This window comes from Bos indicus x Bos taurus, chromosome 7 (assembly GCF_003369695.1).
Source record: "Bos indicus x Bos taurus breed Angus x Brahman F1 hybrid chromosome 7, Bos_hybrid_MaternalHap_v2.0, whole genome shotgun sequence".
Classification (NCBI taxonomy): Eukaryota; Metazoa; Chordata; class Mammalia; order Artiodactyla; family Bovidae; genus Bos; species Bos indicus x Bos taurus.
Window position 1 is genome coordinate 68585122 of NC_040082.1, and position 72089 is coordinate 68657210.

General features: G+C 37.0%; 4 protein-coding genes and 1 pseudogene across 4 annotated transcripts; 1 reads left to right on the forward strand and 4 right to left on the reverse strand.

The window, feature by feature from the left end:
- The first annotated feature begins 12059 nt into the window (after positions 1 to 12059).
- Positions 12060 to 13393, forward strand: LOC113896279 (olfactory receptor 2H1-like). Its single transcript, XM_027548517.1, has one exon. The coding sequence runs from the start codon at positions 12431 to 12433 to the stop codon at positions 13391 to 13393; it is 963 nt and encodes a 320-aa protein (XP_027404318.1). The 5' UTR covers positions 12060 to 12430.
- A 13988-nt stretch (positions 13394 to 27381) lies between these two features.
- LOC113896593 (olfactory receptor 2T11) lies at positions 27382 to 28601 on the reverse strand. The gene has a single exon (XM_027548821.1). It carries the CDS (start codon positions 28432 to 28434, stop codon positions 27499 to 27501), a length of 936 nt encoding a protein of 311 aa, XP_027404622.1. The 5' UTR covers positions 28435 to 28601; the 3' UTR covers positions 27382 to 27498.
- Positions 28602 to 32397: 3796 nt separating this feature from the next.
- LOC113896280 lies at positions 32398 to 39193 on the reverse strand (annotated as a pseudogene).
- An 8207-nt stretch (positions 39194 to 47400) lies between these two features.
- Positions 47401 to 48369, reverse strand: LOC113896281 (olfactory receptor 2T2). Its single transcript, XM_027548518.1, has one exon. It carries the CDS (start codon positions 48367 to 48369, stop codon positions 47401 to 47403), a length of 969 nt encoding a protein of 322 aa, XP_027404319.1.
- Positions 48370 to 60986: 12617 nt separating this feature from the next.
- Positions 60987 to 61928, reverse strand: LOC113896282 (olfactory receptor 2T27). Its single transcript, XM_027548519.1, has one exon. The coding sequence runs from the start codon at positions 61926 to 61928 to the stop codon at positions 60987 to 60989; it is 942 nt and encodes a 313-aa protein (XP_027404320.1).
- Positions 61929 to 72089: the final 10161 nt, after the last annotated feature.

Genomic DNA, 72089 nt, shown 5'->3' on the forward strand with positions numbered 1-72089 from the left:
TTCACCTATAGTTACTTTTAATACTCTTGTCCTTTAACCTTTATACTAGAGTTGTTATTAATATATTATCATGTTAAAGTATTAATGCTTGGATTTGACTATATTACCAGTATGCTGAATTTTTCACATGCTTTCATGGTACAAATTAACTTTATTTAATAAGTATTTGAAAGACTGTTTTCATATTTTTTCTAAAGCAGATGTAATGGTGATAAATTCCCTCTTTTTTTTTTTGGCCTGGGAATGTCTTCATCTCTTTTTCATATATGGAGGGCTGTTTTTCTGTGAATAATATACTTCATTAACAGCTTAATTTGGTTTATTGCATTGAATATATCATCCCAATCTCTTCTGGTCTTTAAGAAACCCATTGATATTGGTATGTAAATGTCTTTGTATGTTACAAACATTTTCTTATGTATCAATGAAGATTCACCCTTTGTCTTTGATTTTTAACAATTTTATTTTAACAAGGCTTGGAGAGAATCTCTTTATTTGATCTTAATTGGTAACCTATGAACATCATGAACTTGAATACTTATGTCCTTGCCATATTTGAGAGCTTTTAGCCATTATTATTTTTAAAAAATAAACTTTCTGTCCTTTTATCATTCTCTTCTCTTTCTAGAATTCCAATTATTCTCAATTTTACCCTTTTAGTTGTAATTTATGCACCATAAGCTTTCTTTTGGAGAAGGCAATGGCACCCCACTCCAGTACTCTTGCCTGGAAAATCCCATGGACGGAGGAGCCTGATAGGCTGCAGTCCATGGGGTCGCTAAGAGTTGGACACAACTGAGCGACTTCACTTTCACTTTTCACTTTCATGCATTGGAGAAGGAAATGGCAACCTGCTCCAGTGTTCTTGCCTGGAGAATCCCAGGGACGGTGGAGTCTGATGGGCTGCCATCTATGGGGTTGCACAGAGTCAGACATGACTGAAGCGACTTAGCAGCAGCAGCAGCAGCAGCAAGCTTTCTTTATAATTTTTTATTATTTTCTCATTTTTAAAAATTATTTTAGTTTGCTCTATTATAATGGATAATTTCAAAGTTCCTGTATTCAATTTAAGCAATTTATTTCTTCTGCTTGACCATATCAGCTTTTGATGCTATCTTTAGTATTTATCATTTCATGCATTATATTCTTCAATTCCAGAATATTTTAAAGATTTCTACTTCTTTTTAAAGTTTATTTGTTCATGTGTTGTTTCCCTTATTTTGCTGAACTGTCTTTCTGTATTCTCTTGTAGAGCTTCCCTGTTGTCTCAGGTAGAGAGTCTGCCTGCCAATGCAGGAGACAGAGGTTCAGTTCTCGGATTGGGAAGATCCCCTGGAGAAGGAAATGCAACCCACTCCAGTATTCTTGCTTGGGAAATCCCGTGGACAGAGAAGCCTGGCGGGCTACAGTCCATGGGCTTGCAAACAGTTAGACATGACTTAGCAACTGAGCATGCATGCAAGATATCTTATAACTCATTGAATTCGCTTATAGCAGGTGTTGTAAATTGTTTATCTGATAAGTTGAAGACCTCTGTGTCTTTCGGTTTGACTAACAAGATGATTATTGTGATCCTTTGTTGGTGTATGTTGCCTTTAAACTTTTCATATTTCTTATGATTTTTATTTGATCCTTTTGCATTTAAAGTAACAGGTATCTTTTCCAGGTTTTACTGATTGTCTTAAGAGGGGGAACACTGTGAGCTACACAGAGAGTCTGAAGTTTTCTCAACCTTCTATTGATATACCTGTTCCATGCTTCTTGCTCTACACTGGCGCAGAGCTCCTAAGCTTGTGCGCCTTCTCTGGATCATGCAACTCACTAGTTTGAATTTTGGCAATCTCTCTTTTGTTTTCCCAAATATAACTCTAGAACTCATGTTTGTAATATTTCCCTGGCCTCCAGGTTTGATGAATACTCTTTGCACATTCACTGGCTATCTGCCAAAGCTTGCTTATGCAATCCTTGTGAGTGCATACAGGAAGATGTCCACAAAGTAGGGGGAGGGGAAATGTCAGTGAGGCAGTGTGTTGGCATGCCCATGGGCCAGGTATGGAAATTAATGGAAAGCACATTTCCAGTGGCTTGTGATTAGACTTCTCATTGGAATCTGTGATGTCTCTTTAATGCCTTCTGCTATTCCTGTCTGCGGCTCTTCCACAGTTTCCAATCCCCAGTAACGGAGCACTTGATTTAATTCTCTGAAAGAGGTGAGAAAAATGAGCCCCTTTGTCCTGTTCCATATAACTTGTGAGGTTAGGTATTCACTGGCACACTCTTTCTCCTCTGGGGATAAAATATCGAACAAAAAAGTAAATTTCATGGATGGGCCACTTTGGGGATGGGTAATATGGATAAGCTAAACTGTTCCTCTTACACACTCAAATGTGTGTGGATGATTGCACAAGAATGTTCTCCAGGGAATCCTGCTGCTGCTGCTGCTAAGTCACGTCAGTCGTGTCCGACTCTGTGTGACCCCATGGACGGCAGCCCACCAGGCTCCCTCGTCCCTGGGACTCTCCAGGCAAGAACACTGGAGTGGGTTGATATTTCCTTCTCCAATGCATGAAAGTGAAAAGTGAAAGTGAAGTCGCTCAGTCGTGCCCGACTCTTAGCTACCCCATGGACTGCAGCCTACCAGGCTCCTCCATCCATGGGATTTTCCAGGCGAGAGTACCGGAGTGGGGTGCCATTGCTGTATCCCCAGGGAATTCTAGAATGCAGCTAAGAGTTTCTGACCCTAGTTCATTGGCTACTTCAGGAACTATAGTCAGAACTGAGGTATGTCTACCTATTACTCAATGTGTAAATGTGCAAGATCCTTTCAGAATCCCCTGGCATATGGATATGAAAACAGTTTTATAAAAAATATTTTTGTCCGTGGAAGGATGGTGTTTTTTTTTTTTTTTGTGAGTGTGTGTGTTTGTTTGTTTGCTTATGGGGGGCACAAAATCAAGGAGCCTCTTATGTCAATATAATGTTGATGTCAGTCTTGCTTTGTGATTCTTTTTTGTCACATCGTATTTTTTCTTTTTAGGTGTTGTCTAAGTTTTACTTTTTCATGTGTTTCTATTTTAGTTATCAATGTATTTTATTCAGAATTTGATTTTTAAATATGCTTTTTTCCTTTTCTTTTTTATTTATTTTTTAATTTAAATTTATTTATTTTAATTAGAGGTTAATTACTTTACAATATTGTATTGGTTTTTGCCATACATCAACATGAATCTGCCACAGGTGTACACGTGTTCCCAATCCTGAACCCCCCTCCCACCTCTCTTCCCATACCATCCCTCTGGGTCATCCCAGTGCACCAGCCCCAAGAATCCTGTATCCTGCATCAAACCTGGACTGGCGATTCATTTCTTATATAATATTATACATGTTTCAATGCCATTCTCCCAAATCTTCCCACCCTCTCCCTCTCCCACAGAGTCCATAAGCCTGTTCTGTACATCAGTGTCTCTTTTGCTGTCTCATACACAGGGTTATTGTTACCATCTTTCTAAATTCCATATATATGCATTAGTATACTGTATTGGTGTTTTTCCTTCTGGCTTACTTCACTCTGTATAATAGGCTCCAGTTTCATCCACCTCATTAGAACTGATTCAAATGTATTCTTTTTTAATGGCTGAGTAATACTCCATTGTGTATATGTACCACAGCTTTCTTATCCATTCATCTGCTGATGGACATCTAGGTTGCTTCCATGTCCTGGCTATCATAAACAGTGCTTCGATGAACACTGGGGTACACGTGTTTCTTTCAATTCTGGTTTCCTCGGTGTGTATTCCCAGCAGTAGAATTTATTTTACTATAGTTGATTTACAATGGTGTGTTAATTTCTGATGCATGGCACAGTGACTCAGTTTTACATATATATTCTTTTTCATTTTCTTTTCCATTAGGATTTTTTAAATTAATTAATTTTAATTGCAGGATAATTACTTTACAACATTTTGATGATTTTTGCCATACATTGACATGAATTGGCCACAGGAATACTTGCGTCCCCCCCATCTTGAACACCCTTTCCACCTCCTTCCAAACCCTATCCCATTAGGGTGTCCCAGAGCACAGGTTTTGCATGCCTTACTTCAATCATTGAACTTGCACTGGTCATCTATTTTACATATGGAAATGTACATGTTTCAGTGCTATTCTCTTAAATTACCCCACTCTTGTCTTCTCCCACTGAGTCTGAAAGCTGTTCTTTATGTCTGTGTCTCCTTTGCTGCCCTGCATGTAGGATCATTGGTATCATTTTTCTAGATTCCATATATATGTGTTAGTGTGTCTCTTTCAGTTCTGGTTTTCTCAGGGTATATGATTAGCAGTGGGATTGCTGGGTTGTATGGCAGTTCTGTTCCCAGATTTTCAAGGAATCTCCACACAGTTCTCCATAGTGACTGTATCAGTTTTCATCCCACCAACATTGTAAAAGGGTTCCCTTTTCTCCACACAATCTCTATCATTTATTATTTGTAGTCTTTTTGTTGATGGCCATCCTGACCAGTGTGAGATGATACCTCATTGTGGCTTTGATTTGCATTTCTCTAATAATAAGTGAGGTTGAACATTGTTTCATGTGTTTATTAGCAATCTGTATGTCTTTGGAGAAATGTTTGTTTAGGTCTTTTGCCCACTTTTTGATTGGGTTGTTTATTTTTCTTCTATTGGGCTGAATGAGCTGCTTGTGAAAGTTAGTATATGGAAAGAAACCTTAAAAATCAGAGGAGAAATAAATGGAAAGAAACCTTAAAAATCAGAAGAGAAATAAATGAAAAGAATTGAATGAGACTATAGCAAAGATCAGTAAAACTAAAACCTGGTTCTTTGAGAAGATAATCAAAATAGACAAACTCTATTAGCCAGACTCATCAAGAGGAAAACAAGGGAGAAGACTCAAATCAATAAAATTAGAAATGAAAATGGAGAAATTGTGACAACACAGAAATTTTAATGATCATAAGAGACTACCATGGGCAACTATATGCCAAAAAAAAATGGACAACTTGGAAGAAATGGACAAATTCTTAGAAAAGGATAACCTTCCAAAACTGAACCAGGATGAAATAGAAAATTTGAACAGACCAGTCACAAGCACAGACATTGAAACTGTAATAAAAAAATCTTCCAACAAATAAAAGCCCAGGACCAGACGACTTCACAGGTGAATTCTACAAAAAATTTAGAGAAGAGCTAACACCTATCCTACTCAAACTCTTCCAGAAAATTGCAGAGGAAGGAAAAGTCCTGAAGTTATTCTATGAGGCCACCATCACCCTGATACCAAAACCAGAGAAAGATGCCACAGGAAAAGAAAACTACAGGCCAATATAACTGATGAACATAGATGCAAAAATCCTCAACAAAATCCTAGCAAGCAGAATCCAACAATATATTAAAAAGATCATACATCATGATCAAGTGGGCTTTATTCCAGAGATGCAAGGATTCTTCAATATTTACAAATCAATCAATGTGATACACCATATTAACAAATTGAGAGATAAAAACCATATGCTTATTTCAATAGATGCAGAGTAAGCCTTTGGCAAAATTCAACATCTACTTATGATAAAAACTCTCCAGAAAGTAGACATAGAAGGAACATACCTCAACATAATAAAAACGATATACAAACAAACCCACAGCAAACATTATCCTTGATGGCAAAAGATTGCAAGCATTTCCTCTAAAATCAGAAACAAGACAAGGGTGCTCACTCTCAGCATTACTATTCAACATAGTTCCCTCTTACACTGTTGGTGGGAATGCAAACTAGTACAGCCACTATGGAGAACAGTGTGGAGATTCCTTAAAAAACTGGAAATAGAACTGCCTTATGATCCAGCAATCCCACTGCTGGGCATACACACTGAGGAAACCAGAAGGGAAAGAGACACGTGTACCCCAATGTTCATCGCAGCACTGTTTATAATAGCTAGGACATGGAAGCAACCTAGATGTCCATCAGCAGATGAATGGATAAGAAAGCTGTGGTACGTATACACAATGGAGTATTACTCAGCCATTAAAAAGAATAAATTTGAATCAGTTCTAATGAGGTGGATGAAACTGGAGCCTCTTATACAGAGTGAAGTAAGCCAGAAGGAAAAACACCAATACAGTATAATAATGCATATATATGGAATTTAGAAAGATGGTAACAATAACCCTGTGTACGAGACAGCAAAAGAGACACTGATGTATGGAACAGTCTTATGGACTCTGTGGGAGAGGGAGAGGGTGGGAAGATTTGGGAGAATGGCATTGAAACATGTAAAATATCATGTATGAAACGAGATGCCAGTCCAGGTTTGATGCACGATACTGGGGCTAGTGCACTAGCTTGGGGCTAGTGCACTGGGACGACCCAGAGGGATGGTATGGGGAGGGAGGAAGGAGGAGGGTTCAGGATGGGGAACACATGTATACCTGTGGCGGATTCATTTTGATATTTGGCAAAACTAATACAATTATGTAAAGTTTAAAAATAAAATAAAATTAAAAAAAAAAAAAGAAAGTTCTGGCCACAGCAATCACAGAAGAAAAAGAAATAAAAGGAATCTTCTTTTCTTGGAAAAGAAGAAGTAAAACTCTCACCATTTGCCAATGACATAATCCTCTACATTTAAATATGTTTTAAAGAATTTCAAATCTGTTAAACATATTACCATGCTTCATGGAGTAATCATTAATGAACTGTTACACAGTCCTGTGTAGACTTATTTTGTTCATCAATGCATGCCTAAGATAAAACTGAGTTGTTTTCATCTTTTACTTTATCCTCAGTCCCTAAACTTTATTTTTTTCTTTTCTCTTGTGTAAATACTGCTTTGAATTATCTCAGTCAGTTCAGTTCAGTTCAGTTGCTCAGTCGTGTCCAACTCTTTGGGACACTGTGAATCGCAGGAGGCCAGGCCTCCCTGTCAATCACCATATCCCAGTGTTCACTGAGACTCATCTCCATCGAGTCAGTGATGCCATCCAGCCATCTCATCCTCTGTCGTCCCCTTCTCTTTCTGCCCCCAATCCCTCCCAGCATCAGGATCTTTTCCAATGAGTCAACTCTTCGAATGAGGTGGCCAAAGTACTGGAGTTTCAGCTTTAGCATCATTCCTTCCAAAGAAATCCCAGGGCTGATCTCCTTCAGAATGGACTGATTGGATCTCCTTGCAGTCCAAGGGACTCTCAAGAGTCTTCTCCAACACCATGGTTCAAAAGCAGCAATTCTTCAGCTTATCTAATGTCCTCTAAGTTTTAAATTATATATTAATGTATATAATTTTAGCTTGATAAATGCTTTTTGATGCTTCTTGATTTTCTCTTATCTCTAATGTTTCCTAATACTAGCATAGGGAGGGGAAAAAAAATAGTCATTTAGTAAAAATTTGTAAATAAGTAAACCAATGACTTTACATTTTAGCATATATAATTTATTGTTTGCCTGATAATGTTGTTGGGAGGGCAATTAAAAAGAGTTAATTGAAATAGTTAAATTTCTACCTCATTTCATATGCTAAAACAAAAGATTTTTTTTTTTTTTTTAAATTTTGTAGGCTTTTAAGACTCTTCTGGACTGTCAGCTGATTACCTACAATGATTAGGCCTCAGGGACCTCCTGGGAAGTGCTCTTCCCTCTGTGCTGCTTATGCTTTATGGAAAGAAAGTTTCACTGCTTTGATCACATCTCCTGATGACTACACAATGACATATATTTAACTGGAGAGTAGCTCAGAGTAGGGGAGGCTGATATCAAGGAAAGCAAGGGAGAGTTTCTGAATGGCTCTCAGGCAAGCTAATTTATGTTTCCCACATTCTGCCACTGATCTGTTTTCCAACCCAGGTAAGTTACTTACATTTGCCGAGTAGAATAGTTAAAAATAAAGAAAAATAATCAGGCTTACTTATTAATAAATTCAAAAGTCATGATATGTCTTTGGACTTAAAGGAAACCTATACACATTTCTGTAGAATGTCATGGAACATGATGTATTTTAAGATGAACAGATTATTATTGTGCCCTTTCTAACCTCAAGGATACTATGTTTTCACTTATGTACAATGTATATGTTAAAATACAGCCACACACATAACTGAGTTTTTTTTTTTTATGTTTTGTTACTGAAATTTTATTGCACACTTTCATTTCCTGTGAATGTCGTTCAGTCATGTCCGACTCTTTGTGACCCCATGTATTATACAGTCCATGGACTTCTCCAGGCTAGAATACTGGAGTCGGTAGCCTTTCCCTTCTCCAGGGGATATTTCCAACTGAGGAATCAAACTGGGGTCTCCTGCATCGAGGCAGATTCATTTCTTATACCACAAAAATAAATTTTAAAACTCCCCCATATTAAAAGCTACAGAGTTGGTTTATTGTTTAGTATAATATAATTTAAAATAAATTTTAGATTTTAATGATTTCTTTAAACACTTTATATGTGACGATCTGAAACAGAGTCAGTCTTAAGAAATGTGTTGATTACTTATTCAAGCAAATATCTGCATATAAAGCTATTTATTAGGTATGACTAGTGTCATCACAAAAAATTTTTAGCATCATAATCTGATTAAAATAGAGTGCTGAACAATAATATTGTGGCTTCAAAAAACAAAGATATTTATTTAGGGTCTTAAGAAATGTAATTCAGGAGACATATTTTAGCAAAACTGAGAGTATTCTGGGAAAAAGAAAGAGTCAGGGTCTAATAAAGGCAAAACCAAAAATCCGTATTCTGACACAAGAAAAAATTATTTATCCAAATGGGATAGGCTGTGATCAGTCATTTTAGGGTAAGGACCTGATGAGTATCTTGAGTTTCTGGCAGATGCTTTGGATGTCTTTATTAGAATAGTAAATGTTCAAAGGCCAAATTCCACTGAGGCAGGGACATACTTAAGTAATACTTCATCAGTGTCTTCTCAGGTTCATTTTGGAGAGCTCTCTTAATGGCAGGAGAATCCAACTCCATTTTAATTCCCCTTCAATTTCCTTTTTAAAAAAATACAGAAAGAGAGATAAAGTATTCTAACAGACTAGTTAATTTTTACAGTAATCATAACAACGGAACATGAAACCCCCAACCATGATTGTAGCTGAACTCTTGGCAAATAAACAGCAAAATCATCATTGTGAATCAGTGAATTGAAAAAAGATTTTTTAGTAAAATACTCTGATAATATAGCAACAAATCAGAAATAAACTTTATATATAAGGTTTACATTTAAAAATTAAACTAATTAAAGATTTGGATCCAAAAAAATAAAAAAGTCAAGGAGTAAGGCAAAAGTATATGAAAAATTTTAAATAATCTATGAACAAATATATTTAAAGATATTATGGGAAGTAATTTAGGATTTGCAGAAAATAGGGAGAAGAAACAGATGAACTATAATAAGATATATTTAAATTTGTAGAATTTGTAATCTGAATCATGCAAACATATATCAAAAGCTAAAAGCAATGTGTCTTATTACTTGTTAATCAGAAAAATCAGAAAAAGGAAGCATATCAAGTTAAAAATGTTACAGACATTTTGATGAAGAAGAATTTGCATAAACAAACAAACATATAAGTAACAAAAATGCAAGTTATATTCATAATAGGGATTCACTCCTTTACTTGATCAATTATAAGTAGGAAAAATGATGACCTTTACTGACTGTGAGAAAAGTAAAAGTGAAAATTGCCTTTTGTGATAGATCAGGGAAGAGCCTTCAAAGAAAGCAATCTGAAACTATAGAAGACAATATTTTTTAATGCAATTGTATTCATAGTTAGAATAAAGGAATTTTTACATAGAGTGTTGTTTAGGTTATCAAGAATTTTTAAAGATACATTTAAAATAAAATATTTTGTATAAACTTTGTTAGTAACATAAAATACTATGAATTATTAAATATACTCAAGCAGATTATATTTCTAAAAGTATTTAGAGTCATAACAGTGTGTAAAAGGTATAATATTGAGCTATGCACATTTTAAGTGTACTATATAGCAGATACAGTTTATATATTATATCTATATATCTATGTCCATTATTTATTAAAATATATTCTTAAAAGAAGAAACCAAAGTTTTACAGAAAAATTCATATTTGATGGTGGGGTTAAAGGTGACTTTATTTTTGTTTTCGTTTCATACTTATGTTGCTAAATTATCTGTAAGTATGTTAGCTGCTTATTTGTGCCTGAGTTTTTGTGATCCAATGAACTGTAGCCCTCCAGACTCCTCTGTCCATGGAATTCTCCAGGCAGGAATAGTAGAGTGGACTGGAGTGGATTTCCATTCTGTTCTCCAGGGGATCTTCCAGATCCCAAGGATCAAATCCAGGTCTCCTGCAATGCAGGTGGATTCTTTACCAACTGAGCCACCAGGGATATATACTATACTGCTCATAAAATGTGTTTATATAGTAAAAAAAAAATCTTTAAAAATAATTCAAAGGAATTTGTAAATATATATATATATATATATAATTGACCTAAATTTTTTTTTCACGTAATGACAAATGAGCCCATGATATCATTTAAAAATAAATCCATATGAACTACGTCATTCTTGCCTAAATGTCGAGTATGACACATTTTGAGCCAAGTGAAGGTAAGTACATGAAAAATACTCTAAATAATTAGAGAACTAAAGGAACAATACAGTCTGGTAAAGCAAATGGATATTTCATAGTTGGTTCAGGAATCCTGCAGAAAAAAAAATGAAATAAGTTCAGGACATGGTCATGGGAACTTAGCACAGAGAAGCTGAGTTCATCTGACATGTCTCACCACATCTAGTGTACAAGGCTTTAACATTCTGTCAGCTATCTGGATTCCTTGTATAGACACACTTCCTCAGTACTAGATTGCTTTGTCTTCCTGTTTCCTCTGAGTAAAATGATCCTCTTCTGTTCTCATATCCTCCATTTTTATCCTAATGATAATACTCTTGATTTTTAAATTATTATTTTTAGAATTATCTTTAAAATAGTTGAATACTGCTTATGATTTATTTGCTTGTTTTTTTTCACTTGCTCTCTCCCCCATGGGCCTGCATTAAGGATTTTTTATCTCTCCATTCTGGGCTTCTCTGGTGGCTCAGTTGGTAAAGAACCTGCCTGCAACTCTAGGAAACCTGGGTTTGATCCCTGTGTCAGGAAGATCCCCTGGAGAAGGGAATGGCAACCCACTCCAGTATTCTTGCCTGGAGAATTCATGGACATAGGAGGCTGGGCAGGCTACAGTACATAGAGTCACAAAGAGTCTGATATCGCCATGCCATAGCACAGTGCCTGGCACATGACAGGTTCTAAATAAATACACATAAACTTACTACTGAATAGTAGCAGACCTCTGTAATGCTCCTCAGATTTTTGTATTGTTTGACCACTAGCAAAATGTAATATTTACAGTCTAAATATCAATTTTATATACCTAACAGTATTTTTGTCTCTGATGCCTCTTACATTCTTGAAATTCTCTGAACTATTATAAAGTTCCTAGAAGACAAAATTAATACCCCAAGAGAATGATACCCAAAACTAATACCATACCTTTCTACTAATTAGCATTAGCCCATGAATCACCTTTCTTTGCTTTTCTGTCCATGATGTAAAGCTTTAAAAATACATATTTTATTATTTTATTAGTTTGATTTTTCTATTATTAAGTTATTGTTCTATATTAAAGATTTGTATTATCCCCAAGTGATTATTGAGAACATTATACAATTATTCATATAATTCAGAATTATTATACAATAACTGGTATAATTCATGTGATACACCTGGGGTAAGAGTTATTGTAGCTATTCATTAGATAAGAATATTGATGCATATTTTAAAGTTATCTATTAAGTAAGTTTAAATTGCTTTAGTTAAAAATGGTAAAACATTCAACTTAGGTTTGCCTCATTTAAAAACTGGTATGGTTCCTATCCCAAATTTTTGTTCTTCAGATACTAAAAATTATTTATGTTCAGGGTATCACTGTTTAGGACCTCCATTTCATGTGTTCCTACTCATATCACCAAACTTCAAATTGTACCCTGATAAATTAGATAACTACATATTTCAAAGCAAAAGCTTGCTGTTCAACATTTTATTTAGCTACTACATACATAGCATGAACAATCTGGGAGGAAAATGCATGTGATCTAAGGTGATTATCTGAGGATGTCTGATGGGGATGTTATAATTACAGATTACGGGAATGAATCTCAAGGTTAGTTTTTAATGAATACTCCTTTCTATGTTAAACTCACAGCTTTTTAGAAGAGAGATTGTATGCTATTGGTCTAAGATAAGAAAATCACCAATATGTCCCATTTCCCAAGACCATATGGAAAACAAATTCTTTTCCTGTCTATTTAACCTTTTCTCAAATCTATTCACATTTTTTTCCTTAAAATTACGTCCAAAACTCTATGCCAAAAGCAACAGGAAACACCAACAAGAGCTTCCCAGTGGGATTTGTACTCCTTGGCTACTCTGAATTTCCCCAGCTAGAAATGGTTCTCTTCTGGATAGTTATCTTCTTATACACCATGATCATTCTCTCCAACATGACTATCATCTTGCTCTCATACATGAACCCTCAACTCTACACCCCCATGTACTTCTTTCTTAGCAATCTCTCTTTCTTGGATCTCTGTTTCACCACGACTGTTGTGCCCCAAATGTTGTTCAATTTGTGGGGGCCAGATAAGAGCATCACTTACATAGGATGCATCATTCAACTGGGCATGGTGCTCTGTGTTGGTGCCACACAAGGTGTCATGCTGGTGGTGATGGCTTTTGACCGCTATGTTGCTATTTGCCAGCCCCTGCGCTACACTATCATCATGCATCCTCAGTTCTGTTGGAAACTGGTGCTTATGTCTTGGCTGTCTGGACTGATTGAGTGTGTTACCCAAACACCTATCACATTCCAGCTGCCGTTTTGTGTCCACCATTGTCTGGATGACTTTGTCTGTCAGGTTCCTTCTCTCATAAGACTAACTTGTGGAGACACTTCCACTACTGAGTGGCAGATGACAATCTCTGCTGTTTTCTTTACAATTTTGCCAATTGGGTTGATCCTGACTTCTTACGGATACATAGCTCAAACTTTAGGTAAAATCCAATCTGAGGAGGGAAGGCAGAAAGCCATTGCTACCTGCTCCTCCCACCTCACTGTGGTCTTCATGTTTTATGGGACAGTGGCCATGGTTTACACAGACCCTAAGAACCAATTTGCTTCAAAACATGGCAAATTTGTCAGTTTCTTCTTCACTGTGATCACACCATTGCTGAACCCTCTCATCTATACCCTGCGGAACAAAGAAGTGAAGAGTGTCTTGCAAAGACAGCTGAGGAAGGGCATCAGCATAAGAAAAAAAAGAAACTGATCTTTTGAACCAGAATGTTCACAGTACAGAAAATCATGACATCCACTCTACATGAAAGTCTAAATTATTACTAAAATTGGGTGGATTTACTTCAAAGACAATACTTTATGAGTTACTATTTATTCCTACAATTTGCATGTAATTTTTGTAAAAATATCTGTACAAAGTTAATATTTTATCCATCTATTTAGTGTTCAAATATATTTGTCTAAGGAGATACACCATTTGCAGAATGAAGTTTTGATGAATTTATCTTTCTTAAGCAACACATGCAGCATGAGCTAAACATTTTAAAGTTATAAAAACAATAAATTATAAATTATCTTTCATATATACTTTAAAATTGAAAAAATGAAAAGAAATGTTTATCATGAATTCTTTTAGACAAGCCTAAAGGGAGGAAAATTTTTTCTGGAGTTTCCTTAAGTTCTTTCTACACATCCAGTCTTCCTTCTTTAATTTGACTATAAGAATGACATTTTGTATATAAAGAAGAAATCTTACATGTACATATTTTGCTATATTTTCTTTTTATTTACAGTATTTATAAGATGAAACCATAGTGAGGTGCCTCTGAGGTGTCTGAATAGAGGTGTTTAGGTATTCTTTCCTATGAAAGAGATCTATAAATTTAATTCATACTTATTTTATTCTTTTTATAATTATTAATACAAATTTCTTAAATATTTAGTCATTTCTATTCTTCTACCCATGTAAGATGTGCTGTGCTGTGCTTAGTCTCTGTTGTGTCTGACTCTTTGCAACCCCATGAACTGTAGCCTGCCAGGCTCCTCTGTCCATGGGATTCTCCAGGCAAGAATATTGGGGTGTTTCCATACCCTCCTCCAGGAGATCTTCCCAATCCAGGGATTGAACCCAGGTCTCCCACATTGCAGGTGGATTCTTCACTGTCTGAGCCACCATATAAGATAAAGCTATTTAAATATAAAATGGCATATTTTAAAAGGTAATTTTCTCATGTATTCTCTGATAAAACAGAGAATCTTTCTTATAAAGTTGTACAAACATAACTCAGCCAAAATCCAGGTGAATTTTTGTAAATGGACATTAAGTGTTAAATGGTGGTCTCAGCATTTTAGCACAATTGAGTTGAGTTGGTAATTTCCATTAAAGTGTATTGATCATTTTATAGGAACTTGTGCTATTAGGAATACTAAAGATAACACACAGTTACATGAAATTTTAAGACACCTATTTTCTGATTTATTAGTCTTTGCAATGTTCACAGTGATTCCCTAATGTCATTAGCAAGTTAGGTGAAACAGACGGAGTACTAGTGAATAGTGGAATGCCTAACACACACACAAAAGATGAAAGAGAAACTCAGCTGAAAATGTTGATAAAGATGAGAGGGAAGGTTACGCTTATTTGTGATGCTGTTAATCAAATAGGAGTTTTCTTTTTAAACATTGTATGAAAAAGGTTGTTTCTTTCAAAAGCCTAAGAATATTTCATAGAAGTAAAAATTATAGAAAACGCTTTTGTTGCTCTGTTAACTGATTCAATAAAGTGGTAGTGGTTTCTGTGTTTATTTTTTCTTGTTTCTCCTTTCATTCTTGTTTCCTTTCTATTCATTACCATAATATACAATGAATTTCCTTTATAAAAGTAAGTTTTTTATTTATTCCTCTTCTTTCCATTTCAAAATATTTTCTTCTTCAATAATTATTCACTCTCTGTTAGTCTTGTTAGCTGTGAAAATTGATGCCTTGAAGTGCATTTCATCACTGTCCACACCCAGAGTTTATATTAAAAATCACAAGGAGCAGATTCAGGGTTAAAATTTCTCAAGAGATGAAGTTTGATTATTTTGATTTTTTTCAGACATAAACTTAGTAAGCAATATGTTTCAAGTGAGCATCTTCAAATGACCTGACTTTTTCTTCCTAAAAGGCTCAAATGATTGGAAACAAACTCTGAATGGAAAAAAAAAAAATAAAAAGACAACCCTGACACAATGCAGACTGATATATTTCACCTCCAAAAATAGAATACAAATAATTTTTAAGCATTCAAAAATATTAACATGATACTGGATGCTTGGAGCTAGTGCACTGGGACGACCCAGGGGGATGGTATGGGGAGGGAGGAGGGAGGAGGGTTCAGGATGGGGAACACATGTATACCTGTGGCGGATTCATTTTGATATTTGGCAAAACTAATACAATTATGTAAAGTTTAAAAATAAAATAAAATAAAAAAAAATTAACCGAGGTATACAGTTTTCTGGGTCATGAAAGCAAACTGAAAATGTTAAAACACTGAAATCATACAGACTGTACTCTCTCAAATAATGAAATAAAACTGAAAATAAAAACAATATGTTTTTAAAATTTAGAGAAAAATCTGTAAGTATATGGAAATTAATATACACCTGAGTAAACTGAGGTAAGAGGAGTCTCAAAGGAAAATGCCTAGAATAAAACTATCAGTCTTGTATGTAAACAAAGCTTAACTATTTTTCAAGAGTAAAAGAAAACTTAGTTAAAAAAAAGATTTTTCAGGAGATGGAGTCAAGATGAAGAAACAGGAGGACATGGAGTTTGCCTCTCCCCGTAAGTACATCAATAATTCATCAACAAATTAAACAGTTCTCACAGAGCACCTACTGAATGCTAGCAGAGGATCTCAGATACCTGAAATGACAAGCAAATCCCCACACATCTTGGTAGGACAAATTGAGGGGAAAAAAAAGAGGAAGCAACTACACCCCTGGGGGGAGCTGAAAGAGAGTAGGGGTTCCCTAACTTAGGGAAGCACCCTCATCTGTGGAGAGATCAACTGGGACAGAGAGGTAGCTTTAGTGACCTGGAAGAAAACATAGCAACCCTAAAACCTACATGGATGGTCTACGCCTCAACCCTGCACACCCAGCCTGAATCTGTTTCTGCTGGTGTGAAGGGGGCTGGATGCTGGAACATGGGATTCGGAAAGTGGGCCCAGGGAGGGGAAAACTGTTAGCTGCAAAGAGATGGGAATAAGGAGCTCCCACACCAGAAATTTCATGGAAAAAGCTCGAGCAGCTATCGAAGAAGGGTGCCATTGTTGAGTGGTGTGCAAGGCGCAGGGCTGCCATTGTGGTCCCCTTCCCAAACTCTTGCCCCAGCCTCTGCTGGTATTAGGAGGGGTGCCAACCTGAGTAGGCTTTCTCACCCAGCTCACAACTGCCTCTTCCAGTCCCACAGGACCAGATGGGCTTGTGCACTTCACCCACCAATGCCTCCACCTCTGTCTATCTGTCTACCTGGGCAGGTGCCTGTGCTTCAGGCAGCTTCAGGAGCAGACATGTGTTGAAGGAACACATGCAGAAGTGGGGTTGAAATCACACCTGAGCACTAGGGACTGTGCAACTAAGGAAGAAGAGCTAAAATCTCTGCTTATGGCTGCAGCAGCTACAGATTTACCCTCTGTGTTGGCTTTGTAGACTCAGCACCTGTGGAACTTCTGAATGTATGAGTGCTCCCAAAGCTGAGATGGGTCTAGTTTTAGCATCTGTGGGCTTTGTGAGCATGAATGCACTGAGACAGAACTAGATCAGAATCTGAGCTGCCTCCATAGCTCCCACAGTGGTTCCAAGTGCACAATTACTTCAGTCCTAGGACCTGATTTGGTGGATCTGCAGTGGTAGCCTGGTGAAAACAGTGTCTTAGAGATACTAAGGCCAACTGCCAGAATATTCACAGATAAGGTGGGGCTAAGAGCAGTCCCATGGAGAAGGTGATGGCATCCCACTCCAGTGCTCTTGCCTGGAAAATCCCATGGACGGAGGAGCCTGGTAGGCTGCAGTCCATGGGGTCGCTAAGAGTCGGACACCACTGAGTGACTTCACTTTCACTTTTCACTTTCATGCATTGGAGAAGGAAATGGCAATCCACTCCAGTTTTCTTGCTTGGAGAATCCCAGGGACCGGGGAGCCTGGTGGGCTGGTGTCTATGGAGTCGCACAGAGTCGGACACAACTGAAGCGACTTAGCAGCAGCAGCAGCAGCAAGAGCAGTCCCAACAACACTGTAATAAGTAAGCCAGCACAGTGGTTGAAAAGTGACACCTGTAACACACTCACAGGTGATCAGCTCCAGGGGAGGAAAATCAGTGGCTTCTCTCTCACTGCGAATGCTCCAATCCCACCTACCTCACATCACAGGTCAGAATCGCAGCAAAGAAACAGATTTAGGAGCCTCTTCTCCTACAACTAAGGAGCAGACTCTACCTCTGACACTGCAGTAACAACCATGGAGAAATGGGGAGGCCCCATTTAACGTCCAATGCAGGCTCAGGTCACCAAAACATTAGTCACATCTTCTATCAAGGTGATAAAAGCCAACATGCACTGAGTAAAGAGGGCTACTAAAAGTAGCCCTTGCACCAAATAGTATTAAGCACACAGAGACTATACAGAGATGCTCCCACATTAAAGTAGACTCCAAGAAAGTCTAAGGATCAGGAATCCAGAGGAAGAAGCCCCAGAGCATTTGGCTTTAAAGGGCAGTGGAGCCTGACTGAGAGAGCTCCACAGGGCTGGAAGAAACAGACTCCACTCTTGGAGAGTGCACACAAGACCTCATGTGCATTGGGACACTGCACAAAGTACTTCCACAGGAGCTGGGGTTAGATATAACTAGGGTCTGGGAAGTTCTCCTGAGGAGGTGGGGATTCACTGTAGCTCACTGTGAAAGTAAAGACGCTAGTGGAGGACAATTCAGAGAATATTGATTGGTATGAGCTCTCTCAGAGGTCTTCATCTCAGCCTCAAGATCAAAAGCTTATAAGTTCCAGACCTGAAATGCCTCAGGAACAAACAACCAGCAAGACAGGAGCACAATCCCAGCCTCAATAGAAAGACTGCCTAAGGTCATATTGAGCTCATGGCTACCTCAAAACACCATTTAACATGGCCCTACCCATCAAAGGGACAAGACCTAGCTTCACCCATGAAAGGGAAGGCACCAGTTTCTACTCCCAGACAGCCTGCAGGAGCCACTGGACCAACTTCACTCATCAGGGGGCAGATATTCAGAAGTGAGAGGAACTGCAATCCTGCAGCCTGTGGAAAGAAAGCCACAAACACAGAAAGTTAGACACAATGAGATGACAGAGAAATATGTTGCAAATGAAGGAATGAGATAAACCCCCACAAAACAACTAAATGAAGAGGAGATAGGCAATCTACTGGAATAGGAATTCAGAATAATAATAGTAGAGATGACCCAAAATCTCAGGAAAAAAAAAAAAATGGAGGCACAATTTAAGAAGCAAGAATAGCATTGACACATATACATTACTATATGTAAAACAGATAGCCAGTGGGAGTTAGATGTATGATGCAGGAAACCCAAAACCAGTGGTCTGTGACCACCTAGAGGGGTGAGATGGGGAGAGAGGTGACAGGTGGATCAAGAAGGAGGGGATATATGTATACCTAATGCAGATCCATGTTGATATATTGCAAAAAACCATCAGAATATTGTAAAGCAATTTCCCTCTAATTAAAAAATTTAACAAGGAATTATAAGATTTAAATAACAAATAATCAGAACTGAACAGTACAACAATTGAAATTAAAAAATACACTAGAAGAAATCAAAGAAGAAATTAAAAAAAAAAAAACCTAGAAATAACTGACAACGAAAACATGATGATGCAAACTCTATGGGTTTCATCAAAAGCAGTTCTAAGAGGGAATTTTATAACAGTGCAATCTTACCTCGGTAAATAAAAATCTCAAATAAACAATCTAACTTTACACCTAAAGCAACTAGAGAAAGAACAAACAATATCCAAAGTTAATAGAAGGAAAGAAATCATAAATATCAGAGCATAAATAAATGAAATAGACACTGAGAAAACATATCCAAGCTCCTGTGTTCCTGTCGTTTGAAGTAAAAGGCTTTTGCTTTAGTCTCCCAGGCCTCCTCTGAGTCTAAATAGGCTAGCCCAAGAGTTAATAAATGGGAAATGTGAAGATGTAGAAATAAAGAATACACACTGAGCTGTGATACTGGTAAAAATTTAAACTATATACCAGTCATAAAGCAGAAACACCAAATTCCCAGTTCCCTGAAAAATATAAAGGCTTGAGGAACATTCCAAAGTTTTTTTTAGGAGAAGTAAACCCCTAACAGATGAAAATTGCTGACCACAAGCATGTAGACTTCAGACCAATTGAAACCAGAAGATTCAGTTCAGTTCAGTTCACTTCAGTCGCTCAGTTGTGTCTGACTCTTTGCGACCCCATGAATCGCAGCACGCCAGGCCTCCCTGTCCATCACCAACTCCCGGAGTTCACTCAGACTCACATCCATCGAGTCAGTGATGCCATCCAGCCATCTCATCCTCTGTTGTCCCCTTCTCCTCCTGCCCCCAATCCCTCCCAGCATCAGAGTCTTTTCCAATGAGTCAACTGTTCACATGAGGTGCCCAAAGTACTGGAGTTTCCGCTTTAGCATCATTCCTTCCAAAGAAATCCCAGGGCTGATCTCCTTCAGAATGGACTGGTTGGATCTCCTTGCAGTCCAAGGGACTCTCAAGAGTCTTCTCCAGCACCACAGTTCAAAAGCATCAATTCTTCAGCGCTCAGCTTTCTTCACAGTCCAACTCTCACATCCATACATGACCACTGCAAAAACCATAGCCTTGACTAGATGGACCTTTGTTGGCAAAGTAGTCTCTGCTTTTGAATATGCTACCTAGGTTGGTCATAACTTTTCTTCCAAGGAGTAAGCGTCTTTTAATATCATGGCTGCAGTCACCATCTGCAGTGATTTTGGAGCCCAGACCAATCGAAACCAGAGGATTGCTGCTGCTGCTGCTAAGTCGCTTCAGTCGCAGCCGATTCTGTGCGACCCCATAGACGCCAGCCCATGAGGCTCCCCTGTCCCTGGGATTCTCCAGGCAAGAACACTGGAGTGGGTTGCCATTTCCTTCTCCAATGCATGAAAGGGAAAAGTGAAAGTGAAGTTGCTGAGTCTTGTCCGACTCTTAGCGACCCCATGGACTGTGGCCCACCAGGCTCCTCTGTCCATGGGATTTTCCAGGCAAGAGTAATGGAGTGGGGTGCCATTGCCTTCTTCGAACCAGAAGATTAGTGATACTTAAAATTTTCCTTGGGAGAATGGCATTAAAACATGTATAATATCATATAAGAAAGGAATCGCCAGTCCAGGTTCAATGCAGGATACAGGAAGCTTGGGGCTGGTACACTGGGATGACCCAGAGGGATGGTATGGGGATGGAGGTGGGAGGGGGCTTCAAGATGGGGAAAATGTGTACACCCATGGTGGATGCATGTTGATGTATGGCAAAACCAATACAATATTGTAAAGTATAAGAAAAAAATAATAAAAAAGTTAAAAATATTAAAAAAGTAAAAATAAAAACATGTCAGAAAAAAAAACAAAAACCAACAACAACAAAAAAAACACTTTACTTTGATGCCAACCAATCTGAGAATTGTAAAAGATCTGATCATGCATCCTGCAGCCCCTTCATTCACTTTGCCTCTGAAACCCATTTTCTGAAGGTCATTGGGAATTTTGAGCCTTTTGAGTCTTCTGAGCATGAGCTACACATTCTTATTTGTGTGTGTGTGTATGTGTGTGCTTAGTCACTCAGTCGTGTCCGACTCTGTGTGACTCCATGGACTGTAGCCTGCCAGGCTCCCCATGGGGATTCTCCAGGCAAGAATACTGGGGTGGGTTGCCATGCCCTCCTGCAGGGGATTTTCCTAACCCAGGGATTGAACCCAGGTCTCCCTCATTGCAGGGGGAATTTTATTTTTTTTTAACCATCTGAGCCACCAGGAAAGTCCATTTCTTATTGTTTGGTATTCTGCATAAACTATGTACTTTTCTTCACCACAACCTGGTGTCAGAAGATTGACTTTACTGTGGATGAATGAGAGTACTCAAGTTCAGGTTAAGTAACAGTAACAGGCTCTACGGATTTTGTTTTCCATGTCTGATTCTCAGATAATTCATGTTGAGCTTAGTCTGTGACCATTCTTTGTACTTTTTAAATAGCAGAAAATCTGGAGAGCATATGTTCTTGTTGAAAAGGCAGACAAGGATTCTGATTTTATTTTTTAATTGCTTGAATCCTTTTTTTCCCCTTTTTTTGGTATTTTCACTTGAGTAATATGATATCTATTGGCATTTTGGGTAAATATCTTTTGCCACTAGGAATCAAGAGTTGTTTTATTTATTTTTTTTTAGTGATCTCAACCTTGGATTTCAGAAGTCCCTTTCTACTCCAGTATTTATCTTTTCTTACTATTGTTAAATTTCTTGTGCTTTTGATTGTGATGCATCTTTATGTGCATGCTGTGCATTTCCCTCACTGCAAAAATTAGTATTCTGCTCAAATACAAGCTGAACACTAAGAGTATAAACTATACCATTTTATTTCTGTAATTTTCATCTAACAGGAAAAACTAAATTGTTGTGTTTAAAAATACATTTTTTTATCTAGGGATACAACAGTAACTCCCAGAAATGATGACAATCAAATTGATTCTACAAAATAAGCAGTTCATATTCCTCAAAGTTGTCAATATTTCATGAAGGAAACAGACTGAAGGAGACTCAGTGACAATAACAACTAGATGCTGTGTGGGATCCTGAATGAGGGAAAAAAACAAAACAAAACAATGGCAAGAGTCAAAACACGGGTGAAATATTAACTTCCTTGTTCTGACAACTTTTTATGGTTATATAATATGTTAATACTGGTAGAAGTTGGTTAAGACTACATGGAAACTTTACTAACTTTGCAACTTTTCTAAATGTCTAAAGATAGCTCAATAAGAGAGAGGCACAAGACGGTTATGGAGAGCTATTCATGTTCTCCAAGGATGTGTGGGGACATTACATGAATGGTTTCATGATTGTTTTTTCTGTGATTAAGCAGTAAATTTTGGACACTTCTTTTTTAAATTTATTTATTTTAGTTGGAGGCTAATTACTTTTATGTGTTTTATTTATAGTATAAAAAGAAATAAAAGTCATTTGTAATGTGGTTGTCTCTCTAGGACCTCTGCTCTTGCCTCTGTTATTAAGCAATAAGTGTAAGTTAGCTTACTGAAATCCCCATAAAATAGTTCTTACCTAAAGGTACCTGGAAGCTTTCAAATTGATGCTTTCAAACTGTGGTGACGGAGAAGACTCTTGAGAGTTCCTTGGACAGCAAGGAGATCAAACCCATCAATCTCAAAGGAAATCAACCCTGAATATTCATTGGTAGGACTGATGGTGAAGCTGAAGCTCCAATACTTTGGCCAACTGATGCATATAGCCAACTCATTGGAAAAGACTCTGAGGCTGGGAAAGATTGAGGGCAGGAGGAGAAGGGGGCTGACAGAGGATGAGATGGTTAGATGGCTTAATCAACTCAATGGACATGAGTTTGAACTCCAGGAGACAGTGAAGGGAAGCTTGGCTATAGTCAATGGGGTGGCAAAGTGTGGGACATGACTGAGAAACTGAACAGAAAAAGGAACGTAGGCAGTCATATTGATGGGAACTTTTCTCATGTGTCCTGGAGCGTCAGGTTTAATTGAGCCTTACCTCTTAAACTTGTCCTGTGACTACACTCACAAACCCAGAGTCTTGAAGCCCAGACAGTTTGGATATCAGCCTTATCCTGTGCCTGTGATTTCCTCGGCATCAGAGGCATCAAATTACGGGTATCAATATTTGCTTATCCACTGTTATGCTTAAGTAAAAAAATATTAATTCATGACAAGATATTTTATAATTTTAAATTATAAATTTAAATTATAAATTATAAATTTAAATTATAATTAAATTATAATTAAATTTAAATTATATTATAAAATATAAATTAAATTATATTGCAAAGGGAAAAAACATTAATGACATTTTATAATTTCGTCATGCAATATAATATGTATCAATTTAAAAAATGATAATGTTTCATGATGTCTTATTATACTTGATAGAATAATAAATAAGGAAATACATATTGAGCATTCAAGGAAATTTTTAAAGAAATCAGCTGAAAATTAGCATAACCAAAAAAGAAAAAAAAAACTTTCTTCCCTTGTGCTGAATCTGAACTGATCTACAGACTCAATGCCATCCCCATCAAAATTCCATTGAAATTTTTCACAGAAATGGAACAAATGTCTAATATTTGTACAGAACCTAAATAACCAAAGCAATCCTGAAATTTAAGAACAGAGCTGGAGACGCATTTTTGGATTTCAAAGCTAAACATTACAAAGCTATATTAAATAAAACAATAAGACACTGGTATAGAAAGAGAAACAGACCAAAGGAATAGAATATATGTATGGGTTTATTGACTCATTTATAAACCTACACATATATTGTCAACTAATCTTTGACAAGGTTGCCTATCATAAGTAACAGCAAAAGGCAATTAATTCAATAAAACATATCAGTAACACAATATACAAGTACAAAACATAAATAAGTAAATTAATGTGTGAATGAATGAATGAATTGAGAAATAAAAACTGGGGCCCTAGCTCACAAAACTCACAAGAAAATATAAATAGTTTAAAGACTCAAACATAGGTACTATAACCATAAGACTCCTAGAAGAAAATATACAAAATAACTACCTTGGCATTGATCTTGGCAATCAATTTTGGACATGACATTAAAAGTACAGACAAAACTGCAAAATTAAGACCTAAGGCTGTATCAAACTAAAAAGTTTCTTCTCAGCAAACAACCAGATATAAAAACAAATTATAGAATGGAAGAAAATATGTGGAAATCATGAAACTGATAAAGTTGCATATTCAAAATTTATATGGAGTTTATACAGTTTAATATAAGTCGCTCAGTTGTGTCTGACTCTTTGCAACCCCATCAACTGCAGCCCACCTGGCTCCTCTGTCCATGGAATTCTCCAGGTAAGAATACTGGAGTGGGCTGCTATTTCCTTTTCCAGGGGATCTTCCTGACCCAGGGATCGAACCAGGGTCTCCTGCATTCCAGGCAGATTCTTTACCATCTGAGACACCAGGAAAGCCCCCCAGTAGCAAAATATAAATGAATAAAGACATTGTATAATCCAACATAAAATTCGGCAAAGTACACAAATAGACATTGTTCCAAAGAAGACATACCTTGGCCAACAGACTTATGAAATGTGTAAAACAATATTTGTTATCAGGAAAATGCAAATGGAAACCACAATGTGATAACTCACACCTATTAAAAATAGCTTTTATAAAATTATCGACAGAATACAAATTGGTGAGAATATCAAGTAAAGGTAACCCTTAGACACTGTTGCTGCTGCTCTGCTGCTAAGCCACTTCAGTCATGCCTGACTCTGTGCGACCCAATAGATGGCAGCCCATCAGGCTCCCCCGTCCCTGGGATTCTCCAGGCAAGAACACTGGAGTGGGTTGCCATTTCCTTCTCCAATGCATGAAAGTGAAAAGTGAAAGTGAAGTCGCTCAGTTGTGTCTGACTCTTAGGGACCCCATGGACTATAGCCCTCCAGGCTCCTCTGGCCATGAGATTTTCCAGGCAAGAGTATGTTAATTGGTATAGCCATATGGAAAAAAATATGGATGCTCCTCAACTTATTAAAATAGAACCACAATAAAGTACAATAATACCACATCTGGAAATATATTAAAGGGAAATAAACAGTATCCTGAGGAGATATTTGTACTTACATATTCATTATGGCAGAAAGTGAAGAGGAACTCAAAAGCCTCTTGATGAAAGTGAAAGTGGAGAGTGAAAAAGTTGGCTTAAAGCTCAACATTCAGAAAACGAAAATCATGGCATCCGGTCCCACCACTTCATGGGAAATACACGGGGAAACAATGTCAGACTTTATTTTTCTGGGCTCCCAAATCACTGCAGATGGTGACTGCAGCCATGACATTAAAAGACGCTTACTCCTTGGAAGGAAAGTTATGACCAACCTAGATAGCATATTCAAAAGCAGAGACATTACTTTGCCAACAAAGGTCCATCTAGTCAAGGCTATGGTTTTTGCAGTGGTCATGTATGGATGTGAGAGTTGGACTGTTAAGAAGGCTGAGCGCTGAAGAATTGATGCTTTTGAACTGTGGTGCTGGAGAAGACTCTTGAGAGTCCCTTGGACTGCAAGGAGATCCAACCAGTCCATTCTGAAGGAGATCAGCCCTGGGATTTCTTTGGAAGGAATGATGCTAAAGCTGAAACTCCAGTACTTTGGGCATCTCATGCGAAGAGTTGACTCATTGGAAAAGACTCTGATGCTGGGAGGGATTGAGGGCAGGAGGAGAAGGGGATGACAGAGGATGAGATGGCTGGATGGCATCACTGACTCAATGGACGTGAGTCTGAGTGAACTCTGGGAGTTGGTGATGGACAGGGAAGCCTGGCGTGCTGCGATTCATGGAGTCGCAAAGAGTCGGACATGACTGAGTGACTGAACTGAACTGATTCATTGTAACAATATTCACAATATCCAAGATGTGGAAATAAATTAATTAGATTTATGGATGTAAGGATGAATGGATAAAGAAGATATGTATAAATACTATTAAAATATTAATTGCTCACATAATTTGAAATATTAAAATAATAAATATATCCATAAAATTTTGCCTTGAGCAATGAGAAAACCGTGCCATGGATAAGTTCAAGAGGGCACAAAGCAAAATAAAAATAAATTAAAACTATTGATGTTCAAGCTAGTTTTAGAAAAGGCAGAGGAAACAGAGATCAAATTGCCAATATCTGCTGGATCATCCAAAAAACAAAAGAGTTCCAGAAAAACATCTATTTCTGCTTTATTGACTATGCCAAAGCCTTTGACTGTGTGGATCACAATAAACTGTGGAAAATTCTGAAGAGATGGAAATACCAGACCACCTGACCTGCCTCTTGAGAAATCTGTATGGAGGTCAGAAAGCAACAGTTAGAACTGGACATGGAAAAAAAGAATGGTTCCAAATAGGAAAAAGAGTATGTCAAGGCTGTATATTGTCACCCTGCTTATTTAACTTCTATGCAGAGTACATCATGAGAAACGCTGGGCTAGAAGAAGCACAAGCTGGAATCAAGATTGCTGGGAGAAATATCAATAACCTCAGATATGCAAATGATACCACCCTTATGGCAGAAAGTGAAGAGGAACTAAAGAGCCTCTTGATGAAAGTGAAAGAGGAGAGTGAAAAAGTTGGCTTAAAGCTCAACATTCAAAAAACTAAGATCACGGGATCCGGTCCCATCACTTCATGGCAAATAGATAAGGAATCAGTGGGAACAGTGTCAGACTTTATTTTTCTGGGCTCCAAAATCCCTGCAGATGGTGATTGCAGCCATGAAATTAAAAGACACTTACTCCTTGGAAGAAAAATTATGACCAAACTAGATAGCATATTGAAAAGCAGAGACATTACTTTGCCAACAAGGGTCTGTCTAGTCAAGGCCATGGTTTTTCCAGTGGTTATGAATGGATATGAGAGCTGGACTATAAAGAAAGCTGAGTGCTGAAGAATTGATGCTTTTGAACTGTGGTGTTGGAGAATACTCTTGAGAGTCCCTTGGACTGCAACTGAAGATTCACTGGAAGGACTGATGTTGAAGCTGAGAGTCCAATACTTTGGCTACCTGATGTGAAGAGCTGACTCATTTGAAAAGACCCTGATGCTGGGAAAAATTGAGGGCAGGAGGAGAAGCAGACGGCAGACAATGGATGAGATGGTTGGATGACATCACCGACTCAACGGACATGGGTTTGGGTGGAGTCTGGAGTTAGTGGTGGACAGGGAGGCCTGACATGCTGTGGTTCATGGGGTCACAAAGAGTCCAACATGAGTCTGCGACTGAACTGAACTGAACTGAACTGAATAATACATAGTTTTGACAGTTAGCCAAATAGACTCTGAATAACTAATGAAATATTTTGGGTTCCTTTGGTCTAAGAGGAAGAAACCTGACTAAGTAAATCTTCTTTAATTGTCACCTCTAAAAAAATATTTAATAGCTGCAGAGAGTCTCTTGTGAAACAAAACACACTGAGGATATTATTGGGGAAACCTATTTCCAGATTATTGAATCTCTAAGCATCACTTGTGAATATGTTCTATGTGGATAAGCATTGTGCAAATATCTTTTTAAATGCTCCTGAAACATCCTTGTTTCTGAGGCTGTAGATAAGAGGATTGAGCATGGGTGTGACAATGGTATAGAAGGCTGATACTACCTTGTCTTGCTCAGGGGTGTGAAATGACTTGGGCAACACATAAGTGTAGAAGGCAGCCCCATAGAAAATGCTGACTACAGTCAAGTGGGAAGAACAAGTTGTAAAGGCCTTTTTCCGGCCCTCAGCAGAGCGCATGCGGTGGACAGTTAACAAAATGAGTGAGTAGGAGGTTGAGATAATAGAGATGGGGATGAGCAACATGAGCACACAGCAGATGTACATTAAGGTTTCATACAAGGATGTATCAGCACAGGCCAATTTGAGAACAGCAGGGATCTCACAGAAGAAATGATCGATGATGCAGGATCCACAGTAGGGGACATTCATGGTGATAGGGGTGAGCAGAAAGCCATCCAGTGATCCACCAAACCAGGCACCAGCAGCCAGAAGGAGACACACTCTGCGGTTCATCAACACTGGGTACCTAAGAGGGTTGCAGACAGCCACATAGCGGTCATAGGCCATGAGGCCCAACAGGAAGAACTCTGATCCAATCATAGTTAAGTACAGAAAGATCTGGATGCCACAGGCCACAAAGGAAATGGTCTTCTGTATGGAAACCATGTCCACCAGGAGCTTTGGGACAGTAGTACAAATGAAAAGGGTGTCCATGATGGACAGTTGGCTGAGCAGAAAGTACATGGGGGTGTGGAGGTGGGAGTCCATGTGAATCAAGAATATCATGACCAAATTTGCAGTTACAGCCACCACAAAAATAGCCAAAATAACTGCAAAGACAATCCCCGTAGCTTTACTGTTTACTAGAAGCCCCAGGAGGATAAAGTCAGAGGAAGCAGTTCTATTCTTCGTTGACATTTCTGTTGACAGCTCCAGGGAAAAGGGAGCCACAAATGTGATGGAAAACGAGACAGAAGACACTTCCTAGGAGGTAGAAACTCACAATGGAGATAATATCTCAGAGGCTACTGGTTCAGATAAGATTTTCCAAGTCATAAAGCTAGAGAAAAACAAGCAGGCCAAGAGACATTATAAACTAGGAACTATAGATCTATTTTTTTCTTTCTGGAGCACAACCCTTTCTATATTGTGCTGTAATACATAGGTAATGCAAATTGCATAATAAAGCTGGCATTTGCTATATCTAGATTGGAGTTTTAAATATCACTATCTGCCCTATTTATTCTGCATTGGTGGCCTTCAGCATCTTGTCCAGCTAATAGTAGGCGTAATAAATAAAATTGGTTATTTGGATTGCCAAAGATAGGCAGAATGAATAGCTGATGAAGTGAAGGATATAAAGGAGAAGATACCTCCTGTGTGTCTACTCTCAGCAACACTTTCTGACACTTCAGATAACCAGATGTGTGGGGTTTTCCCCACTTGTGAAGCAACCATCAAATTTCCAGACACTAGATTGGCATATTACAACTTGATTCAGTTCTCACACTCTCTGCCTAGACAGAGCCCAATATCCCATAGTTTCAGTCCTCTAAGACTGACCCCACTTGAGAAACCAGTTGCTAGTACATGTCATCACCTGTGCTACTAATCTCTTGGCTATATATTGGAGTTTCCTATGACTCTCTCCAAGAGTAAAATCAAATTTTCTAGTCTTTCATAGATCTCAGGAAAACATTTCACTTAACTGACTAGTGTGTAACTCAGGAACAACAGAAGTGGAAGATGGGGAATATGTAGGAAGATTCCATCATTTGTGTTTGCACGCTAAGTCACTTCAGTAGTGTCACTTTGTACCACGAGGGACTGAAGCCCGCCAGGCTACTCTATCCATGGGATTCTCTATGCAAGAATACTGGAGTGTGTTGCCACGCCCTTCTCCAGGGGATCTTTCCGACACAGGGATTGAACCTGTGTCTCCTGCACTGCAGGTGAAATCTTTACTGCTGAACTACTGTGGAAGCCTGCCTCCATTAGTCACTGGTGATTAATAAAATCTCTACGCTTTTTTTCCCCTTGGAGATCTAAGAGGTAGGAATTTAGAAGTTCCAAACCACTGAAGGTGTGGTTAGTCTCCTGGTAACCAGCTCCCACCCGTAGGGCTTTCCATAAGTAACCTCATTAACATAAATTCAGGTGTTGCTAGAAGGGATTCCTTATGAATAAGATACCTGAGGAAGCCTCATTTCATTTAGGAAATTGTGAGGAATTTAGGGTCTCTGCCAAGGAATTCATACAAAGACCAAATATATTTCTTATTACACACCACAATATCACAAAATGTTAGAAAAACTTGTTTGGGCATTATGAGTAAAATGTTAAAGCTGTTTTCTAAGTTTTTTCAGTAGCTTTGCCATCATCTACTTGTTCTTTCTTGTATGTTTTTATTCTGATCTCAGTAGAGCACCGTGATTTTGAGAAATCTACATCAGACAGGTAACTTTAACCTCAAAACTCTGTTGTGGAGCTTCACATGCTGCTTTAAGGCCCATTGTGTTATGACAATTTCATCCTCTGGAGTCATTTTATTCTGCCTCCAATGCATTTGCTCTGGTGCTACAGCTCCTATGACCTCCTTGCTGATCCTTTGTCCTCACTTTGTGGGAGTTTCCCAGCCCAAGTCCTTTGCTTCTGCCCTAACCCTGGCTTGTTTCTCACCCTCATAACTCTATGTGGTCATCTCCTCAGGTCTTTCCTCAAAATCCACTTCTCAGAAGGATCTATTCTGTAGGACTTGATGACTTTCTATTTTTCATTGTACTTAACACAATCTGTCATACACAATCATTTTATTTTGGGTTTCTGTCCTGCCCACTAGACAGTAAGATCAATATGGGCATGGGTATTTGCTTATTTTGCTTACTGTACACTTTCAAAATATAAAATAATGTCTAAAATCTGATAACTTTGTTGAATATTTAAATGAATGATTATTTAGCATATGCACTCCTTAAAATGCAATTTTTGTCTTTTAATATGATTCATTTTTAGTAGAATTTCTTTAAAATTCACCCTAGTATGTTCCATAAAATATGCCAAAATGAAATTATAGTCCAGGTCTTTCTGTTTATCTTCAATCTAAAATAATATCATAAAATAGGATTCACTCACACTTTCTAAAGGCAAAACCAATACAATATTGTAAAGTAATTAACCTCCAATTAAAATAAATTTATATTAAAAAAAAACTTAGTAATAAGAAACAGAACTATATTACAACCCAAGATCAATACAAATATTACATCTTAATGAAGTTTTATGTAAACAAATTTGAAACAATCACTGTGAGTTAAAAGCATCATTCTTTTAGAAAATGAAACTCACTTCTGTATCTTTCTTTTGAATCTGATTTTTTGGTGACAGCTATTTATTCATTATATATCAATTATTGAGTAAAAGACAAATTTAACTTCAGATGTTATTATTCATACAGTGATTGTTTTGTAGAAGTTAATATAGTTTGAACTCACCTTATGTTCCACAGTTAAAAGCACAGAAAATCATTATGCATTATTCTTAGCAACAAGTTTGCATCTAGTATCAGAAAAATTGTGCAGTAAATGATACTTTTAATTTGGTATCTTATTAAAATAGTAAGTCTATAATAGATTAACTTGTGTGCATACATGCTAAATCACTTCAGTTGTGTCTGACTCTTTGTGACCTTATGAACTGTAGCCCACCAGGCTCCTCTGTCTTTGAGATTCTCCAGGCAAGAATACTAGAGCGTGTTGCCATACCCTCCTCCAGGGGATCATCCAACCCAGGGATTGAACCTGTGTCTCCTATGTCTCCCTTATTGGCAAGTGCGTTCTTTACCACTAGTGTCACCTGGGAAGCCCAATAGATTAATTTAGTGTTAAACAAAGCCTATCTTGAAAGGCAGAATAATGTTCCCACCCCAACTCAAAGAACCCTCCGTCCTAATCCCCAGCCTATAAATATCTTCCCTACTTGGCAAAAGAGACTTTGCAATTGTGATTCAGTTACAGATGATGAGATGAGATTACTCTGGAATGTCCCATTGTGCCCAATCTATATTCCAGGGCCCTTATAAGAGAAGAGACAGGAAAGAGGAGGCAGGGATAAGAAGATGAGATGTGACATTATGAACAAAGGTCCAAGTAATACAAATGCTGGTTTTGAAAATGAAGGGGACTATGAGGCAAGGAATTAGCTCAGCATGACCAGTTTTGGAGTTGCAGTCTTCAAAATGGAAAGATAATAAATTTGTGTTATTTTAAGGCACTGAATTTGCTCTATTCGAATAGTAGCCACAAGAAATTATCATAAATAATTTTACCAGATTTTAAACATAAGTATAACATGAGGGAGTCATATTGCTAATAATAAAATACCCAGCATCCATCTATGCCGGGCATCTTTTTGCATGCTCTAGTGCTTGATGTAGTTCCTCTTCACAGCACCTCTGTGGGGAAAATTACACTAATTATTACCATTTTATGGTTGGACAAAGTGAGGCATAAAGAATAAGTAGTGGAGATGGGTCCTGGCTCAAATCTAAGGCTTTGTTTTCCATATACTCCACAGCTACACTCAACTGGCCGCTAAATGCATAGTATCCTTTTAATCATCAGTAACTTCAACCAGCTAAAAAAATGTCAGAAGAATACCAACTGCAAGACCATAATCACAATCAAGAAAAACTTGAATTTCTGGTCAAAACTTGTCAACAAATTACAAAGTAACATAATGAAGTTAAATATTTCCAGATATTCAAAATTCTCTCTAACTCCTGGGCAATCTCATACCTGTGGCTTTCTAATGATGTACAGGGGGAAAAAAGTCCTCACCAAATGGATGCTGAGAAAGATCCTGCAAACATCAGATTCACAAATCTCACTGTTGAGCACACACAGCCGATGACAGCTTCTTATCTCCAAGCAGACCTAGTAATGTCCCATTCAAAAGTCTTGCTGTCAGGCTGTCATCAGTGTAACCACCATTACAAATACAGCTCAGTAAATATTGTCCCAAATTTCCTTTTGAATACAGAATTGAATTAAGTCTTCTGTTAATGTGTATCAGAGGAAAGTAGCAGAGTTCATTTAAGGATAAAGAACCCCTGAGGACAAGACTATTACATGAAGTTGAGTAAAGAATAAACAACAAAACCATTTCAAAATATTGCATAGAGTTATGAACCCACTTTGGAGTAGGAAATGGCAACCCACTCCAATATTTTTGCCTGGAGAATCCCATGGACAGAGAAGCCTGGTGGACTACAGCCTATAGAGTTGCAAAGAGGTGGGCATGACTGAGTGACTGAGCACAAACACATGCACATGAATCCATTTTAAATCCTTGTGAAATAAACTGAAATGTCTTCAGAATTATCCTGTCAGTGATATACAAGTCTAAAATCACATACTTGCAAGCATTTTCAAATTATAATTATCCTCTTCTACTATATTTTCCTACATACAGGTGCTCCCAAATGGGGAGCAGACATAACATTTTAAATTGCATTTTTCAAAAGACTCTGTCAGATGTGAACCCTGCGATTAGACTTCTATATTTTATGGTTATGTGCAATTTTTGTTGAAACACAGTACATCATTGTCTTAAAGCAAAGCCTCCCTCCAGGCAGTGGTACTTTGAAAGTTCACTAATCTAGGACAAGTGGTTACATCAGACCAGATGTTTCCAGTACAATTATTCCCTGCTGGAGCTGGATCGGACTTATTATTAAAGAATGTCATTTCAAAACTAAGTGTGTTCCCAAGCTTCTTTTCCAGCCAGGTTGTCCCCTCTGTATTTTCCTGGGTGATTTTAGAAAAACAAATCCCACCATTTTCTCCCCTGAATATGTATGATGAGTCACTGAATCTTTTGTGCCATATTTCTTTAACTATGAGGCTATGAGATGTGATGAAATGTTAAGCTGTTAATCTGATTGTACTCAGCTATGCACTGCATGCTTAAAGTGAAAAAGTTGGAGCATAAGATTAATCTGCTCTAACTCTTCTTGTTTGTACAGGCTTAAAGAGCTGAAACTCCAGTACTTTGGCTACCTCATGGGAAGAGTTGACTCATTGGAAAAGACTCTGATGCTGGGAGGGATTGGGGGCAGGAGGAGAAGGGGACGACAGAGGATGAGATGGCTGGATGGCATCACTGACTCGATGGACGTGAGTCTGAGTGAACTCTGGGAGTTGGTGATGGACAGGGAGGCCTGGCGTGCTGCGATTCATGGGGTTGCAAAGAGTCGGACATGACTGAGCGACTGATCTGACCTGATCTGATCTGAAAGAGGCTTCCTCAACAAGACTGATGTTGGAGAGCACTGGTTGCATTCTCTTCTACTGCACAGGACACAGGCTATAGAAATGGGGTTGGAACTGCCAATCTTACTCAAACTGAACCTCTATTTGAGAGTTAGATTGTATCAACACTGAGTATCTACATGTATACCTGTGGCGGATTCATTTTGATATTTGGCAAAACTAATAACAATTATGTAAAGTTTAAAAAATAAAATAAAATTAGAGAAAAAAAAAAAAAGAAAACTAAAAAAAAAAAAAAAAAAAACACTGAGTATCTAGAGAGTACTATCATATATTGCTGGTGAGAATGTAAGTAGGTATTATTTTTGTTAGAGAGAGCAGCAAACCAATATCTGGACTTTAAAAATAACATATACTTTCTACTCCTAGCAAATTTTATATAGAAACTAAGAAATAGGTGAGCAATTTTATATAAATATTCATCTTGGTATTTTTTGTATTACTAAGAAAGCAGAGGCAGCTTAAGCATCTGCTATTGGACACTTACAAAATTATTTAGTTTTTGGAATTAGTAACACGATTCCAAGCATCCTTTAGGATATGAGGTAGACTGAAAATCATTATAGTATGACAATTTCACTGCATTCTTAAGTGAAAAATCCAGCAGTTAGAAACCCTTATGTTCTTTATATATAATATAAATATCTTATCATAATATATATAAAATTTTTGTATGTGTCCAACAGCAGATGCTATTATGTATATATTTTTCCTCTCTTTGATAAAAAAAGTCTTATACATATAACCTATAATATATATGTGATAAGGGTATATGTATCACTAGTATACATGTGGTAAAGAGCTATATACAAAAACATATATACACATATTTTAATGTGCATATATATGTGCATATATAAGTATGTGTATGTATATATGTACACACACACACACATATATATATATATACACACACAATTATGAAGTAAAAGTTTCACTGATGGTCGAGTCTCAAGAACATGTTTGTCTTCACTATATTTTCCGTTTTCCTACATCATAGATTATGTGTGTAAAAATAATTTAATTTCAAGTTAAATAATAAGCCTCCTGTTCACAGCTTGGGCAATAAATACCTATAATGTTCCATTTTTCAATCTTTCAGTATCAGTAGGGTCACTAAGATGTATCAGATTTACCCCAGAATCCTGCTTAAATTGGATCCCGCATTCTAAAACAGAATTCATCTGATTCCTTCTGACTCTTAAGCTTCCATACTGCAAGATGTCACCTGAAGTATGTGCTTCTGGCCTTAAAATATTCACTTTAGTCTCTGCATGTTATATTTGAAGGGACTCACTAACATACATACATCAAAATAATCAGAAAATGTGAACTTGTAAACATGTAACTTATTATAAAAGTAAAATAACTTTTTATCAAAGAGAGGAGAAATATATACAAAATAATTCCCATAAGTGATAGATTTATGCATTGGTATAAACAACTCTGGTTTGATAGTTTAAATTTCCTAGGTTTCTATCATCACTTCAAACCCTGTCAGATTACCTTTGATCATTATGTAAAACCTGTACCTAATTACCTGGGTGAAAATCCAAGACCTGCCATTTATTAGACATATGGCAGTGGGAAAGTCCCTCTTCAAATTTGTAACTAGCCAAAAGTACATCAGAGCAGCCCCTGCCCTCAGGGATATTGGGAGGGTTTTGTGTAAGGATCTCATAACAATAGTGGCACCTGATAATGTTATGGAAATGTTTAGACTCTCCCTTCACTCAAAATAAAGAACTCTCTAATTTGGCAATTGTGGAAACAGAACAGGCTCCAGAATGAGAAGATAGTATTAACTTCTGAATTTGAAAATGGCCAATATGTATAACCTTTAATCCTTTTAGCCTAATTTTCCCTGTATTTAAAGCAAACATGATAGTAAACATAATTATATAAGTTTTGGATTATAAGTATAAATTTATAAAAACATTTATTTTCAATTAAAATAGCACTGGAAAAGTTCTCTGTCTTAAGACTGAGACCATTGAAGACATGCACTGCATACGTTGCTATCTTGTTGTTAAATATACTCAAATATAAAGATTGTTATAATCTTTCAGATTACAAAGGACAATTATTTACAGGGAGTCCTGACTTCCTTCAGCTCTATATTCATTTTTGTCTCATAGAAATTTTCCCACAATATTTCCAGGGATGCAAGGAAACAGCTCTCTGTTGCAGCTTCATCAGTTCTATTAATTGAACTGTAGATGAAGTCCAAAGACATGGACTTAACTATGTTCTAACCTGTTTCCTCATTTTATCTTCCTAAGGTTATTGGCTGCTGATTAAAACCACTGCCCATTGCAGGTAAACACTATGGAAATTCAGGGAAAGGATAATTTTTGATAATGCCAGCTCATATATACAATCATAAGCCTTGTTCTAACATGTAAGTTTTCAGTCAATATGGAAAAACTGCAAGTTTCTATCTCTATACCTCAGTAAATGCCTACTTATGATACCTACCTCTTATTGGCTCCAAAGGAGGACAGATATCTATGACAAATCTAGCAAAAAACAATGATGTTTCTTTGTGGGAGCCACAGTTCTAAAATGCTTCAATAGAAATGATATCTGAACTGGTGAATTTGGAAAGAATTTAAGTATATTTCTTTGGCTTCCACTCTCATCCTGGACAGGCAATTCTGTGCAAACATGCAAAAGGTACCTAATCACTTTCACTGTAACTCTTCAAAACTGATTTTCCAGGAAAAAGAAAAAAGAACTGCATAAACATTAAAGTATGTGTTTTCAAGTGTGAATTCTAAAATGAAATGACATTTTTTCATTCATATTAATTGTATTTTACATCAGGAAAATTTCTTGGTACTTGGGATGTATCAGGGAGCAAAAGTCAAGATCCTTGTCCTTTGTCATGTGATGACTAAAATCTAATATAACTGAATAAATCACCAACTCCCAGAGCTTGCTCAAACTCATGTCCATTGAGTCAGTGATGCCATCCAAGTGTCTCATCCTCTGTTAATCAGATCTATTCTCAGCATAATCCCAACTTGAAAAAATAAATAGAAATAGAAAAAAAAAAAAAAAGAAGAAGAAGAAGAAAAAATAGAAAAAAGTAGAAATATTTCTGGTTTGGGATAATTATGTATGTCAGCCTGTTCTTTGAGTTAAGCTTTCAATACCATGAAATTTTCCATTATTACAATTATCCTGTCTCATGTAAATCTTCTTTTCTGATTATCTGAAGTTTTAAAAGTTTATTTTCACTTGGTTAATAGAACTGTTAGCAGGACTCCACTTCATTCAAAGTGAATAGTAGTCTAAATTGTCAGGGATATACTGTCTTTTTTTTTTTTTTTTGGCAACAAAATTCTGAATTCTTTTCTGAACACCAATCCTTCTCTAAATATTTTCAGTATTGACAATCATCCTTTTATGTCTGAATGTTTCTTGGTATTCAATAAAGGATTTAATGGGCTATTTAACAAGTAGACTTTATATCATCCATTATTATAACTTTCATATTATATAAATATATATTTTATTTATTGTGTAAATGAAATAAGTATGTGGAAGAAATGGTTCAGTTAATTTTATGCCCATATCCCTCACCTGTAGAAAGACCCCAGATAGGGTCTGACTGCCTCTCAGCATGGAACATCAGGTCCTTGGTAGACCAGCCTAGCTGGCACACAACAGAAGCTGAACATAGATTTTATCTGCATGTTACTCCCGGAGGGATATGTTTTCCCCAGGTCATTATCAGGATTAACAAGCGTCCAGGTTTGTATTGTGCCATATGCCTCCCTGCTTTTGGAAATTGTCTATCAAAGAATAGCAAGTTTTAGCACAAAATCACAAGACCAGAAGTCAGAAAATATGGTTATAAATTTCTATATATCCCATGAGGCTAATTCCTTCTCAAAATACTTGGCAGAACTTTATGAAGATCAAAGTCAAATAATGTAGTTAAATGTGTTTTGAAAAATGGAAAAAGTTTTCCCTTCATGTTTACCCCATGTTTAAGAACAGTATCTGACATCTTGCAAGTATGCAATTGGTTTTTTTAATTAATTTTAAATTATTACAATTTATCATTTTCAATCTCAAGCTAATACATTATATTTTTAAATTTAATTTTATTTTATATTAGGGTATATTTTATTTACAATGCTGTGTTAGTTTCAGGTATACAGCAAACAGTTAGACACATATCCATTCTTTTTCAGATTCTTTTCCCTTATAGGTTATTATAGAATATTGAGTAGAGTTCCCTGTGATATACAGTAGGTCCTCATTAATTATCTATTTTGTATATAGTAGTGTGCATATGGGGCTTTCCTGCTGGCTCAGCAGTAAGAATCCACCTGCAATGCAGGAGCCACAAGAGACAGGGGTTTGATTCCTGCATTGCGAAGATCCCCTAGAGAAGGACATGGCAACCCACTCCAGTATACTTGCCTGGAGAATCCCATGGACAGAGGAGCCTGGCAGCTACAGTCCATAGGGTAAAAAAGAGGATTGAGCATGGATGTGACAATGGTATAGAAAGCTGATACTACCTTGTCTTGCTCAGGGGTGTGAAATGACTTGGGCAGCACATAAGTGTAGAAGGCAGCCCCATAGAAAAAGCTGACTACAGTCAAGTGGGAAGAATAAGTGGTAAAGACCTTTTTCTGGTCCTGCAGCAGAGTGCATGCAGTGGATGGTTAACCAAATGAGGGAGTAGGAGGTTGAGATAATAGATATGGGAATGAGCAACATGAGCATACAGCAGATGTACATCAAGGTTTCATACAAGGATGTGTCAGCACAGGCCAATCTGAGAACTGTAGTGATCTCACAGAAGAAGTGATCAATCCTGTGGGATCTACAGTAGGGGACATTCATGGTGATAGGGGTGAGCAGAAAGCCATCCAAGGATCCACCAAACCAGGCGCCAGCAGCCAGAAGAAGACACAGTCTGTGGTTCATGAACACGGGGTACCTATGAGGGTTGCAGACAGCCACATAGTGGTCATAAGCCATGAGGCCCAACAGGAAGAACTCTGTTCCCATCATGGTCAAGTAGAGGAAGAGCAGGCCACAAAGGAAATGGTTTTCTCATTAGAAACCATGTTGACTAGAAGCTTTGGGACAGTAGTACAAATGAAAAGGGTGTCCATGTGATAGACAGTTGGCTGAGCAGAAAGTACATGGGGGTATGGAGATGGGAGTCTATGTGAATCAAGAATGTCATGACCAGATTTGCAGTTACAGCCATCACAAAAATAGCCAAAATAACTGCAAAGACAATCCCTGTGAATTTACTGTTGACCAGAAGCCCCAAGGAGGATAAAGTCAGAGGTTGAATTTGTATTCTTCATTGCCATCATCTATGACAGTGCCAAAGACCAGGAAGCCACAAATACCAGAGGGAAAAAAGAGACAGAAAACACTTCCTGTAACTGAGAAACTCACAATGGAGATGACATCTTAGAGGCCACGGTTCAGATAAAATAATGCTAGAGAAAATCAGACCCAGAGATGTCTTAAATCAGTAGCTAGAGATATGTTTCTTCTTTTTGGAGAACAACCCATTTTATACTGTGCTCATATATATGTTATGATATATAGTTTATGCATAACAAAATTTGTGGTTGCTCATATCTAGAGTTTTAATTATATTTGCCCTATTTGTTCTACAGTTTTAGCCTTCAGAATCTTGTTTGTCTCATAGTTGGGTTAAATGAACACTGTGTCAACTACAAATTGGCACTAGTCATGGGCACTTGTGCTTCCCTGGTGGCTCAGACAGTAATCTGCCTTCAATGCAACAGACCCGGGTTTGATCCCTGGGTTGGGAAATTCCATGAAGAAGGGAATGGCTACCCACTCCAGTACTCTTGCCTGGAGAGAATTCCATGGAATCTCCTGGAATTCCTGGACTCTCCATGGAATTCTCTGGTGGGATGCAGTCCATGGGGTCACAAAGAGTCAGACAGAACTGAGTGACAATGACACACACACAGGCACTTGCCTCCCACCTCTATAAGGACTAAATCATGTGCTACTGCTGGTGCTGTTGTTGACCTCCAACACCCCCTGAAATAGTTCAGGGTAGAGAGCAGAAATGATGCATTCTGTCCTCTGGGAAAACTGGCAGGACAAGTCTTCAGATAGTTAGATATTCTCAGGAACTGATTTCATGAGCCCAATTCTTGTGTCTCCTCATATCTAGAAAAGCACTAAAATTCTTCTGGATGATGATTCTCAGGACTAAGAAAAGCTTCAAAGACCAGTAGAAACTTTCTACAAAAAATGTGTGCTTGATTGCATGTGCTTAATTGCACTCCCCTCTTTACCAAAATCACGTATATACTATCCTTTCCCTCTACCTTTTGGAGCAGTTTCTTAGAGCTATCTGAAGTGCTGTCTCCCAGGTGGCAGTCCTTATTTTGCCCCAATAAAACTAAACTTGCAATTCTCACATTATGCATTTTGTTTTTCAGTTGACAACTAGAGAAAAGAATGATTGAATCATTGCTTATTTGGAAGTTTAAAGGTGAGCAGAATGAAAACCTTGAGTTGTGACCAGAGTAAAGGAAATTCTATGGGATTCTCCAGGCAAGGATACTGGAGTGGGTTGCCATACGCCTCTCCAGGGCATCTTCCCAACCCAAGGATCGAACCTACAGCTCTTACGTCTCCTGCATTGGCAGGTGGGTTCTTTATCACTAGCACCACCTGGGAAGCCATATGCAGAGTATATAATGTGAAATACCATTTAACTATAAAATTGTTGGAGAAACTAAAATGGAGAAATCTTATTCAGGCTTCAGAAGCAGGAGAGCAGGTCCTGACCTTGCTTCAGACCTGCCTGAACACTGACTGGATTCCCTGCCAGTTCAGAAGCTCAGCAAGTCAAGAGGAGTTTTAGATAAGAAAGGGAGTGCATCTTAGAATGACTCCTGGAGGTCTGGCCAACTGCCTGGGGCATAATGAAATCCTTTGATTCACAAGATAAAACAAACAGCATTGTAGAAAGCAAAAGTTTAAAGTAAAGTCAGAACTGCATGCTTGCACACAAACTGATGATGATATCATTTTTCGGCATGGGATTATACGAGGGAACCCCCAAAACTGAAATTTGGAGTCTTGCACCTGGAGAGGTCACACTGCCCAGGATCTGTTCCCTACTGGGACTCCAGATTGCTGTCAACAATGGACTTCTCTACACTGTTTAAATCTGAATGTTGGTCTGTCCAATTTGGTGGTATATATGCTCTTACTCTTTTCTTTTGTTTCTATTTATCTTTTCTTTTAATGATTATATACTGAAATTAAGTCAAATAATCCTCTATTAAATATTGAAATTGTTTATCATGTGTCATGAATGGTTTCTTTTGTTAACAAATCCTTGGAACCTAAAACAAAAGTAAAACTTTCAGCAAAACATAAATTGGCACTATAAGCAAGATTTGTGAAATGAAAGGAAAAAGAAAGAGGTTAAGACTATTCAACTTTTTTTTCCTTGATGGGAAAGTTTGCCTTACTGCTCATGAGTTACTGAATGGGGCATATCCACTGGACTATGTCAGAATTGGGACCCCAAATTAAAGTGGGCCAAACCTTTAGAAGTTATTGAATGTTTACCACTTGTGCCAACTGAGGAAGAATCAGAATGTACCACCATGCTGTGTTGGAGAGATTGGATTCTCCTCTCTGCATGAAGGGTACATGAAGCCAAATTAAAATTGATTGAAAAGTTAAAATTGGAGAAAGAATTATGCAATCTGCAAGGATGACATTCTACATTACAATGTCAAAATTAGATTTTAACTGACCAAGTCTCTGCTTTCCAGTCGGTAGCTGAAAAAGCCACAGTAAAGATTGCACAAGCTAAATATCGAAAGTCACATGGCTAGGTTAACAAAAAGAAAGCAATAGGTAAGGAAGGATAGACTTGGACCCTGAAGCTTGGGATGAGAGATTAAACCCTAGAAAATTCAGGAATCTGCTCAAATTGTAAAGTTTTTGACAATACAATGTGTTAAAGGACATGGAGAGATTTTATCTAAGGCCAAACAAAAGAAAATGGAATTGAAAACTCTCCAGACAAAAAGGGAGGCTCAAAAAATGTATAGGGCCATTTAGTTTCTGGTGACAGTATTTTCCACAAATGGGCCAGATGGTAAGTCCATTTTACAAAGTAACTTGATGTGAAGAAACTTTGAAGGAAAGAAAATCTAAATGAGATAAGAGCTTTTAGATAAAGTCTATTAAGAATAACCATACTTGAGAAATGCCTACCTAAAATAGTTTCTCTAGATTTTTGGTCATTTGAATTTCTAGGGTAGTGCTAAATTAAGTTAAATGATGGAAGTTTATTAAATAACTAGGCCATTTCCAAATAAAATAAGAAGCTTTAACATTACTAACTAAACACTGGCTTCCTTTTATAGAGAAACAAAACACTCCATTCTGAAGGAGATTAGCCCTGGGATTTCTTTGGAAGGAATGATTCGAAAGCTGAAACACAAGTACTTTGGCCACCTCATGTGGAGTTAACTCACTGGAAAAGACTGATGCTGGGAGGGATTGGGGGCAGGAAGAGAAGGGGACGACAGAGGATGAGATGCCTGGATGGCATCGCTGACTCGATGGATGTGAGTCTGAGTGAACTCTGGGAGTTGGTGATGGACAGGGAGGCCTGGCGTGCTGCGATTCATGGGGTCGCAAAGAGTCGGACACGACTGAGCGAATGAACTGAACTGAACTGAATGTATATGCTTGGTGCCATTCTAAGGTATTCTCTATAAGAAAGCAAATATTTTTATAAATTATCACTGGTATTTATGTTTGCCAATCTACAGAATGCTAATATAAAGGATAGTTCATGGCTTAAGGAAAGTATGTTTTTAGTAGAGAAGGTATGAGGAATGGAATTGAATGTTGTTAAGGGTGAAGAAAGTAGATTTGATTTCAGAAATAGGTGTCTATTTCTGAATGGGAAAATAAAGTGATAAATACAGGAAAAAAAAAACATTTTTGTGGAAAGTGGACCCTAAGAAAAGAATTTTATGCATGGTACACGTTTTCTTGGGATGTTGAACTGCCTTTGATGACAGATTTTACGTTTCTTTGCCTCTTAAGTGATTTAATCTGTATTTGCCTTTGAAATCTTTTATTATCTCTTTGGCTGACTGAATAACTGTTGTTTCATAGTAACCTATAATTTTATCTGACAGAGTATTCTAAACTCTTTGTTTTTTTTGTTTTTTTTTTTTGACAGAGCCTCCTAAAATCAAATTCTAATGAAGCTCTTTTGACTTCTAGCTAACTTTGTAGTGCTTCAGAGGGTCCCTGAAGCATCCCAAAGAAAAATACTGGACTAATTAGGTTATTTGGTATGTTAAAGGTACATGGGAAGTTCTGTAAGATAATTTATGTTGTATATCAGAATTTGTTTTTTTTCTCTTGGTTAAGAGAGCAAAGTTTTGTTGGGATGTACATTTTGATAACAGACTATGTGAATTTCTTTGCCTTTATACTTGTTTTTAAAAAGCCTTTGCTACTTTGGTAAAGTAAATAAATATTACTTCACAATGATCTATGAAGATTGTACAGATAGGTAAAGGTCATTCTGCTTGTACAGAAAAATTAACCCCTGATTATCAAACTTTCACTATCCTGATATTCTTAGGACAATGGCAACAGTCTACTCCTAAATCAAGGATTTAAAGATGGATAAACAATAGTTGAAAATCAAAAAGGCAGGGCTATGGGAAATCCAAGAAGGCTGCTTGGCTTTTTCCTGTGGACTCAGTTGCTTCAGTCATGTCTGACTCTTTGTGACCCCCATGGACTGTAGCTCGACAGGCTCTTCTGTCCATGGGGATTCTCCAGGCAAGAATACTGGAGTGGATTGCTATGCCCTCCTCCAGGGGACCTTCCCAACTCAGGGATCGAAACTGAGTCTCTTATGTTTCCTTCATTGGCAGGTGGATTCTTTACCACTAATGCCACCTGGGAAACCCTTGCTCCCTCACAAAAGTCATTTTTTATTTGATAGGATAAAGCTTTCCCTGGCTTCAGGGTTAATGCCATCACATACACAGAAAAAAAAGTAAATACAAATTATGTTTCACTGAATAGTACATTCTAGTTTTGTTAATTGAAATGTATGTTAACTAAGACTTGCTTCCCAGGTTTACTTCTTTGCTGTCATGTTTTATTGCTAAAATTTTGATTGAGTTATTTTAAGGTTTATCTCAGTAATCTATCTTTGAATAGAGATCAAATACCCTCTGAGCTACAGCCAGGAGACATAAAATTAAATGTATCTATCTATATGCTAATTGGAGCTTATGGCAAAAACAAGACAAAAGAGTGCTCTTGGATTTCTGGAGTAGGAAATTTCCAGAAGTCATAAAGAATTATATTAATAGTGGCCATTTTGATAAATTATAAGTAGCATATCAGGTTCTAAAACAATAAAATTTAACTGAATGCCATATATATACATATATATATTATTGGTCAGAAAACAATGAATTGGCCACTTGGCTACCCCTATGGGTTAAGAATAACTGGAAAATTCACTCCAAAGAACTATGGGGAAAGGAATTATGGTCTGACATTTGGGAGATTTTTCATGTGGACGCTTATGGTGAAATTGTTAGGTGTCATTTCCAGGACTCTGAAGAGTTCCAGCATCACAGGCCTTTATGTTTCAACAGTGGAATGGAATTTAGTGAGAGGCAAAGTGATAAATAAGGAGTGATTTATTAGAATGAGATGCTTGTAAGGTTAACAAATAGGCAGGCAAAAGTTGCACTGCCCCCAGCACTCAGTGGGTTATATTTTTATAATCAAAGAAAGAGAGGGGAGGGGGAGAAGATCTCCTTTGTCTTTCTTGAGTAGATGTCATATTTCCATCTCCCTCTCCCAAATAAGGCAGAGAAGTTTACTTATCCCTATATGGTCAGGTCAGGACTGTCACAGCACTTTCAAAAAATATTTTCAGGTCTCAGTACAATGAGGGTCTTTCATTCTGAAAAGTCACCTTTCCATAAATGATTGTTTTTTGTGTGCACAGAGCATGCTTGGGGGGTAATTACTTGATGACACCACTGGGCAAGTTTTAGGCTTTATTCTCTACTATTGTTTTTTTTTTTTTTGGGGGGGGGGGAGGGGGTGGTGGTGGTGGTGGTGGTATTGTGCAAAGAACATGTCGTTGGGGCCAAAAAGTATGTTTTAGGAGTTATTAACTCACTGAACTCACAGGGAAGGATGTGGGTCTCATGACACCATTGTTTTGTTTTTTAGGGGCATGTCTTGTGCTTCTGTCACATGTATTTCTGCTAAGCAAGGTAGCTTGGTTTTAGTGTTAAGCAAGCCAATCTGACTTTACTGGTAAGTGACGTGTTTTGCTTTATAAGTCAATCAAGCTCATCTTATTTTGTAGAACAGCTTTTTTCATTGAGTCATTTCATTGTTTAGGAGGGATATAACATTGCTATCATTTTAAAGCTTTTTGAGTACATATTGTTAGAGCCTCAGTGTGAACTACATTTTCAAGACCTGGCATAAAGATGTTTACTAAATGATCATACCACTGAAACACAGACAAGATCCATCTAGCTTGCTTCATAGGGTGGTTGGCTGGAGAGTGGCTTCTCAAGAATTAATAAAATATTCATATTCGTATTAAAAAGCAGAGGCAATACTTTGTCAACAAAGGTCTGTCTAGTCAAGGCTATGGTTTTTCCAGTGGTCATGTATGGATGTGAGAGTTGAACTGTGAAGAAAGCTGAGCCGAAGAATTGATGCTTTTGAACTGTGGTGTTGGAGAAGACTCTTGAGAGTCCCTTGGACTGCAAGGAGATCCAACCAGTCCATTCTAGAGGAGATCAGTCCTGGGTGTTCTTTGGAAGGAATGATGCTAAGACTGAAACTCCAAACCTTTGGGCACCTCATGCGAAGAGTTGACTCATTGGAAAAGACTGTGATGCTGGGAGGGATTGGGGGCAGGAGGAGAAGGGGATGAGAGAGGATGAGATGGCTGGATGGCATCACCAACTTGACGGATGTGAGTTTGAATGAATTCCAGGAGTTGGTGATGGACAGGGAGGCCTGGTGTGCTGCAATTGATGGAGTCACAAAGAGTCGGACACGACTGAGTGACTGAACTGAACTGAAATCATATTCAATATATTGATTCTTTCAATCCAAGAATATGGTAATTTGTTCATCTGTATCATCTTTGATTTCTTTCATTAGTGTTTTATTAGTTTCTCTACTTGAAGAGATTCATCCATCTAAGCCATTTTTCCATCTCTTTTCTATTTGTTTGTTTGTTTCAGCATAAGATCAAATTTGGGGGAATCTTCCAAGGCAAAATGAACCCTGGATTAGCATATTAGTGAGGATGAGATTTACTTACATGAACATCTATGAAGGATACAGTTTTCACTTTGCATTGGCACTACAAGGACATACAGTAACCTATTCTTAATCTTTGTCAATTACAAAATCACCCAAAAATGATCCCAGCACATTCTAAGCTTTTGATTGCAAAACAAAATAAACAGTAGGTGAATAAAAATTTATTTGTCATATTTTAGTGCCTTACACATAAGAAGGAAGTTAAAATTAAGTAGGTAAATGGACGGACAGTCCTTAGTGAGTGTGGTCTTTTTAAATAAACATTCTGTTGTATCAGGATCCTGTATCTATTAAAGCTTCTCAAATAACCAAAAGATAATTAATAGAAAAAATATTACCAGTCTACTAGATGAAAACTTTTACAATAGGAAAATTGACCAAGGGAGCTGATTTAACTAACAAAAGGTCTTGATTTATTCATGTTTTGTTTCATAAGTCATTTTATTAGGCAATAAATGGAAGTTACTAAAGGATTGTAGCAATATCTATCTTAATAATAATAGAAGTCAAATCTAATCAATCAGTAAATAGTTAGTGATTTCCAGACACATAATGAACTCTACATGAATAAAATTATGATAACAGTTTAAATTTAGAGATTAGAGAACACAGATATTTATAAAAGATAACAAAGAATACTGAACCCCAAACCCAACTGAATTATCCTTACAAAAGTTTTCTAAATGGAGGTGCTACATAGACTATAGTCATCAGAAAATATTTAATTTGTATTGAACATTTGACTTTAAATCAACAAGGACATGAAAATTATTCCTCGCATTTTCTATTCAAAAGTTTGTCAGAAATACAGACACAAAAGGCACATGAAAATATGTAACATAAAAATATCCATTCAGGACTTTCAAAGGGATGTTTGGACTGACTGGAATTGGATTTATAATGCTACCAGAAGAAAATGCTTTCTGAGAGATGTCTGTCAGTTAATCCAGACAAGTGAGTTGGCTGTTGCTGAGATACTGGCTGTGTTCAGCTACAGTTCTTAAGTGTTGGTGTCAAAAGAATTATTTTGCCTGATATAATCCAGGATTGTGAAAATGATAGTGAATATTTTTCAGAACCAACAATATATTTTCTAGAATTACTGTGTGCCAGTAGCCACAGTACCAAGAAAGTTTGTACCCAGATCCTTCTAGTACTTCTTGGACACATCCCCTGCTCTGACTTTCTGGGAGTATGTACATCTCCCCTGTATTCTTCTTAGAGCTGTAGCCACATCTTTATTTCTCAAGCTGTAGATGAGTGGGTTGAGCATTGGAGTGAGTATGGTGTAGAAGGCAGATACAACCTTGTCTTTCTCTGGTGTGTGATATGATTGGGGCAGCACATTGGTGTAGAAGGCTGCCCCATAGAAAATGATCACCACCACAATATGGGATGAACAGGTAGCAAAGGCTTTGCGCCGGCCCTCAGCAGAGTTCATCCGATGCACTGTGAGCAGGATGCGTGTGTAGGAAACAGAGATGATGGATATAGGGATGAGCAGCATCAGCACACAGCAGGCATACATCAGGGTCTGGTAGAGTGATGTGTCAATACAAGACAGCTTCAGTACTGCTGGGATCTCACAGAAAAAGTGATTGATCTCTCGGGACCCACAGTAAGGGAAGCTCATAGTAAAGGGAGTCAGCATGAACCCATCCAAGGAGCCACCAACCCAGGAACCCACCACCATAAACAAGCAAATCCTGCGGTTCATGAGGAGAGGATATCGAAGAGGGTTGCACACAGCCACATACCTGTCATAGGCCATAAGGCCCAGCAAGAAGAATTCCCCTCCAATCAGGGTCAGGTAGAGGAAGATCTGAAGTGCACAGCCCAGGAAGGAGATGGTCTTTTCCTTGGACAAGAGATCTTGCAACATCTTGGGGACAGTGATGCAGATGTAGACAGTGTCCATGATGGACAGTTGGCTAAGCAGGAAGTACATGGGCGTGTGGAGGTGGGAGTCTGTGTGAATGAGCAGAATCATGACCATGTTGGCTGTTACAGCCACCAGAAAGATGGAGAAGACCACTGCAAAGATAAACCCAGGGAATGTGGGATGTGTGATGAGGCCCAAGAGGATGAAGTCAGTGGAATTTTGAAGAACCGTCTCCATGTTTACATCACATAATAGCTCCTAGAACTGCAAAGACAGGAAGTTGTTAGGTTAATTAATAATCCAAAATTTAGGGAGGGCCTACCATGGATAGTATGTCAGAAGCAGAGTGAGATAAAGGAAAGAACATCAGTTCAGAATCATATTGAATCTGTCTTGGTATTTCCAACCAGTCCATTCTGAAGGAGATTAGCCCTGGGATTTCTTTGGAAGGAATGATGCTAAAGCTGAAACCAGTGCTTTGGCTACCTCATGCAAAAAGTTGACTCACTGGAAAAGACTCTGATGCTGGGAGAGATTGCGGGCAGGAGGAGAAGGGGACGACAGAGGATGAGCTGGCTGGATGGCATCACTGACTCGATGGATGTGAGTCTAAGTGAACTCTGGGAGTTGGTGATGGACAGGGAGGCCTGGAGTGCTGCGATTCATGGGGTTGCAAAGAGTCGGACACGACTGAGCAACTGAACTGACCGACCATTGGACAGAAAAATTAATCTATAAACTAACTCAATTTCATCACTTGTGAAAAGTTATCATTGGTCTATATCTCTGTAGGCTGATATAAGATATAAATGTAATAATTCATACAGTATCATTTTCAAATTTTTCTTTATTTTTATTTTGAACTATCTTCTGTATATATTTTATAATCTTATTTTAGAATAAAAATTTCTCCAGTTTGATAATTGTGCCTTACCCTTCATATTGCCTTGCAATCAATATGTATGGGTAGATTAAATTTAAATTGCACTCTGCCATTTAATATTGCATTGTTAACATCATGCACATCCATTTGTGATTTCATAAACTTATAAAAAATAAGCACGAAGCCAATAAATTTAGATAATTTGGCTGTTGTTATAATTAAGCTGCTTTGATCAGGAATTAACAAGGCAATACTACAAACTTTAATTAATGGTCAATATCTGTGGCCTATGGTTAGATGTTTTTCTGCCAAGGAAGTTCATATTTTAGGCACAGGTCATTTTAAGTATTTGGATCCATTTTTTTCTCACAGAATAATATAGGGTCATAAATCTCAAATGAGTATCACCTTAAATGTATTCTACAAGCAAGGCTTTGGGTTCTTCAACACTGTGATCTTTCTGATTGACACCACTGAGTGGACTGAGATTTTATCACTTAGAATGGCCTCATATCATTTCATAGTGACCTAAGCAACTTTTTAATTATTGTTCAGCCAAACATTAACAGTTTTTCTGACATTCTGAAATTATGAAAATTTTATATTGTCATAGGAATCCATTACTACTTGATTTGTTTTTCATTTTTAATTCCTTAACAATTATATTTCTACATTGTTATCTATCCTCTATGTTTATAAGTAAAGGCAACTCTAGATGGAAATGAGATTCCTGAATTTAGAGGGGAAAAACTCAGTTGAACTAGATGGAATGAACTCTTGCATCTTTTATTCTTGAGAGATGTAAAAGCGCACTTCTTAGATATATTCAGGAACATGGAGGAATGAGTTTATTATTACCATTGTTTTATAGTGTACATTTCTGCAGTGTACATCTCTTCATTTTAGTGACAGAATTACTGAAGAAGTATATTTCAATAAAATATATTAGTTACTAATACTTTATCTGGATTTTTAAATAAATATATAGTCTTTGAGGTATTAAGAATGAATTAATCTTTATGCTGAAGCAGAACTATTAGGAACAATACTGGGACTTTTTCTGAGTGTTTATTAAAGATGTAATTACATTATAGACTAGGTAAATGAGCAAAATTCCAGAGGAAGAAAGTAAAAAGCAATTTTATGTTGGTCTGTGTTGAAACTTTAATATACCTTTTCAATTGAGAAGGAGAAAAACAAATGCTTGGGTAAACCAGCATAAACCTTACCTAAATATCAAATATCAGCTTTCAATAAGTTTGATAAAAGTCAGCTACTTCTGCCTTTTTAAATGTGTGAAAGATTTACTTGTGAAAGCCACAGCTCTGAATCATAGACACAGAAATTAAATTTAAGATGTTAGAATTAAAACTGTGTTTATGGAGCTCTGCAATAACTGGTTGGGATAAAAATATTCATGCTGGTAGACAATAACTTTATCTTGATCAACAATCCTTTTTTTCACTTAAGCACATTGTAGATTTTATGTGCACTACTGACAGTATCAAATCCACTCCTAATCATCACTTTGAAAATACACTGAAAAACTGAGATAGCCAAATAATCTGAAAATTGCCTAAGGAAAAGTTGCTTTGCAATCAAAATATGGGTCAGAGAAATTTATTTCACACATACACTCAGACTGGAGTCTACAGAATATGAAAAATAGTAAATCATTCTCATTGCCTCAGAAATCTTTGATTAAGGAACGCAACTTCTTCAAACTCCAGATCCTTTCTTAGAGTAGATCCCAGAATGTTAAAATATATTAATAAAACTGAAGGAGGACAAGGATATGTTGTAAACTAACTTTATTTCTAAAACAATCAGAGTTTCAGTGAATAAAAGAGCCTCAATTTGGATCCAAGCTGCTTCTCTGTGTATATGTGAGTGTGTGTGTAAGAGAGAGAATATTTAAGAGTAGGGAAGAGATCCTGTTAGAGGAATAGCATACTAAGAGGCTTAGCACAAATGTGTATGTGTTACTTTTGTCAGTAATCAAATATAAAAAACTAATGTGACACACAATCAAAATATGTAGTTAACATTGTACTGTGGAATGTTTGACATGGCAACATCTACACTATGAGCACAATGACATGTCATGATGTAATCTATTTGCATCAGTTCCCAGTATCTAATTTTAACATTAGTGTTAACACTATTGACTACTGTTTAATGTAATGTGTGATTTGGTTTACACATACTAGATACTGGATTACATTCCCCGTTAGGTAACCTTTCTACCACAATCATCATTATTCCCTAGTCTTAAGTTTTCTACCATTTCCTTCTTTAATTACAATCCTTCTAAAAATTAGAAGAAAAAAATGAAACCTTGTATCTGCATGGCCCCAGGTTCAGGCTTTTCTGTTGTTCAAGACAGAGAATGCCCCACCTCCAGAACTGACATAACTGACATAACATCACCTAGTATAGTTCCATAACCACCTGGTATGGCAGAGGCTAAGGTATGGGCCTGGTAGGCTGCAGTCCATGGGGTTGCCATGGGGGAGCCTGGTGGGCTGCCGTCTCTGGGGTCACACAGAGTCAGACACGACTGAAGTGACTTAGCAGCAGCAGCAGCTGCTGCAGCAGCAGGGTATGGGAAGATCCAGCCAAAGTAAGAAGAGCACTGTGAATGGAGACTCTGGATCTCTGCCATGGGAAAGGATGGGTAAGTTCTGCAAGAGGCTTTGATTTTTTTCTCTGATATGCCATGTGGAAAGTAAAGGTAAGGAAATGAAAGAGGGTTCCTGTGCAAGGTGCTAGCTGGTAGAACCTGAACATTTCAGGACAATAAGACTGAAATTATTCTGAGAGAAGCCACAGAAGTCTGGACACAATTCAGATCCTTGCAACATCTTGTAAAAATAGGCCTTCAAGTGAGATCAGGGAGAAGGATTACCGAAGATAAGGAGGTCTTGGACCAATCCTTTCTGATTCACTGTATGTACAATTGACAGGGAGAAGGTCTGATTCCAGATAGTTTAGTTTTCATATCAAAGACATTCTAAGACTTGTGCTATCTCTAATAACTGACTAGTCCAGGGAGGGGCAGTCTCTCCACAGCTAGAAATGTTAAGATGTCAAAACATCATAAGGTACAGAAGATTTAAATATGTACATATATTTAATCATAAAATGTTAGTTCTAATACCAGGTGCCAAGTTACCTAAAGCACACTGTTAAGGGTATACCCTGATGCTGGGAGAGATTGACGGCAGAAGGAGAAGGGGACAACAAGATTTGAGATGGCTGGATGTGACCACCGACTCGATGGACATGAGTTTGAGTATGCTCCAGGAGTTGGTGATGCATAGGGAAGCCTGGAGTGCTGCAGTCCATGGGGTCTTAAAAGAGTTGGACACAATTGAGCGACTAAAAACTGACTGAACTGGAAACAATAAGTACATCTGGCTTCCTGGAATATTGTATGAAGGGTCTAAATTTAAAGCTGTCAGATGCCAGGACAGCTACTTATTTTGATTAATAGAGATATATCCTGAGTAGTGGTGTCAGTTTGTGCAGAGGTAAACAGAAATCAAAGAATCAGGCACAGGGGACATCTACTCTCTACTCTGCTAGTGCTATAGGGGAGTAAAGAATCAGAGGAAAGGAACAACTGTACAAGACCAGAAATGACAGAGGAACATAAAAAGCTGATACCTGTAGCTCTAAATGTAACGTGCTCATTATTGCATGATGCAATCTAAGTTTCTGACATGTAGACACAATCCTATTCTGCTTCAGTGATTCAGCCCAGTGGTCTCTGATAGGACCATGGTAAAATCTTTTAAGGGAATTTCTTTAAGAAATGCTGCTTGTCTATTAAAAAAAAATAGATTTTATCTTTTGAGCACTATGAGAGCATATGACTATGCCTATGGAGTAAGGAAGGGAGAAGGGAGCTTAGAAAATAATAATAATAATAAAGAGAAATAATTCAATATATTTCAATCTCTCTCTAAGGACGCAAAAACCTCTACCCACACTTTTTTCCATACAAAAAGGTTAACTCTTGCCTTAAAAATATTCAGACAGAAAAAAAAAAAAAGCAAAAAATATTCAGAGGGCAATCCATGCTTTTCATTAGTAATACATATCTTAGACATTAAAGTCTAAAAATTACTCATCATGAATACTAAGCTAGATCTTTCAACCATCAGCTTTTACATGCCCTTTTTCTCTTTAGTAAATTCATTCAAGCACCCATAAACTAATACTAGATTCCCCTATGCTTCCTATTTCATGCTAAAGTATCCCTTTTCTGAGAACTGAATGTACAAATTTATCCTTCTTAAACCTGAAGATAGTTTCTAATAGTCTTAGAGTGATGCCTAAAGAAAACATCATAGTGTATGGGAAATGTTCTATTTGGTTTCCATGAAATTATTTACTCTTACCTCAGAGCAATTGAGTCCAGACCTTAGTTAGGCAACATTGAAATGGCAGCCTTTTAAAATACTTGGATATGAGGGTGGGACTAAGACAAAAGTAAGTGTTTAATTAACATTGGATCTCAGCATCTTGCAGGAGAAATCCCTAGGTTAGTAATTAATCTATATTTACTGGGCTCACCTCGTGCATAAGAGGAAGACCAGCCAAAGTCCAATCCTTTTACCAGAGAGTCTATTCTTTTCCAAAGCAAAAATTATAATTACTTCTTGAGATTTTTTTCATAAAACTACTTATCTAGCCCTGGCATCTCTTAAGAATAAAAAAAGCATGTAATGTAGAGATGAAAGTAAAGATCATTCTAAAGTTAAAACTTCTGTTGTGATCTCTCCATTTTCATTTCTAATTTTATTGATTTGATTTTTCTCCCTTTGTTTCTTGATGAGTCTGGCTAATGTTTTGTCAATTTTATTTATCCTCTCAAAGAACCAGCTTTTGGCTTTGTTGATTTTTGCTATGGTCTCTTTTGTTTCTTTTGCATTTATTTCTGCCCTAATTTTTAAGATTTATTTCCTTCTACTAACCCTGAAGTTCTTCATTTCTCCCTTTTCTAGTTGCTTTAGGTGTAGAGTTAGGTTATTTATTTGACTTTTTTCTTGTTTCTTAAGGTATGCCTGTATTGCTATGAATCTTCCCCATGGCACTGCTTTTACGGTGTCCCACAGGTTTTGGGTTGTTGTGTTTTCATTTTCATTCATTTCTATGCATATTTTGATTTCTTTCATGATTTTTTGGTTATTCAGCAGCGTGTTGTTCAGCCTCCATACAGTTTTTCTTCTGTAATTGAGATCTAATCTTACTGCATTGTGGTCAGAAAAGATGCTTGGAATGATTTCATTTTTTTTGAATTTACCAAGACTAGATTTATCACATGTGATAAAATTTTCCAGCCATTTAGAGTGCTATTCAATAACTACCTAATGCTTCTTAAAGAATAGTTTATATCACTTATCAACAAATATAAAAGTCCTTTAATTTGGAAATAGAATTATTTGAATATCCTTTTCCTTCCAGTGTGATGTAGCTCAATACAGAGCCACCAATGGTTTACTACCAGGTACTGATGTCCCCAGAGAAGGAAATGGCAACCCACTCCAGTATTCTTGCCTGGAGAATCCTGTGGACAGAGGCACCTGGTGAGCTGTTGTCCATGGGGTTGCACAGAGTCGGACACGACTGAAGCGACTTAGCAGCAGCAGCAGTAGCATTGATGTCCCCAACGCTAAATGGGTCTGATAATACCTGAGCAGGTATAGCCACCAGGAAATTGATTTGGCAGTCAACAACCACCTCAATTTACCCCAATGACTACCATTTCTTTTTTTTTTGATGTCCATGTCAGGAAAATGGTTGAGAAGTGCTGCTATAACAAGCTGGTCTTCTATTATTATTACCAAGTTTACAAAGGAAAATAACACAGCTTCTGAACATGACAATTTTTGTTGGTAAAGTATCAGAGTCTAAATTATTTATATATGATAGATATTTTGTAACTTCTCAAGGTTTTCTTTCTTTTTTTCTTGCTCATCTTTCTCTTTTAGCTCTTTTCCTACTAATACCCTTTATCTCCTTTAGCCTTTTCCAGTAACAGTCCTTATACAGAGGTAGAAATAGACCTATATTTTAAGATAGTAATTCTTAAATTCTAGATGTTTTGTTTAACCTCAGATAATTTTGTTTGCCTACCCCATTCCAAAGTGCTACCTGGCATTTAGAGTGAATTCTTCTTGGACACGTGTATACCTGTGGCAGATTCATGTTGATATATGGCAAAACCAATACAATATTGTAAAGTTAAAAAATAAAATAAAATAAAAAAAAAGAGAATGAAGTAAGATAGAACATACAATACTGAACTAAGGGCCTTGTTCAAAGCAGATGCTGATAAGCAGTTCTTTCTTCTTGTCCTTCATTATTTTCTTTTCCACCATTTGTAGTAAATGAGTTATTTACTGCTTAAGTCCTAAATAAATAATTGTTTAATGACACAAAAAATCCCAGTATTTATCACGATAAGACCTAAATTAATATATTTTTAGGAAGCTCTTTCTAAATTTCTAAAGAGTTAGTTCTCTGCTGATGTTCTTGAAAGACAGAGGCACATATCAGGTTCCCTAACTGGAACTTCATACATGGAAGAAAAAAGTGTGAGGATACAGAGAGACCTAGTGGGAAAAATTCCAAAGCTGCCAGAATATTTAATCTAAATGACTCATAAATCACATAATTCACCCATCTTCTTGGGAGAATGATTAAAAACAAAGCCTCAGAGGATATGCTAAATATCCATGAAACTAGAATAAGGATACCTTGATTGCAACCGCAGTTCTACCATTTCCCATATGTCTTTGGGAAGGGGATTCTGTTCTCAGGGTTTGTTTTTCCATCTATTAAATGAAAAGGTTTGGCACAATCATCTCTAAGATTACTTCAGACTCAAATTTTCTATGATGCAGAATTCAAGTAATGTTTCCTTCTTTTCCTTTTTAATTCTCATTATTTTATTATGTTTACTTCATCTTTAATAATCCCTCAGTATAACCAAAATAGACTTAATATTATCTATTGTTTACAAATAAGACAGTGAAGAAAATAATGTTTAGAGTATTTCTATTTCTCTTGAGATTATGGAAGATGCTCTGGGATATCTCTAAACAAAGACTGGGAGTTACTAAAATATAAGTCTATACTTTCGGAGAAGGCAATGGCACCCCACTCCAGTACTCCTGCCTGGAAAATCCCATGTCCATGGGGTCGCTGAGGGTCCGACACGACTGAACGACTTCACTTTCACTTTTCACTTTCATGCATTGGAGAAGGAAATGGCAACCCACTCCAGTGTTCTTGCCTGGAGAATCCCGGGGACGGGGGAGCCTGGTGGGCTGCCGTCTATGGGGTCACACAGAGTCGGACACGACTGAAGTGACTTAGCAGCAGTAGCAGCAGCAGCAAGTCTATACTTTAAGTAAAAAATTGTTGACTCAAATATCAAAGAAGCAGTCATAAGCAGATGACAGAACTTACCCAGAGCACACATGAAGGATCAGACATGTAAGACAGAAAGAATGCCCAATCATAAGCTGAGAATGAGGTCTCTGCTTCTCTGCTTAGAGATGCAAACAACTTTCTCTAAATTTGCCTTGCTCACTGTGGAACAGTAGATTCTCAACGCTGGGGAAAATCCATTTATTTTATTTTACTTTTTAATTTCTCCAGACTATAACTTTCTTTTTTTATTTACATTTTAATTTTATAATGGATCATAGTTGATTAACAACATTGTGTTAGTTTCAGTGATTCAAAAAAGTGATTCAGTAATATCGAATACATATACATGTATCCTTTTTTGAACTCTTAGACTAAAAATTATGTTGAAATAGCAGAACCAAAGAGGCCTATAGAGTACACAATTAAGAAAGTACTATTAGATTTGTCTACATTTTCCATTATGCAAACCTTCTGGCTACAGTTAAATACATCTAACCAATACAAACACATCTATGTTAAGTAGTTTCTATTAAAATTCTCTCTATATTAAAACCTCATCTTCTCTTTCATTTTATTGCCAGCACACTACATTTTAAAGTAAAGCCCATTTTAAAAGTCCCTGAAATCCCCAAGCCCCTAGCTATCCTAGTAATCTATAATAATTAAAATCCCATGATTCACTAGAGAAGAACAGCATCACTACTAAGAGCAATGAGAGCTGGAGCATAGTCAATAAAACAATAAGTTGGGAATAGATAAAGTGCAAGAGCAAGGGAGAGAGAAAAAAAAAGAGGAATGTGTTTGGGAAGTAAGAATTGTTAGGAATAGAAGAGGGAGAGGTATAAATTAAGGAAGAGAAAGAATTTGTAGGAAAAAAAGGAGAGAAAAAGCAAAAATTGAAGAAAAGAAGATCCTACTATGTCCAAATATGCCTTGGATTTGCTAACACTACAGTATAGGGGAGAAACTGGACTGATGTTGAAAACAAATGCATTATAAGACATGTGACATTTATTTTATTTATTCAGTTTATATCATCAGAGTGACAACTATAAGTGTCACTAAGCTGGAAAGTGTCAGGCAAATGTAATGTCCTTGGTTCTGTCTCATCTAGACAAAAATTTGAAGCAATGGACATTAAAGCCTGTGGTGCATCACAGCTCTTGGACAGACCATGTTATAGTTCTCGGGTTTTGAACAGATCAGTGTTAACAGCTCCATGTTACAGCTCAATTTTATTTAGAAAATAGCAGGAAAATACACCCTCAAGGTGTGGGGGCATGCCAACACAAAGATGAGAAGAGAAGAGAGGGCCCCCGGCCCTTTGGCTCCTCTTTTTATATGTTTTTTCCAACCCCCTGGGCCTGCCCTATGTAAATTGGGCTAGCCAGGAGTGCTGTTAGTTCTACCTGAGGTCCTCACTCCGGTCCTTGGACCTTCCTTTGTTCTATTTTCGCTGGCTTTTCCCTTCCTTGTCTTTTAGCCCAGCCACTCTGGACTCCTATGCCTATTCTAACTACCTAACAAAAGAAAAGTAAATATTCTCTGGCTCCTTTTAATTTACCATGTGGAAAAAGAAAGTGATCAACCCCTACACAGGTGGCTATGTAGTTCTCTTTCAAGAAGCGTTCTTCATATAGGGTGTTCTTGCTTGTTTTCTTCAGCTTCTGAAGTCAGGTAGAATTTAGTGTGAAGTGAAGTTAGGATATCTGTCCTCTCATGATACACTAGAGGCAATGACCATTGTTTTTGAGAGAGTTAATTTAGGTAGATTGATAAAGAGTCAGAGGCCCTCAAGGAGAAGAGGTCCAGGACCCTCCAGGAGGAGAAAGGGGCCTGGGGCTCTCAAGGAGGAGAAAAGGATAAATGTTTTTTTTTTTTCTACATTCTTTCCTCTTAGTCAAATAAAATGCTTTTTCTTTAAGCCCAGAGCTAATGGCTCAAGAGCATGTTTTCCCTTAAACTCTGTACTAAAGATTATATAACAACAATGCATCTTACTCAAGGACATGTTTCTCCTTTTTAACAAGAACCTTCTGACTAATCTTGTTATCTTAAGACATTTGTTTCAAGAGTGGGTCTGTTAAGATCTTTCTATTATTAGTTCTAATCTTGTTAATTTAAGGTGTCTGTTGTGGGAGTCAGTCTGGTAAAAGTATAGAAGGCCTTGATAAGACTAGCAAGGGGGGCACACTCCATCCCCCTTCTAATGGCTATGTCAGAAGTTTTTTCTGTCCTTTTTCACTTTAATAAAACTCTGCTACACAAAAGCTCTTGAGTGATCAAGCCTGGTCCCTGAACCTGAAGCTAAATCTTCAGAGATCACAAATCTGACATTGTTCACTGTAAGCTATCATTTTATCACAAGTATGTGCTGTGGACAGACTAACATCAGTCCTTGAAATAGTTTCTGAATGTTTTAATAAAGGTCTTATGTTAGAGTTAGGGATATTAATCACCTCTGTAACCTCATCTCTGCAAGAGGAAATTCTATGTTAAGTACAATTCAAGAGACAAGACCACTTCTGGTATAGAAATGGGTGAAGAAAGCAGGTTTCACTGCCTCTTCTCTATAGTGTTGTGTCAGTTATAATAATACATCATGGCATATAGCACCTTCCAAAGCTAAAGTTGCTTTGCACCAGTTATATCGTGTTCTTTTAAAATTATTCCTCTGAGGTAAGAATTAAGTTAGAATGTTCTAATTTAATACCTTGAAAAAGAGGATTTCAAGAAATTAAATTAATTTGTTCAACCAGACATAGAGAGGTTGAAAAAATTAATTTCATGTCTGTAATTAAAGTTTAATAAGGGTTATAATACCAAGGCATCTTTTTAAATGTGAGTGCAATTTTTCTAATCTATTTCTTTTCTATCCAGAAGCTATTTGTAAAGCATATTCACTATTCCTATATCATAAAAAGCCAAAATTTCCAATCTTGGCATGAATCATTCTCTCTATGACACAAATGTTAGAAAATGAATTCCAAGGACTAGTTTGAAGGTTTCTAGGAAATTTAGATAAAATGGTGGAGTCTTTAAAAGTTGACTCCAACTTCTGGTTATAATATAGGTGTTATTGAGAGAAAATAGGACAAATTTTTACATTTAGGTATACTAAACAATATTATTTTTCACCCACATGGAAATGCAATATAGAAAAGTGAGATGCATTAGAAAGTTCTCTAATGATATGTTCCTCCTTTTTTCCAAGATGTAGAAGCATTGGATTTTCTGAAACATATGTCAATTCCCAGCTGACTTATACATATTCAGACCACTCTGATATTAATAAAATTTTAAATGAGCTTACACATAATTGCATTCTCATTTTAGTAATGCAAAATGTTTTCTTTTTAGAAAATTAAGTCTAAGATGAGCAAACCTGAAGATATAAAGGTAGAAAGACAGAAAGACTGAGGACTCAAAATAGAAGGAGTTTGGTCAAGTAGGGAAAAGCATATAAAAGAAAAAAGATGATGAAAAATAAATTTCTCTACTTCAGAGGACTATTGGTTAACCACAATTATTCAAGTAATTAAATTATTAAATAAAATAATTATAACTAAATTAAAATATTATAAAATAGAAAATAAGGAGTAGCATATATTAATTTTTAAAAGAATAAATCAACATTTAACTCTCAAAGGAGTTCCATTCTTTTGCATGAAAATCTTTCAAATGAAATATATTAGATCATCAGGCAATTTAAATACAGCGAAAAGATATGATTTCAAACTGCCCTGGATGTTCCTATTAAATTATATCATTAGGAAGGATAGAAAATGTAGAAGCCATCCATGTTTACCAGTCTCAAAAGCACATTGGTCCATTATTCTGAGATTATTTTAGCAAAACTTCATGGGAAAAAAAGTAAAGGTACTGGTCTCTTCCAGAAATTGATGTTTACTATTGTGTCTACTAGCCATGTTAATAGAATTCAGTTGAAAAATTGATTACATAAAGTCAAACCAATTTTTAAAATAATGATACTGCCAATATTGGCTTGATTGAATTAAATGTTTTGGAAGGCTAAAAACATCATTTGTAAAAAATTCAATTAGTTATTAAAATAGCATTTGAATACAATCAAAATAATATTGGACATATTGATTCTTTGGAGTAGTCAATTTGTATGATGTCTAAAAAGAAACTGTGATGAGAAGCTAGAGGAATAGCAGAAGATTAGCATTTCTTTTGCCATGACTGACCATGGCAGGAAACAAACATCTGTTCAGTGGGATGCAAAACTTGTAGAAAGCATATGGGTGGAACCATCTACTGAAACCCCTATTTTATTCCAGTTCCATTCAACACCATTTTGTAGAATCCTCTTATGTTTCAAAAGATGATGAAAATCTTCAAAATGCTACTGTAGGCTTTCTAAATCCCAGGATGCCTCATAGTTGCTGGCATGTGGATGACCTGCTATTTCCAGGCAGACAATGTTTAAATCCAAAGATGACAAGTCCTATATCCTCTTCTCCAAACCTCTAGCAGCAAATGCAGTTTCTCTGGAAGGTGGTTACCTTCCTGAGGATGAGCACCTTCCCAGAACTTTCTGTAGGGCCCCTGTGACGTCTTTGTTCCTGAGACTGTAAATAAGTGGGTTGAGCAAGGGAGTAAGGATAGTGTAGAAGGCAGACACAGCCTTGTCCTGCTCAGGAGTATGGTAAGAGTGAGGTAGCACATAGGTGTACATGGCAGCCCCATAAAAGAGACTGACAACTACCATGTGTGAGGAGCAAGTGGCCACTGCCTTTTTTCTCCCTTCTGCCTCATTCATTCTGTAAACAGTAATGAGAATCCTTGTATAAGAGGCTGAGATGACAGAGAAAGGAATGAGGAGCATCATGATGCAGCAGACATACATGGCTGTCTCATAAGCTGATGTATCCATACAGGAGAGCTTCAGAAGAGCAGGTACCTCACAGAAGAAGTGATTTATTTCCCGAGAAGCACAGAAAGGGAACTGCATGGTGACTGGTGTAAGTAAGAAGCCATCTATGGACCCTCCCAGCCAGGCTGCCATCACAATCAACAAGCAGACTTTGCGGTTCATAAGCACAGGATAGCGCAGAGGATTGCAGATGGCAACATAGCGGTCATAGGACATGAGTCCTAGAAGGAAGAACTCAGCTCCTGCCAAGGTCAAATAGAGAAAGTGCTGGGCAGTGCATCCTGCAAAGGAAATGGCCCTTTGGTCTACCATTTGGTCAACCAGCATCTTGGGCACAATGGTGGAAATGTACAAGATATCCATGATGGAAAGCTGGCTGAGCAGGAAGTACATGGGAGTGTGGAGGCGGGAGTCCAGGTGGATGAGAATGATCATCATTGTGTTGCTGGCTACTGAGATGACAAATACCAGGACGATAAGGGCAAAGAGAAGCCAGGGGAAACGTGTGTTGCTGAACAAGCCCAAGAGGACAAAGTCCGCATACATGGAAAAATTGCTCCACTCCATAACTCTGTGGGATACACAAACGAGAGATGGATATAATAGGTAAAGTTGGACACATAAGGTAAATGTTGGGTTGCTTAAAGCCTGATGTGGCCACACAAAAATCAAGATAAATTAATCAAATCTCTTTGTGTTATAGTCCACTATTTCCAATACTTCCTGAGGTTGATTCCAATTATAGATTGTCTTAAGAAATTAGTTTTTAACCTTTGGGACCTAGGTAGACCCACCATCATTCAAAAAATTGAAAACTTTCAATTTCTTGGAAGACCAGCCACAGAAAGCTTATGTCACACTATGCCATCATTCATTCAAGGATGATATTCTTAATTTACTATTACTTTTTGACTCTGAGGTCACAAGAAAACAATTTTATGTTTATTGGCTCAAGAATATTTATTTATTTACTTGTGCTCAAGCACAAACTTGCATTGAGATGGATATACATAAAACAGATAAAAATGAGATTTTGGACAGTATAGTTCCTCCCATGGACACAGCAAATCTACAGTCACATGTGGACTAAGTCCCTGTGAAATTAACATAAAAATTAAAGGAACAATAGCCAGAGCAAAGGGTAAAAATACAGTATCAAGATGGATAGTAGACACAGATATATGATCATAGCAAAGGAAGAAACCATCACCCAGCAGTGGCAGTCAACAATTGAGAAGGATTGCAAAGGTGTGTTTATAGGACCCTATATAGAACAGAAAAGCCCCCAAAACACTTGATTTTAAAATAACAATGGGGAATACATCAAGGAAAGCTGTAAAATTACAGCAGATGGAAAATCTCTTCAAGGGCTTGCATGAAGACTTGACCCAAAAGCAGTCCCAAAACACCAGATTGAAATGTGCATAAACTTTATTACTAACCTTGAAGCATGTACTAGACAGACAGGAACTATTTGGGATTCTACTGGGGAACTAAAACATCAGTGGGAGTCGTTTTTGTGATCTCAGACTACCGTGCTAATACTGTTTTTGGCAAGCATTATTATTATTTTTTTTTCACTTTTTTGGGTTACTTTAATAAAAATGCAGCAGGTAAAATCCTGTGGTGTAGAGAAGATAAAATTCCCACATCGCTAATTTGCATTTCCTCAGATCCAAATCCTTTGTGTCTCACAGTGTTTCTCTTTAGCTGGATTCAGAAGTCCTGTGGCATAGGTGGTAGGGATGTTTCCAAGCATTTCCTCTTTCTTGGGAAATAGCTTCTTCCTTCCTTCCGTTAATGCATATTCTAACTTCCATGTGAAAATGCTAGATGGGCCCATGATCTAGTTTAAACTTTCCTAGGTTACCCAGGGCTCATCTTATGCATCCTGTTCTTGCTCAGCCATACTCATTAGTTCATTCAGCAAGCATTTATTGCATGTGCTAGGTACTAAAAATATTAAAAATGATTAAGACACAGTCCATTCACAGACTGGGGTGGTGAAGAGAGGACACTGAACCCCTTTCCAGATTGGGGCAGAATTTTTAAAATTCTTGTCCTGTTCCCTTGTAATCTTTTGGGGCTCCACATGACACTGACTGTTCTTATTATGTGAGAGCAATTGAGCCTCAGGATACAGGCATTGGTGCTGAACATGTGACGGAAGGTTAATGTTACCAGTTAACTAAAATGTGGCTATTTCTGACATCAAACACCAAGAGCAAAGTATATAAAATCAACACACAGAAATCCCTTGCATTCCTATACAATAATAATGAGAAAATAGAAATTAAGGAAAATTAATTAATAGAAATAAAGGAAACAATTCCATTCACCATTGCAACGAAAAGAATAAAATACTTAGGAATATATCTATCTAAAGAAATTAAAGACCTATATATAGAAAACTATAAAACACTGGTGAAAGAAATCAAAGAGGATGCTAATAGATGGAGAAATATACCATGTTCATGGATTGGAAGAATCAATATAGTGAAAATGAGTATACTACCTAAAGCAATTTATAGATTCAATGCAATCCCTATCAAGCTACCAATGGTATTTTTCACAGAGCTAGAACAAATAATTTCACAATTTGTATGGAAATACAAAAAACCTCGAATAGCCAAAGCAATCTTGAGAAAGAAGAATGGGACTGGAGGAATCAACCTACCTGACTTCAGGCTCTACTACAAAGCCACAGTCATCAAGACAGTATGGTACTGGCGCAAAGACAGAAATATAGATCAATGGAACAAAATAGAAAGCCCAGAGATAAATCCACGCACATATGGACACCTTATCTTTGACAAAGGAGGCAAGAATATACAATGGATTAAAGACAATCTCTTTAACAAGTGGTGCTGGGAAAACTGGTCAACCACTTGTAAAAGAATAAAACTAGAACACTTTCTAACACCATACACAAAAATAAACTCAAAATAGATTAAAGATCTAAACATAAGACCAGAAACTATAAAACTCCTAGAGTAGAACATAGGCAAAACACCCTCCGACATACATCACAGCAGGATCCTCTATGACCCACCTCCCAGAATATTGGAAATAAAAGCAAAAATAAACAAATGGGACCTAATTAAACTTAAAAGCTTCTGCACAACAAAGGAAACTATAAGCAAGGTAAAAAGACAGCCTTCAGAATGGGAGAAAATAATAGCAAATGAAGCAACTGACAAACAACTAATCTCAAAAATATACTGGCAAGCATTATTTTAGACATTTCCATCTAACCTGCTGTCGCTAGTATGCATACCATACTGAGAGCCCCATCTACCCATGACTCACATCTGGACCTCACAGCCAACTGAGCAATAGACAAAACCTCAGTAAAAGACCTAATAAAACAGAGATAACAAGTCTACATGCTGAAGAATTAAAAGTACTGGTGATAAAAATGTTCACCAAACTGAGGAAAAGAATGGATGAACAAAAAGCAGATTTCAACAAACAGATAGAGAATTTTAAACATAAGTTATAACTGAATTAAAAAAAAAACAACATTAGATTAGTTCAACAGGAGTTGGACTGTGTATAAGAACAAATCAGGAAGCTGGAAGACAAAGTTAAGGGATTCACCCAGAAGGAGCAGCAAAACTGAAAAATAAATAAAAAGTGGATACCATAAGAGACCTTTGGGACAACATCAAACAGAATGATATTTGCATATAAAATCTCTGAAAGATAAGAGAAAGAACCAGAAAAAATATTTGAAGAAGTAATGGCTGAAAATTTCCTTCATATGGGGAAGGAAACAGACATCCAGGTCCAGGGAGACCAGAGACCTCCAAATAAATAAATCCAAAAAGACACACATCAAAACATACTAGAATTAGAATAGTAGACTTAAGGATAAAGAGAAAATCCTAAAAGCAGCAGGAGAAAAACAACTTGCTATGTATAAGGGAAAACTCATAAGGCTATCAGCAGATTTTTCAGCAGAAATATTACATGTCAGAAGGGAGTGGCTTGACATGTTCAAAGTGCTGAAAATAAAAACACTTCAAACCAAAAGTAATTTTTCAGCAAGTTCATCCTTTAGAACTGAAGGAGATATTAAGAGTTTCCCAGAGAAGCAAAGGGCTTCCCTAGTGGCTTAGACAGTAAAGAATCTGCTTGCAATGCGGGATACCTGGGTTCAGTCTCTGGGTTGGGAAAATCCCCTGGATAAGGAAGTGGCAATCCACTTCAGCATTTTTACCTGTAGAATCCCCATGGACAGAGAAGCCTGAAAGGCTACAGTCTATGGGGTTGCAAAGAGTTGGACACAACTGAGTGACTAAGCACACCACAGAGAAGCAAAAGCTGGAATTCACCACCACTAAAATGGCCTCACAAGAAATACTGAAAGGGCAGATTCATATTGATATATGGCAAAACCAATACAATATTGTAAAGTTAAAAATAAAAATATATAAAAACAAGTAAAGCAAAAAAGAGAGAAATATTGAAAGGGACTTATTGAAAGTGAAAGAATGACACTGATTAATAATATGAAAGCACATAAAGTAAAATTTTTACTGAAAATATAAGTATACAATAAAGATAGTGGATCAAGTGCATAAGGCAGGCTTAAAAGCAAAAAAAAAAAAAAAAAAAAGCAAAAGTAGTAAAGCATAGAGGGGATAGATAGAAAGCTTTGGAATGTATTTAAAGTTAAGTTGCTAACAACATAAAACACACTGCTGTTTACTTAGGATTTTATATTAATATATAAAACTAAAGACAAATGCAAGGAAAATACTTATAGGCAGTAGACAAGAAGGAATGAGAAAAGGATCAAAACATAACACTAAAGAAAATCACCAAAATGTAAAAGAAGAAAGAAAGAGAAGAAGAAAAGATAGGAGCCACAAATGGCCAGAAAATAGTTAGCAAAATGGAAATAAGTACATCTTATCCAAAAAAAAAAAAAAAAAAGAAAGAAAGAAAGCTCATTTGTATGCTACCTTGAAGAGGCTCACTTCAGAAATAAGGACACACATAGACTGAGGTTAAATGATGGAAAAATACATTTTATGCAAATAGAAATTACATGAAGGTTGGTCTACCTATACTCATATCACAAAATAGATTTTAAAACAAGGACTATTAGAAGACAAGCAAAGGCATTACATAATGGCAATGGGATAAATCCAGTAAGAAAATATATTTACAAACATATATTCACAGAACATGGGGCACCAAGATATATAAAGCAAATATTAATGGACTTAAAAGAAGAGATTAAAAGCAATACATACAAGACAGCAAAAGAGACACTGATGTATAGAACAGACTTTTGGACTCTGTGGGAGAGAGAGAGGGTGGGATGATTTGGGAGAATGGCATTGAAATATGTATAATATCATATATGAAACGAGTCGCCAGTCCAGGTTCGATGCACGATACTGGATGCTTGGGGCTGGTGCACTGGGATGACTCAGAGGGATGGTACGGGGAGGGAGGAGGGAGGAGGGTTCAGGATGGGGAACATGTGTATACCTGTGGTGGATTCTTGTTGATATATGGCAAAACCAATAAAATTAATTAAAAAAAAAGCAATACAATAAAAATAGTAGACTTTAACATCTCACTTACATCAGTGCAAAAATCGAGACAAAAAAAGATCAATAAGGAAACAATGAACTTAAAATATACATTAGTCCATATAGACTTGACAGATATATAGAACATTTCATCCATAAGCTTCAAAATACACGTTATTCTCAAGTATACTTGGAGTATTCTCCAGGATAGATCACATGTAAAGTCACAAAACACGTCTCAGTAAATCTTAGAAGACTGAAATCATATCACATATCAATATTCATTTATAGTAAAAAGCCTCGTCAAAATAAGTACAGAGGAAACGTGCTTCAACATGATAAAGACCATATATGAGGAACTCATAGCTAATATACTCAATGGTGAAAAGCTGAAAACTTTTCCCCTAAGATTAAGAGGATAAGGATGCTCTCTCTCACCACTTTTATTCAACATAGTATTGGAAGGACTAGCCACAACAACTAAGCAAGAAAAATAAATAAAATGAATCCAAGATGGAAAGGAAGAGAAAAACTGTCACTATTTAAAGATTATGTGTTGCCATGAATGAAAATTCTAAAGACTCCATCAAAAATTTGTTACAACTAATAAATAAATTAATAAGGTCTCAGTATACACTAATAATACATTACCAAATCAATCTCACTTGTGATCACAATAAAATGAATAAAATACATAGGAATAAGTTTAACCTAAGCAGTAAAAATCTTTTATATTAGAAATGATAAGACATTGATGATAAAAACTGAAAAAGAAAAAAGATATTGTGTAATCATGAATTGGAAAAATTAATATTGTCAAAATGTTCATACTACTCAAAGCAATCTATAGACTTAAAGTAATTTCTATCAAAATGCCAAGTCATATTTCATATAATAGAACATATAATTCTAAAAATTGTATGAAAATATAAAAGACCCCCAAATAGCTAAAATAATCTTGAGGAAGAAGAACCAAGCTTGGGGAATCACACTCCCTGATTTCAGAGTATACTACAAAGTAACTAAAATAGTATGATCCTGCCACAGAAACAGACATACTCATATGAATGAATGTAACAGAATGGAAAGCCCAGAAGAAAAAAAAATTCACACATACACATAGACATACTTAGACAATTAATCTATCACAAAGTAGCAAAGAACATACAATAGAAAAATCAGAGCCTTTTCAATAACCAGGGCTGAGAAAGCTGTACAGTTACATGCAAACAAATGAGACTAGACCACTATCTTATACCATATATAGAAATTAACTCAAAATGGATTAAAAACTTTAATGCAAAATCTGAAATCATAAAATTCCTAGAAGAAAACAAGCAATAATGTTACTGACTCTGCTTGTAGCACTATTTTGTGGATCTGACTCCATAGGCAAAGGAAACAAAAGCAAAAATAAACAAATGGGACTACATTAAGCGAAAAAGTTTCTGCACATTGAAGGAAATCATCTTCAGAATGAAAAGGCAACCCACTGAATGGGAGAATACATTTCCAAATAAACAGCCCATTAAGGGGCTAATATTCACAGTATATAAAGAGCTCATATGACTCCATGCAAACAACAACAAAAAATAATTTTATAAGGAACAAAAGATCTGAATAGACATTTTTCCAAAGAAGACATACAGATGGTCAACAAACATTAACAGTTGCTCAACACCACTGTTAGGGAAACGAAAAACAAAATCAAAATGAGGTATTATCTCATACCTTTTAGAATGACTATTGTGGAAAAGACAAGTAATAACAAATGTTGGAGGCATTGTTGAAAAAAAGGAATCTTTCTAGTTCGTTGTTAGTAGGACTGTAAATTGATGCATGCACTATAGGAAAGATTATGGAGATTATGCAAGCAATAAGAACAGAACCACTATATGACCTATCACAGTTCTGGGTATTTATCGAAGAACACAAAAACACTAATTTGGAAAAATAATCCACTTTTATGTTCACTGCAGCATTCTTTGCCTTAGCCAGAATATAGAAACAACCTGCTGCTGCTAAGTCGGTTCAGTCGTGTCCGACTCTGTGCGACCCCAGAGACGGCAGCCAACCAGGCTCCCCTGCCCCTGGGATTCTCCGGGCAAGAACACTGGAGTGGGTTGCCATTTCCTTCTCCAATGCATGAAAGTGAAAAGTGAAAGTGAAGTCGCTTAGTTGTGTCCGACTCCTAGCGACCTCATGGACTGCAGCCTACCAGGCTCCTCCGTCCATGGGATTTTCCAGGCAAAAGTACTGGAGTGGGGTGCCATTGCCTTCTCTGAATCAAGCACTACTCAATCATAAAAATAATGAATCTTGACGTTTGTGACAAGGATGGAATTTGAGGTAATTATGCAATGTGGAATAAGTCACACAGGAAGAAAATATTGTATAATTTCACTCATATATGAAATCTAAAACACACACACACACAATGAAAAAGCAAAATAAAGCAGAAATAAACTCATAGATGCAGCAGAGAGATTATTGTTTACTACAGCGGAGGGAGATTGTAGGGAGAGTGAAATGAGTGAAGTATCTCATCTGTATGATGATGGATTGTAACTAGATTTATGGCAATGATTACTCTGCAGTGTATACAGCTGTTTAATGATAATGCTGTACTCCTGAAACTTACATAATGATTAAAAAAAAAAAAACAGAAATGAAAGCTGTATAACTAAATATGGAATGTGCTATGTAAGTAGTGAAAAATCCCCATCATATACTTCTCTTGTATACTAAACATATACTTCTCTTGTATACAAGAGAATGCAGTTTGAAAACCAGTGATCAAGATTATACACTTTGATTATGAAAGGATAATAACTGTAACTGATTTTACCTGCTGCTGCTAAGTCACTTCAGTCGTGTCCGACTCTGTGTGACCCCACAGACCGGCAGCCACCAGGCTCCCCCGTCCCTGGGATTCTCCAGGCAAGAACATTGGAGTGGGTTGCCATTTCCTTCTCCAATGCATGAAAGTGAGACTCTGTGTGACCCCACAGACCGGCAGCCACCAGGCTCCCCCGTCCCTGGGATTCTCCAGGCAAGAACATTGGAGTGGGTTGCCATTTCCTTCTCCAATGCATGAAAGTGAGAAGTGAAAGTGAAGTCGCTCAGTCATGTCCGACTCTCAGCGACCCCACGGACCGCAGCCTACCAGGCTCCTCCATCCATGGGATTTTCCAGGCAAAGTACTAACTTAACCTTATTCTTGACATTTTTCTGTATCAAAAAACTTGAGTATTTAGTTCATAGGTCTTGGATATTTGAAAATAATTACTTCATTTTGAAGAAAAAAAGTACAAAAGTTCTGAACTCTAGAAATAATCATAAATCATTAGAAGAAAGTCAATCAGGCAGAAATACTTAGAGTCAAGTTGTGCTTAGTTTTCTTTTTTTCAGCAGAAATTAATAATTAATAACATAAATAGCTTGTATAATAATTAGATGAAATTAATAGCTAATACACAACTTTAATAGAAAAATAAGTGAAAAAAAATGGATTTAAATGATACTAGAGGGCATGATCTTCCAAAAGAGGGGCTTTTCTGTTTAAGCCTGATATTTAGTTATGCACATTTACTTATTTTACTTAAATAATATTTTACCACACTTAATGAAGTCCTAGGTTATTTGAACAAAAGTTACTATTGGTATCATATAGAACTGGACTCTCCAGTATGATGCTACAAGCCACATGAGGCTGTTGAGGACCTGAAACATGGCTTTTCTGAACTAAGTTGTGCTGAAAGTACAAATAACATTAAGAATCAAAGGTTTAGTAAGACAACAGATAAGCAACATATCACATTAGATTTTTTATATTGACTAAATGCTGAAATGATAATGTTTTGCATATACTTGGTTAAATAACATAGATTAAATTTGTTTAACTTGTTTATTTTTATGTTTTTAATGTTGCTACTAGAAAATTTAAAATCACCTCTGTGACTCCCAACAGATTTCTAATGGAGAGCAATGTTCTAGAAGCTTCCCTTTCCCAAAAAGTAATTTTTCCAAATAGAGCTCTGTCCAAGCAAGTTTGTCAGAATTGATTAAAATCCATATTATAAAGAACTGAGCACAAATTTAGGTTTAATAGCAAATTAGAAAGTAGTCAGAGCACATTGATAACAAAGTGCTTAGTGCTTTTTAGTTATTCATAAATATTAATTTGCTTTCCTCAACAACCCAATGAAACACTGCTTTATCTATTCTACATATTTTTAAAGTAATATTTCTCAAAGGCATAAGACCAGTGGAAGTATAGTAGCTTTCTGCCATTTTCCAGTAATCCAAAATAAATATCAATTCATTCATTTCATAAATATTTCCTGAGGCCCACTGTGTGAGTCATAGTTTAAATTGTGAAAAGACCTAAAAGAATGTATGAGACATGGTTCCTGCCTTTCACGAGTGTTGAATTGAGACAAATAAAAATCTCTAAAATAGATGTGGCCACAGGGGCACTTTAAGAATGGTTTTGATTACAACCTGTGTGGTTTTGACTTCTCCCTAACTTGTGTGTAAATGGAGAACATGAAAAGGGCAGAACCTTGTGATAAGAACTTAATGGAAGTGATGGAAGTTGAATTTCAGGGGCAGCTTCGTGAGGAAACTCATACCATGGACCCTCTGCACTTTTTACCAAAACTAAGTCATGACAGATTAGATCTGTAACTATGAAAAGCACATTTTCAGCTAGGTTCTTATTTATTTGACCCACATTATATTCTTACAATTTTTCAGCTTTTCATTCTTTAAATATTACAAGCTTTATATCAGGGCTTTCATACACTGTTTTTCTGACATGAGTGCTTCTGTTTCACTCTTTCCCTCATTCCTCATGTGTTAAATCACTAGGGAAATTAAAAGCAAGCACACCACAGCAATTCACATGATGAAGAGAGAGGGAAATGCCCATTCAGACCTGACCTTTAGAAACTTAATAAGAACAAGCTCCTTAGAGGACTTGGCTCCTTATTTCACTATAAATTCAGAGGATGGTAGATAGTTAGTAGAGATCAAGTACAGTGCTTGCTATTGGTCCATGGAAAATGTTAACGCTCAAGAGAGACAAATGGGCCTCCAAATCTCTTTACAGGCAAAGAGGTCCCTAGCCCTGACCACGATGATTTCTAGCACTGCAACTCAATGATGAGTCCCTAGA

Coding starts and splice junctions, on each gene's coding strand:
- LOC113896282 (XM_027548519.1), bottom strand. CDS start 61,928: ATGGAGTGGAGCAATTTTTCCATGTATGCGGACTTTGTCCTCTTGGGC.
- LOC113896593 (XM_027548821.1), bottom strand. CDS start 28,434: ATGTCAACGAAGAATAGAACTGCTTCCTCTGACTTTATCCTCCTGGGG.
- LOC113896279 (XM_027548517.1), top strand. CDS start 12,431: ATGCCAAAAGCAACAGGAAACACCAACAAGAGCTTCCCAGTGGGATTT.
- LOC113896281 (XM_027548518.1), bottom strand. CDS start 48,369: ATGGAGACGGTTCTTCAAAATTCCACTGACTTCATCCTCTTGGGCCTC.